Source organism: Cucurbita moschata, unplaced genomic scaffold (assembly GCF_002738365.1).
Source record: "Cucurbita moschata cultivar Rifu unplaced genomic scaffold, Cmos_1.0 Cmo_Scf00020, whole genome shotgun sequence".
NCBI classification, from domain to species: domain Eukaryota; kingdom Viridiplantae; phylum Streptophyta; class Magnoliopsida; order Cucurbitales; family Cucurbitaceae; genus Cucurbita; species Cucurbita moschata.
The window spans coordinates 1,510,744-1,579,550 of record NW_019268536.1 but is presented as its reverse complement, the minus strand read 5'-3'; the positions used below and the strand labels follow the sequence as shown (position 1 = coordinate 1,579,550).

At 36.0% G+C, this 68,807-nt stretch overlaps 10 protein-coding genes across 16 annotated transcripts in view; 6 read left to right on the top strand and 4 right to left on the bottom strand.

The window, feature by feature from the left end:
- LOC111457961 (PTI1-like tyrosine-protein kinase 3) overlaps positions 1-149 on the top strand; it is a 4,808-nt gene extending 4,659 nt beyond the window's left edge. Inside the window, exon 8 of the mRNA XM_023100425.1 lies at positions 1-149. This exon is cut by the window's left edge and continues 344 nt beyond it. The gene's annotated coding sequence lies outside the window, so the exon portion shown is untranslated.
- Positions 150-1,597: 1,448 nt separating this feature from the next.
- Positions 1,598-4,081, top strand: LOC111457826 (salutaridinol 7-O-acetyltransferase-like). Its single transcript, XM_023100225.1, has 3 exons — positions 1,598-2,005; positions 2,653-3,086; positions 3,495-4,081. Exons 1-3 carry the CDS (start codon positions 1,612-1,614, stop codon positions 4,008-4,010), a joined length of 1,344 nt encoding a protein of 447 aa, XP_022955993.1. The 5' UTR covers positions 1,598-1,611; the 3' UTR covers positions 4,011-4,081.
- A 1,801-nt stretch (positions 4,082-5,882) lies between these two features.
- On the top strand, positions 5,883-7,199 carry LOC111458004 (salutaridinol 7-O-acetyltransferase-like). Its single transcript, XM_023100484.1, has one exon. It carries the CDS (start codon positions 5,883-5,885, stop codon positions 7,197-7,199), a length of 1,317 nt encoding a protein of 438 aa, XP_022956252.1.
- A 957-nt stretch (positions 7,200-8,156) lies between these two features.
- Positions 8,157-9,537, bottom strand: LOC111457861 (salutaridinol 7-O-acetyltransferase-like). The gene has a single exon (XM_023100283.1). The coding sequence runs from the start codon at positions 9,513-9,515 to the stop codon at positions 8,202-8,204; it is 1,314 nt and encodes a 437-aa protein (XP_022956051.1). The 5' UTR covers positions 9,516-9,537; the 3' UTR covers positions 8,157-8,201.
- A 2,480-nt stretch (positions 9,538-12,017) lies between these two features.
- LOC111457863 (solute carrier family 35 member F1-like) lies at positions 12,018-17,670 on the top strand. The gene is made up of 11 exons (XM_023100286.1): positions 12,018-12,429; positions 13,371-13,465; positions 13,785-13,842; positions 15,082-15,276; positions 15,397-15,473; positions 15,715-15,797; positions 16,006-16,057; positions 16,266-16,334; positions 16,838-16,924; positions 17,002-17,063; positions 17,315-17,670. The coding sequence occupies exons 1-11, from the start codon at positions 12,312-12,314 to the stop codon at positions 17,511-17,513; spliced, it is 1,095 nt and encodes a 364-aa protein (XP_022956054.1). The 5' UTR covers positions 12,018-12,311; the 3' UTR covers positions 17,514-17,670.
- An 879-nt stretch (positions 17,671-18,549) lies between these two features.
- Positions 18,550-24,579, bottom strand: LOC111457860 (uncharacterized protein At3g49140-like). 3 transcript variants are annotated; one of them, XM_023100280.1, is made up of 12 exons: positions 24,329-24,579; positions 23,739-23,805; positions 22,566-22,797; positions 22,300-22,402; positions 22,114-22,178; positions 21,879-21,992; positions 21,698-21,796; positions 21,355-21,508; positions 20,355-20,470; positions 19,950-20,099; positions 19,009-19,104; positions 18,550-18,868 (listed from the first exon to the last, which is right to left on the bottom strand). In XM_023100280.1, exons 1-12 carry the CDS (start codon positions 24,360-24,362, stop codon positions 18,755-18,757), a joined length of 1,344 nt encoding a protein of 447 aa, XP_022956048.1. In that variant the 5' UTR covers positions 24,363-24,579; the 3' UTR covers positions 18,550-18,754. The 3 variants fall into 3 exon arrangements, with proteins under 3 accessions (XP_022956048.1, XP_022956049.1, XP_022956050.1); XM_023100281.1 differs by having other exon boundaries at positions 22,566-22,791; positions 24,329-24,578; XM_023100282.1 differs by having other exon boundaries at positions 22,566-22,711; positions 24,329-24,578.
- Positions 24,580-25,772: 1,193 nt separating this feature from the next.
- LOC111457859 (2,3-dimethylmalate lyase-like) lies at positions 25,773-33,205 on the top strand. Of its 2 annotated transcripts, none has more exons than XM_023100278.1 (9): positions 25,773-26,190; positions 26,437-26,648; positions 27,905-28,186; positions 29,116-29,238; positions 30,173-30,320; positions 31,378-31,598; positions 32,026-32,062; positions 32,156-32,323; positions 32,962-33,205. In XM_023100278.1, the coding sequence occupies exons 1-8, from the start codon at positions 25,839-25,841 to the stop codon at positions 32,272-32,274; spliced, it is 1,494 nt and encodes a 497-aa protein (XP_022956046.1). In that variant the 5' UTR covers positions 25,773-25,838; the 3' UTR covers positions 32,275-32,323; positions 32,962-33,205. The 2 variants fall into 2 exon arrangements, with proteins under 2 accessions (XP_022956046.1, XP_022956045.1); XM_023100277.1 differs by having other exon boundaries at positions 32,959-33,205.
- A 1,410-nt stretch (positions 33,206-34,615) lies between these two features.
- On the top strand, positions 34,616-42,255 carry LOC111457862 (2,3-dimethylmalate lyase-like). Of its 2 annotated transcripts, none has more exons than XM_023100285.1 (9): positions 34,616-34,838; positions 34,953-35,124; positions 36,977-37,188; positions 38,115-38,396; positions 39,069-39,191; positions 40,270-40,414; positions 41,005-41,102; positions 41,698-41,734; positions 41,835-42,255. In XM_023100285.1, exons 2-9 carry the CDS (start codon positions 34,992-34,994, stop codon positions 41,951-41,953), a joined length of 1,149 nt encoding a protein of 382 aa, XP_022956053.1. In that variant the 5' UTR covers positions 34,616-34,838; positions 34,953-34,991; the 3' UTR covers positions 41,954-42,255. The 2 variants fall into 2 exon arrangements, with proteins under 2 accessions (XP_022956053.1, XP_022956052.1); XM_023100284.1 differs by having other exon boundaries at positions 34,621-34,838; positions 34,971-35,124.
- Positions 42,256-42,684: 429 nt separating this feature from the next.
- Positions 42,685-49,125, bottom strand: LOC111457858 (clathrin interactor EPSIN 2-like). 3 transcript variants are annotated; one of them, XM_023100274.1, is made up of 14 exons: positions 48,900-49,125; positions 47,277-47,344; positions 47,109-47,160; positions 46,953-47,032; positions 46,792-46,870; positions 46,428-46,511; positions 46,191-46,336; positions 45,773-46,108; positions 45,633-45,674; positions 45,399-45,494; positions 45,155-45,309; positions 44,516-44,658; positions 43,596-44,385; positions 42,685-43,430 (listed from the first exon to the last, which is right to left on the bottom strand). In XM_023100274.1, the coding sequence occupies exons 2-14, from the start codon at positions 47,309-47,311 to the stop codon at positions 43,033-43,035; spliced, it is 2,436 nt and encodes an 811-aa protein (XP_022956042.1). In that variant the 5' UTR covers positions 47,312-47,344; positions 48,900-49,125; the 3' UTR covers positions 42,685-43,032. The 3 variants fall into 3 exon arrangements, with proteins under 3 accessions (XP_022956042.1, XP_022956043.1, XP_022956044.1); XM_023100275.1 differs by having other exon boundaries at positions 46,197-46,336; XM_023100276.1 differs by lacking the exon at positions 47,277-47,344 and having other exon boundaries at positions 46,792-47,032.
- Positions 49,126-54,137: 5,012 nt separating this feature from the next.
- Positions 54,138-58,583, bottom strand: LOC111457472 (extensin-2-like). Its single transcript, XM_023099680.1, has 3 exons — positions 56,992-58,583; positions 54,585-56,467; positions 54,138-54,491 (listed from the first exon to the last, which is right to left on the bottom strand). The coding sequence occupies exons 1-2, from the start codon at positions 58,481-58,483 to the stop codon at positions 54,612-54,614; spliced, it is 3,348 nt and encodes a 1,115-aa protein (XP_022955448.1). The 5' UTR covers positions 58,484-58,583; the 3' UTR covers positions 54,138-54,491; positions 54,585-54,611.
- Positions 58,584-68,807: the final 10,224 nt, after the last annotated feature.

Genomic DNA, 68,807 nt, shown 5'->3' with positions numbered 1-68,807 from the left:
TTTTCTTGTAAGCAATTCTTCTTGTGTAGCTGCTGCCTGTTTGTTTAGCCCTCGGTTCTCTAAACAAATGTCTTTGGGGCCGAGACATGACTTTGCTTTGCTTTCCCTCACTTTTTTGATATTAATGGATATGGGTTCGTTTTTTTTTTTCCTATCATCAACTTTGGTCGGGTTCGGGTTTGATAAACATATTTATTCATTGCTCTCGGTTGTTGTGGTGACTTAGTTTATGATTGAGCTACTCGCTTTCTCGTTCCACTAACAACTTGATCTGTCTCATCCTCTTCATTAATCGTGTTCAAATCATGATCATTAATAACTTTGGTCAGGTTTGGATAAACAAATTTATTCGTTACTCTTGGTTGTGGCGGTGACTTAGTTTATGAGTGAGCCGCTCGCTTTCTTGATGTTCCAAATCTTGATTCGCTTAGTTTATGATTGAGTTGTTTGTTTTCTTGATTTCCAACTCTTGATCCACTAGCTAAATTGATGATTGAGTTGTTTGTTTTCTTGATTTCTAACTCTTGATCCACTAGCTAAATTGATCTAATCTCATCCTCTTCATCAATCGTGTTCATCTTAGGTCGGAGGGCATTATTCCTTCTCTCTATCCTTCGATCATCTTTTACACTGGTCGGATACTTCAAAACATGTCTTTACGTTTTGATTTTCATCGATTAAATGTTGTGTGGTTCAGACAAATACCCCATTGCAAGTGTTCGGTGTTCTTTTTCGTTCTCCAAAAAGCCTTTATTGCCAACCAAGATGTCTTTGTTTCTTCTCAACTACTCCCATCCTATTATAATTTTTAAGTCATAACAAAAACAAAACATTACCTCATATTTGTTTTGAAATAATTGTGTTGATATCTAAATAACAAATTAATTAGTATTTTAAAGGGTATTTGGACCACAAAATATATAATTATAAAATAAACAAATATTATCTTCTTAATCAACTAATAATAATAATTATAATTATTAGACTTAAATATTTTAATTTTTGTACTTCTAATATTTTAAATTAATTATTTATTTTGATTTCTAATATTTTAAATTAGTTGTATTTTAATTAGAGAAAAGTAAAAGTATTGATATGATTAAATTTATGGTAACTTGGGTTCAAGGTTAATCTCTATAAGTATAAGATTGTTTTATATTTTTTACCATTATACTTATAAATGGATCAAAATTAATTTAAGATTTCAAGATTTCAAATGTCATCATTTTGAGCTCCCGTGAAATTTGAGAATATATAGTCATTTTTTTAGTAGTCATTTTTTTAGATTTACTTAATGTTCGAGAAATAGGAAGAAAGAGAAGAAGAGAAAATTTTAAGAAGAAGACAAAACGCCATTAAAAAAAAAAAAAAAAAAAACTCCAAATTTAAAATTAATGCAACCAAATCATTCATATCTAATATCGTAAATGAACCACATAAACAATAAATTATAAACTTAACAACAAATCTCATTCGTCACCGGATTCAAAAGTTCCTCGACCCTAAACCTACTCGGCTTACTCAATACAGGCTAAACTTATAACTTAACCGTTCGGTTATTTATATATATATATATAGAAAATGGGTGTGTTGTTGATCCAAAAGGAAGACATGGAAGTGGAGATAATATCAAGTGAAACTATCAAACCATCTTCCTTCCCACCATCTCTAAGATCCTTAAAACTCTCAGTTCTTGATCAGCTCTCTCCCTTCACTTACACCTCCCTCGTCTTCTTCTATTCTCTCAAACACTCCCATGTCCCTCTCCATCTCTCCCACCCTCTCAAAGCCTCCCTCTCCCATGCCCTCTCCGACTTCTACCTTCTCGCCGGTGCCATCAAAGACAACACACACATCCTCGACAACGGCGTCGGAGCCCTCTTTCAGGTTGCTAGAGTTCATCGCACCATGCCCGAGTTCTTGAACCAACCAAGCTTCGAGTCGTTGAGTCAACTCATCCCTTTTCGATATGTGCAAACCAGATCGCTGTCCACCATGGAACCATGTAAGATAACTCTAATTTTTAATTATACATGTTAGGGTGTGCATTTAACCCAATAACCCGTACCAACTCAACCCAAATTATAGGGATTGAGCTGGGTTCGTGTTTCGAGTTGGGCTTGGTTCATTTTTTTTAACCCAATTGATGCAGTTCGATGGTTCATTAATGTCATATAAGTAAGTCTATTTGAGTAAAATAATTTTATATTTTTTTCTCATTTTTATTATTTTTTTAATTTTATAATATACCATTATATTTTCATTTTTAGAATAATTAATTCTCTCAATAAGTGTCGATATTTAGTTGTGTTTTTTTATTAACTTTTATTAATAAATTTATTTTTTATTAATGAATTTTTTTTTAGTGTTTATCAATAGATTTGTATTTAATTTTAATATCTTTTATCTAATTTTGTATCGAATAATTATGAATTATGGATAAATAATTTTTTTTAAGAACCGAACAATCCAGTTCGAATCCAACCCACAAATAAAGGATTGAAGTTGGATTGTAAAAATTTAGACTAGGTTCACTTACCAATCCAATTAACCTGAATGTAAAAAATTTACCTTCAGCCCAATAGATATTGCACCCTAATATATATATATATATATATATTTTTTTTTTTTTTAATTTTTGGATCTACAAAGCATATCCTCAAGTCGCCGTCCAGCTCAACGCCTTCAGCGGCGGCGGGGTGGCAGTGGGGGTCTGTTTTCTACACAAGATCATCGACGGGACAACACTGAGCGGCTTTCTGAGGAGGTGGGCGTCCATGGCCGGCGTGTCAACAGAAGAGAAGGGAGGAGGGGAACAGCCGGAATACGGCACGGCGGCGACGTTCCCGGGGAGAGAATTGTTGGTGGGAAATTCATGGCTTTCAAAAGGGTATTCGCCATTTGTAGGGGAAGGAAGGATTTGCAGAAAAAGGTTTGTTTTTGACGGCGCCGCCATTTCCGAGCTGAAAGAGGAAGTGAAAAGGAAGAGTGACAAGATTCCCACAAGTGTGGAAGTAGTCACTGGTTTCATATGGAAGTATATGATGATAGCCGCAAGACAAAGCTCCCGTTCTCGACGATCATCGGTAATTACTTAAAATTCTTAACATCATATCCGAGTACCCTTTGTATTCTTAAATATCTAAATTTCGATTGAATCAATCAAATCCAACTTCAAAATTTAGGAGGTTATTTAAACACATCCTTATGCTTATTACATTCACAACTCTATACTATGTTAAGAAAGAGAAACATACCCGTTTCTGATTCGTATCAAAATAGAGATCTTAGTGTTTTTAAATATCAAAAATTTCTTTTTTGGCGGAATCAACCAAATCCAGCATTTCGATGGTGGATTTATCACATCCTTATTACATTACATTCACCACTATGATATCATGTTAAAAATGAAAAACAGAAGTGATACTCTCGATCTCACTTATATTTCTCGTTCTTAACATAAATTGATAAAAATAATCTTGAACTTCTGGTAGGTACTGACTCATGCAGTCGACCTCCGGCGAAGAATGGCCCCGCCATTACCAGCGACCTCGATCGGAAACATTTTCTGGAGTGCGGTTGCTCATTACGACACACCGAAGGCCGAGATAGAATTGAGCGAGCTAGTTGATCTAGTTCAGCGATCGGTTGCGGAGATCGACGAGGGGTTCATACGAGAAATGGCGGGCGAAGAAGGGTTTGAGGGAATATCAAGATGGTTCATGAGGATGAAGGAGCTTTATACTTCAAAGCCATATTCATATGGGTTCACGAGCTGGCGAAATATGGGGCTAAACGAGGTTGATTTTGGGTGGGGAAAGGCTTCATGGGTGAGCGTTGCAGGACCTGAAAATTCAGTGCTGAAGAACGTTGTCGTTTTGAAGGAAGGGATTTTGGGAGATGGGATTGAAGCATGGATAATGTTGGATGAGGATGAAATGAACATATTGGAAAATGATCAACAATTTCTTGCTTTTGCTTCCTTTAATCCAACCATCATTTTAGCTTAATTTAAGTGTAATTAGGCTTAATTTGAGATGTTGTAATTGTATTTTGTAATAAAAATTCTCCGTTTGAACCCCGAACACAGTAATTTAATTTACAGGTATTCTATTCCGAGACATTCTTTTTCCAGATGTTATAAACAAAGCTTTCAACTAAACGGCCCCTAAAGGCTTTTAAGTAGACCGTAGGTGAGCGTCTCGGCGTCCTAGGAATCCTAGGGTGCTTTAGGGTATTGAATTTTACGATTTGGAGGTAATATTCTAGACGTTCTTTTAGGCACGTCTAGTTATATAAGATGGTTGCATAAGTGGGACCGTGTTCGTTCGTGGTATAGTTTAGGGTTTATGGTTGGATTTGTTTCGTTAAACCCAATTAGTTTTGGGAAAACTAATTAACGAATTCAATTTATAAAGTTTTCATTTTTTTTTTGAACTCACCTAGCTCAAATAAGTTCATAACCGAACCCAAATTGACGGATTCCTGTTTAATGTTTGCAATTGGGGGGAAATACTCGTATGAGACGACTTCTCTCTTTGTGGTGGGAGCCTAAACTTCATAAATATGATGTTACTTTTACGAGCCCCCAAGTATGCTTTTGAGGACGTAAAGTCTAATGTGTTCCTCTATTGTTCAACTTAGCTCGAGGCATCTAACGAGGGTAGTGACTTTGGATTCTTTCCCTTGGATTGTTTACGTATTAGTTTTGTTCTCTTTAGTCTTGTTTGATGAGTCTCTTTCGTTTGCTTGGATATAACTTTTGTGGTTTTCGTCGGTTTGTGTCATGACCTCAAAATGTGAGGTCTTTTTTTCGTTCTAAGAATTACACCTTTTCAAAAAACGGAAAAAAAGATCGTTAAGAAAGTTGATAGATGGTCCCTTTCAACTAATAGTGAATTGAAGCTGTACAACGAGACTAAAACAATGAGATCGACTTTATCCTCTCACTACCTCATGAGTCGTATAGCATTGTCCAAATGACACGTAATATTATTAATAGTTTACGGTTGACTTTTATTAATAATAATAATAATAATAACAACAACAATAATAACAATAATGACAAGTAATATTATTAATAGTTTACGGTTGACTTTTATTATTAATAATAATAATAATAATAACCATAATAATAATAATAATAACAAAAATAATAACTCTCTTTTTGCCACGTTTTTAAAAATCATGTCCACAAGAATATTGGGGACAAAATTTAATATCCCAACTCTACTAGTCACCCCACACCCACAAGCTAGATTGAACCTAGAGCCATAAAAGTAAAAGCCAATAGTGACCTTGTTTTTTGTCTCAATATCTACACGACCCATACCACGAGTGACACGTTTTTTCAAATTTGGATCCAATCTTATTTGTAACCGTCCAAGCCCACCACTAGCCGACATTGTCTGTTTTAGTCCGTTATGTATAGCTGTCAGTCTCACAGTTTTAAAACGTGTGTCTAATAAGAAGGGTTTTCACACTCTTATAAGAAATGTTTTGTTTGCCTCTCTAACTAGAGTGAGACTTAACAATCTGCCCCTATGGAGCCATCAAAGATTTTCACACATTTATAATGAATGTTTCGTTCTCCTCTCCAACCAATGCGAGACTTAACAACAATCCACCCTTAGGAGACTAGTGTCCTCACTGGCACGCTGTCCAAAACCTAACTCTTATACCATTTGTAACATCTCAGTTACGTATCGCCGTCAACCTTACAATTTTAAAATGCATCTATTAAAAAGAGATTTTTACACCGTTATAAAGAATATTTCGTTTCTCTTTTCGACGAATCTTATATTTTAGTATATAAGAGTCATCCTCTAGTTATTGAAATTTCATCGAGCAAATCTTGCTTGAAAGCTTTGGAGGAAACAAAAATGGAGGTTAAAGTTTTGTCAAGAGAAACAATCATCCCATCTTCCCCAACACCTCCACACCTTAAAACCTTCGAACTTTCACTTCTGGATCAGCTATCTCCCATGCTTTATACACCACTTTTGTTCTTCTACCCCATCACTAAAACCTACGATCCAAACCCCACCATGGCTACACTAAAGGATTCATTATCACAAACACTTACTCGTTTCTACTTATTGGCTGGAAGAATCGTGGGCAAATCCATCCATTGTAGCGACCAAGGAGCTGTCTTTATTGAAGCCAGTGTCAGCTGCAACATGTCCCACATCCTCAAACAACCAAACAACGAGGTCTTAAGGAAGCTCCTCCCATGCTCTTTGTTGTGTTCTAACCCAGCTGAAGAGTCACCTCAAGTTGTGGTTCAAGCCAACATCTTCAGCTGCGGTGGCATTGCCATCTCCCTTTGTCTCTTGCACAAGCTCATGGATGGAGCCACTTTCACCTCTTTCCTAACATCTTGGGCTTCCACCAATAAAGGGTCTTTGGATTCATCTTCAAACATGATATGTTATGATTACAAAGCATTCTCTTCTCTATTTCCACAAACAAATTTATTGCCTTTTCATCAAAAACTCGCTAAACCCGCCAATCGAAAGCGTTGTTTACGAAGATTCGTGTTCGGATCGAAATCATTACTAAACCTAAAAGCTAAAGCCGAATCGAGGGCTGTCCCGAATCCGAGCTGTGTCGAAGCGTTGACCGGGTTTATTTGGAAACATGCCATGATGGCTGCTGATTGTCAAGGCTCATCGACTTTGTCTCATGTTGTGAACTTGAGAGGGAGAATGAAGCCGGCGTTGCCTGAAGTGTCTGTGGGGAACATTATGTGGGGCGCTGTGGCTCATTCTTCAGCGATGGAGCGCTTGGAGCTGAGGGCGTTGGTGGGTTTGCTGAGACAATCATTTGAAGAAATCAATAAGGATTATATTGAACGGATGTTGATTGGATCAGATAAAGGATTTGAAGCTGTTTTGAAGTTTGTTGGTGAGATGAACAAGTGGGGGATGTCGAATTATTACTTTTGCACGAGCTGGCGGAACATGAAGTTGAATGAGGTTGATTTTGGGTGGGGGCGACCGGCGTGGATAGCCATTGCTTGGGACACTAATGAGCTGATGGCTAATGTTATTGTCTTGGTGGATGGTGTCATGGGGGATGGAATTGAGGCTTGGATTCTTTTGGATGAAAAAGAAATGGAAATCTTAGAACAAAATCCTCAATTTCTCGAGTTTGCGTTGTTGAATCCGAGTATATATTTGGCGGACAATATCTATTAGTGGTGGACTTGGGCCGTTACAAATAGTATCAGAGCTAGACACTGAGTAATGTGCTAGCAAGAACGCTAGCCCACAAGGAGGGTGTATTAGGAGATCCCACATTAGTTGGAGAGGGAAACGAACCATTTGTGTGGAAACGTCTCTAGTAGACGTGTTTTAAAATCGTGAGGCTGATAGCGATGCGTAACGGACCGAAATGGATAATATCTATTAGCAGTGGGCTTGTGCTGTTATAGTTTCTTCTTTGGTTATTTAAATTAATAAGTTTGTGTCATGATCTCATTGTTTTAGTCTCGCTGTAAAGCTTCACTTCACTGTTATTTGAAAGTGACAATCTAGCAGCTTCCTTGACAACTTTTCATTTTTTTTTCTTTTCTTTTGAAAAGATGTCATTCTTAGAACGAAAGAAAGACCTCACATTTTGAGATCATGACACAAATAGACGACAACCACAAAATTTATATACAAGCAAACGAAAGAGACTCACCAAGCAAGACTAAAGATAACCAAACTAACATGAAAACAATCTAAGAGAAAGAATTCAAAGTCACTACTCTCGTTAGGTGCCTCGAGCTAAGTTGAACAATAGAGGAACACATAAGACTTTACGTCCTCAAAAGCACACTTGGGGGCTCGTAAAAGTAACACCATATTTACGAAGTTTACGCTCCCACCACAAAGCTAGAAGTCATCTCATACGAGTATTTCCCCACAATTGCAAGCATTAAACAGGTAATCGAAGTAGGAGTGTTAAAAAATTCGTGATAACTCGAAAAAAAAAAAAACTCGATCAACCCAACTTAATCCATCATCAAGTATCATAACTCATACATCACCATATACTCATACATCATCATATACTAGTATACGACATCCTACGATACAGCTCATACATCATCATGACTCATACATTATAACTTGTAACACATACAATTTCTAGCTTAGAGTTTTAGAAGGTTTCCACGCCCTTTAACAAATGTTATGTTCTTCTCTCAAATCTCATCAATTTTCATCCGCCAAATATATACTCGGATTCAACAACGCAAACTCGAGAAATTGAGGATTTTGTTCTAAGATTTCCATTTCTTTTTCATCCAAAAGAATCCAAGCCTCAATTCCATCCCCCATGACACCATCCACCAAGACAATAACATTAGCCATCAGCTCATTAGTGTCCCAAGCAATGGCTATCCACGCCGGTCGCCCCCACCCAAAATCAACCTCATTCAACTTCATGTTCCGCCAGCTCGTGCAAAAGTAATAATTCGACATCCCCCACTTGTTCATCTCACCAACAAACTTCAAAACAGCTTCAAATCCTTTATCTGATCCAATCAACATCCGTTCAATATAATCCTTATTGATTTCTTCAAATGATTGTCTCAGCAAACCCACCAACGCCCTCAGCTCCAAGCGCTCCATCGCTGAAGAATGAGCCACAGCGCCCCACATAATGTTCCCCACAGACACTTCAGGCAACGCCGGCTTCATTCTCCCTCTCAAGTTCACAACATGAGACAAAGTCGATGAGCCTTGACAATCAGCAGCCATCATGGCATGTTTCCAAATAAACCCGGTCAACGCTTCGACACAGCTCGGATTCGGGACAGCCCTCGATTCGGCTTTAGCTTTTAGGTTTAGTAATGATTTCGATCCGAACACAAATCTTCGTAAACAACGCTTTCGATTGGCGGGTTTAGCGAGTTTTTGATGAAAAGGCAATAAATTTGTTTGTGGAAATAGAGAAGAGAATGCTTTGTAATCATAACATATCATGTTTGAAGATGAATCCAAAGACCCTTTATTGGTGGAAGCCCAAGATGTTAGGAAAGAGGTGAAAGTGGCTCCATCCATGAGCTTGTGCAAGAGACAAAGGGAGATGGCAATGCCACCGCAGCTGAAGATGTTGGCTTGAACCACAACTTGAGGTGACTCTTCAGCTGGGTTGGAACACAACAAAGAACATGGGAGGAGCTTCCTTAAGACCTCGTTGTTTGGTTGTTTGAGGATGTGGGACATGTTGCAGCTGACACTGGCTTCAATAAAGACAGCTCCTTGGTCGCTACAATGGATGGATTTGCCCACGATTCTTCCAGCCAATAAGTAGAAACGAGCAAGTGTTTGTGATAATGAATCCTTTAGTGTAGCCATGGTGGGGTTTGGATCGTAGGTTTTAGTGATGGGGTAGAAGAACAAAAGTGGTGTATAAAGCATGGGAGATAGCTGATCTAGAAGTGAAAGTTTGAAGCTTTTAAGGTGTGGAGGTGTTGGGGATGAAGGGATGATTGTTTCTCTCGACAAAACTTTAACCTCCATTTTTGTTTCCCTCGAAGCTTTCAAGTAAGATTCGCTCGATGAAATTTCAATCACTAGATAATGGCTCTTATATATTATAAAGTTAGTGCACTAGAAAAGAACCAAAATTGGATTGATAATGGCTCTTACCCATAACTGTATATTTGCACGATCTTTGACAAGAAATAGGAGCATTCGGTCGAATTGGTCGGTGAACTACACTTACTTTTAGATGGATATGTGGGACAAAGGGCTCGTGATACAAGCTATCTTTTCTCCTTTACATTGAGAACCACGTGAACAGATAAAAAGGTATTTTTACTTTGAGTTTCTCAAAAGATCTTAAACCAACGAAGAGTTTGATTATAAATTCATGATCATTCCCTAAATTAGTTGAAGTGTGACTTTCATCATCCAAGAGTAATCAGCTTAATTTGGAAAAACGTGCAGCTCGGGTACGAATTGAGTGGATACCAACACAAAAAATTGGCATACTTTTACGTTTATGGCTCTATGTTCAATCCAACTTGCAAGTGTGGGGTGGTTAGTAGGGTTAGGATATGAAATTTTGGCCCGACAATTCTTGTGGACATAATCCTTAAAAACGTGGCAAAAAGAGAGGCCCCATAATAATAATAATATTAATTATTATTATTATTATTTTAAAATTTGTAGACTAGGCTTTAAAATAATAGTTAAAATTTTTAATTTTAATTTTTAGTTTTAATATTTAAATTTATAAATACTACGTTTTCCTATTTACTCTAACTTATTGAGTAAATGTATTATGTTTAACGTTGACTTTTGTGAGATCTCGTATCAGTTGGAGAGGAAGGTGTAGAAGTTTCTCTCTAACCGATGCGTTTTAAAATTATGAGACTGACGACGATACATAATAGGCTAAAGCAGATAATATCTGTTAGCGGTGGACTTGAACGGTTAGACAGTGGGTAGACGTTGGACCGAATTGTGAGATTAGCTTAAATTTCCACGTGTTTATTAAGTTTTTTTTTTTTGTAATTAATGTGAATTTTTTAAAAAATTAAAAAAAAAAATGGAAGGATAGATATATTTTTTTTATAATTTTTGGTAGCATTGACTTTTTTATTTTATTTTATTTTATTTTTTATTGATAGCATTGACAAAGTTATTTCGTAATTAATGTAAATTCAAAATTAAAAGAAAAAAAAAATAAAGGGGGTAATTTTGATCAATTAACATCTATGTCAATTAATTAGTAGGTTTAAATGTGAAATTCCCTAGAAAAAAATAAAATTATGTAATTTAAATTTTAAAATTAAAAGTTTATTAAATTTTATTATTAAATTTTTTTTTTCAATTAACCTCTAAATTTTGATTTTTTTTTTTTAAAGAGAAGTAAATAAAATAAAAGAAGATAAGAATGTCCGTACTTGTAAGACTTAAATCAATATTTAAATTAAGATATTAAAAGTCAGCTTATAATTTCATTTAATATTTAATTAAATATAATTAATCGTGATAAGCCCTAAACTATTAATAATATTTACATGTCATTTGCACAATGCTATACGCCTCACACTCTCCAAAATATCAATTGTTTAAAATTTTAAATTAATATTTAAATTTATTTTTTCATCGAAAATCTTTAGACAAACGGCACTGCAAAAACAGGAATAGAACACCAACTTCTTGCATACATCCTGGTGCTATCGGGAAATGAGCTTATTTTTCTAACCCTATCTTTTCATAGTGTTCTCGAGCATTTAGAATGTTAGTGGCGGTTGAAACGACGATATCTTGATTGCTCTTGATGACCACTTTTGTGGTGTAGGAACACGTTCTTCTCACCTAGGTAGAATCGTACTAATTGAAATTGTGTACGTAAACTTGTATTGGTCCCTTTTTAGATACGTTAATAAGAGTAAGAGACGGCGAGACCAAAGATAATAGGAGACAAAAAGACTACTGCTTGAGATGGTGAGACTACATCTGTTGAGTGTAGAGTAGAGGATGTCGAGATTCAAGAAATGCATATTAAGCCTTCGTTGGACAATGTGGATTCTCCCTGTTGAATGATGGAAGTCCCACATCGACTAATTTAGGGTGTGATCATGGGTTTATAAGTGAGGAATACTACTTTCATTGGTATGAGGCCTTTTGGGGAAGCCCAAAGCAAAGCCATGAGAGCTTATGCTCAAAGTGGACAATATCATACCAGTGTGGAGAGTCGTGTTCGTCTAACGCTCCCAACGTGGATCGAAAATTTTACAACCCAACTGAAATCTATACATTTCGATCGAGAAAATGATTGAGAATTATGCAAATCAACGCCGAAATATGAATTTTGATGAGAATCGGATCGAAAAATATATATAAATTAAGGGTTTGTTTATATAATTAATTTTGTTGGCATTGAATGAATTAAGAATATAAAAATAATAATCCGTACAGGGAACTGTTTTTTTCTTTTTTTAATATAAAAGAGGAAATTTTCAAAAATGGAAATCCAATTATTTGTTAATTTCCCCGGTTGCAATGGCTTCATGGTGCCAGTTGACAATGCCGTATGATCCGGCCGCTACAGATAGGTTTGACTTGTATAATTTACGATACTTTCAATTTTCAGTGTTCTGTATGCTTAGATCATTTTCTGAAAGCGAAAGGAACTTCACAACGATGCGGCTGGCGATCCATTTCGACAATAAATTCCACCATTCCCTAAGTTTTCTTGTCGATTTCAAAGCCGGTTCTGTGGAATTGATTTCAGTGATCTTCTGGAAGTTTCTGCGATTTTCTTTTCAATTTTGTTGTGTGGCTGATTGGGGAAGATAGAAGATGAGAGGTTTTAGGACGCTTTGGACGAAGAAGACATGGATTGGTCTTGGATTGGGACAGATTCTGTCTCTACTCATCACTTCCACGGGGTTTTCTTCCTCTGAGCTTGCCAAACAGGGTTCGTTTCTCTTGCATTTACTCCTACTTTTCCACTGTTCTAAGCAATCGCATGTTAGCTAGTAGATATTGGCTGCTTTTGTCCGTTACGTATAGCCGTCGGTCTCACGATTTTAAAACGCGTCTACCAGGGAGAGGTTTCCACACACTTATAAGGAATGCTTTGTTTCCTCTCCAATAATATGGGATCTCACAATCCACCCCTTGGGAGCAAGCGTCGTCGCTGGCACCTCGCCTGGTGTCTAGCTCTGATACCATTTGTAATAGCCCAAGTCCACCTCTAGTAGATATTGTCTGCTTTAACTTATTACGTATCACCCTTAGCTTCACGGTTTTAAAAGACGTCTACTAAGAAGAGGTTTCCACATCTTTATAAGGAATGTTTCGTTTTCCTCTCCAACCAATGTGGGATCTCACAATCCACCCCTTGTGAGCCAGCATCCTCGCTGGCACATGACCCGGTGTTTGGCTCTGATACCCTTTGTAATAGCTCAAGCCCATCGCTAGTAGATATTGTCTGCTTTGTCCCGTTACCTACAGCCGTCAACCTCACGATTTTAAAACGTGTCTACTATGAAGAGGTTTCCACACCGTTATAAGGAATGTTTTGTTCCCCTCTCCAACCAATATGGGATCTCACAATTCACCCCTTTGAGGGCCAACGTCCTTGCTGCCACACGCCCGGTGTCTGTCTCTAATACCATTTGTAATAGCCCAAACCCACCTCTAATAGATATTGTCCGTTTTGGCCCGTTATATATAGCCGTCAGCCTCACAGTTTTAAAACGTATCTACTAGGGAGAGGTTTCCACGCCCTTATAAGAAATGTTTTGTTCCCTTCTCCAACCAATGTGGGGTCTCACAACTTTTTTCGATCGGAATAACGCTATTTTGATTGCACTCTGAATTTGATTTGATGCTTTAAATTGTGATTTGTTTTAGGAATCAATGCACCCACCTCGCAGTCTTTTGTAAATTATGTGCTCTTGGCGATTGTCTATGGGATCATCATGTTTTCCAGAAGGAAAGCCTTGAAGGTTACTATTTCTATCATTGACTTTTTGTTTAGTTCATTGAAATTGTAGTGATCTTATTTATTTATTATGTGATTGTTCAACGTTGAAAAGAGGTGAGTAATAATTATTTGAGCTTCGACTTTTAAGTAGATTCTTTTGTCCCAATACTTAAATGCTTGTTAGGTAACCAAAAGTTGATATTCATAATTTCTTCACTTTATTGTATACTTTCTGTAAAGATTTACCAAATTGAACCGAAAGTGTTTTGAAGAAAGGTCTAGAATAAAACGAAGTCATTGTCTATGGGGTTAAATAAATAACATGCTTTCTTTCAATGCAGGCAAAATGGTATTACTACATACTGCTTGGATTAGTAGATGTAGAGGCCAATTTCCTTGGTAAAACTATTATGTTATTTTTAGTTTATGCTGTGGATTTTGTTCTGTTGTCTGTGTGCGCTTGAAGAAATCTGTTGCAGCATGAGTTTTTACTTTTATTATGTTTTTTTTTTTTTTTTGGATAACCGCTAGCAGATATTGTCCTCTTTGGGCTTTTCCTTTCGGGCTTCCCCTCAAGGTTTTTAAAACGCGTCTGCTAAGGAGATGTTTCCACGCCCTAGTAAAGAATGTTCCGTTCTCCTCCCCAATCGATGTGGGGTCTCACAATCCACCCGCCTTCGGAGCCCAACGTCCTAGCGTCCTCATTGACACTCGTTCCCTTCTCTAATCGATGTGGGACCCCCCAATCTACCCCCCTTCGAGGCCCAGCGTCCTTATTGGCACAGCGCCTTGTGTCCACCCCCTTCGAGGCTCAGCCTCCTTGCTGGCATATCGCCTGGTGTTTGGCTCTGATATCATTTGTAACAACCCAAGCCCATTGATAACAGATATTGTCTTCTTTGGGCTTTCCCTTTCGGGCTTCCCCTCAAGGTTTTTAAAACGTGTCTACTAAGAAGAGATTTTCACAACTTTATAAGGAATGTTTTGTTCCCCTCTCCAACCGATGTGGGATCTCACATAAGCTCACCCGAAGTTTCGAATTTGGACCTCTAAAGCGGTATAACCGAGAGACTCCAAGCACTTGCCAATGGGGCTGCCCCTTGGGGCACATAAGCTCTCTGTTGATGCTGCTATTTTTCAGTTTCTTTAATCCTAAGAAAATGAAATCAACCGTCTTTATTGAATATGACAAGTTGAGCGAGACTGAAGATGTTAAGCTACTTTTAAGGGTGATAATAATAGGACTCTGCAATGAATTGAAGAACTATAACATAAATTCAGTTGATACATAAATTCAGTTGATACATAAATTCAGTTGATGTAAGAAAATAATGTGGCCAAGAATGGATGATGAACTGGTGGCCAACTGTAGATTGGAATAAGGGAATTCAATCTCTTTGGAATAAGGGGTTCAATATCAGTGTTGAAATTGAACTTGAAAACTTGAGTTGAACTTTGACCACTTTAGTTATGTCTTCTTGAATCAATAAGGGTAGTAAAGTTTTTCTTAAGCATATTCAATTTGCAATTATCTTATTCCATTTTCATTGTCATTGAATTCCTTTCCCTTGACATCATACCATTATGGATCTCATATTCTAATGACTTCAGAACAAAAACTGATTCAGTTCATTGCAGTGGTAAAGGCCTATCAATACACATCCATAACAAGTGTAATGCTGCTTGATTGTTGGGCAATCCCTTGTGTGTTGCTGTTCACTTGGCTATTTTTGAAAACAAAATATAGACCGAGGAAGATAGTTGGTGTCGTACTCTGTGTGGCTGGTGCCATCGCAGTTGTTTTTTCAGATGTTCATGCCGGTGAACGGGCAGGTAACACTGTGATCTCTATCCCATCTCTCTTTTCCTCTCTACTCTTTGTTAGAATCATTTTTTAAAGTAAGTTTCATGTAATTGATATTGCTGGAGCCTTACACAGAAATTTGTTTCCAGGAGGAAGCAACCCCATTAAAGGGGATGCACTGGTCATTGCTGGTGCTACACTTTATGCTGTCAGTAATGTCAGTGAGGTAATGTTTGTGTGTCTTGGTGGCACACTTCTTGCTCCCACTTCTTTTAAGTAGGCAGTGAAGTGAATATTTTCAAATTCCATATTTGCTCATCTTTTGCTATGACGTTTTCTTTACATGATAGCATATCATATTCTGCTGGGGAATTCAATTCTTTCTTAAATCATTGTTCTTTTTGTTTTTCATTTTATAAATCCTTGGTCCTTCGCCCTTTCAGTTTTCAGCTCTCTTTTCTTTTCAGGAATTCCTTGTGAAGAATTCTGGTAGAGTTGAATTAATGGCAATGCTTGGTCTCTTTGGCTCAATCATCAGTGGAATCCAAATGTATCCATTACCTGATGTTCAATTGGTTCTATTTACTCTCATCAGCTTTAGGACTTGAACTTTCGTAATTTGTCTATTTAGTCCTGAAATTTCAAATATATCTGATTTGATTTTGTGTCTAATAAGTCATTTCTTTAAAAGTGCTACAACTATTACTATTATGTCACTAAAGTTATTCTCTAGTTTTGAGCCTTGACGATGTTAATAGAAGCATTATAGAGCGCAATGAGTTGAAATCAATTAATTGGACTGCAGGGGCAGTAAGTCCCTCGTTCTCTCTTTCTCTTATCATCAACTCAAATAAATGTATACTTCTCAGAGGTGTTTAAATTATACTGCAAATTTATTGTTGGAGAATATATACATAAATGCTTGAGTAGCTTTGCAGTAAGAGTTGCAGGTTTGAAGTTTTAAACCTTGATTATGAACGCCCTTTCTCACACGAGTTTATGCTTTTTGATGTTCCAGACTCTTCCATTTGTTGGATTTTCAGTGGCTATGTTTCTCTTCTATTCCTTGGTTCCTATATTGCTTCAGGTATGAGAGATGTGACAATGAATTTTTTTGATCTTTTGAAGTTTTAACAATGTGTGCCATCAAGCAAGAATATTTCCTGGAATAAAGGTAGAATCCTGGACCATCTAATATATAGACTCATTCTTATATGAATTTAGGAATGCTTACCTCTTTTCAATCACCATGAACTGATCCATGGTGATGAAATCGCATGTTGTACAAGGCTGATATAAGTATCCAAACGAAATAGATTCGAACTTCTCCCGAGTAAATTCATAGGATATAGTTTAAAGATTTGACGGGATTGGATTCGTTTTAATAATAAACAAAACAAGTAGGAGTGTCCCATTGAACTTGCCTCTCTTTTGAATCTATTCTATACATCTTTTGAGATTATGGGTTAAGAAGTTATCTTTAGGGATTTTGTTTTCTTATTCTGTCATAGAAAAACCTGTTTTGGGGTGATGCAAATCTGCAACTATACCAGATAATTGCATGAAGCCTTTCTGTTTTTTCCATCCTAGATCAATGGAGCGGCAATGTTGAACCTGTCTTTGATGACCTCAGACATGTGGGCTGTTGTGATACGCATTTTTGCTTATCATGAGAAGGTCTGGTAACCTGCAATGCCGTATCTCATGTTGATAAATTTGCTATGGCTGCTGTTTTATGGAACTATTTGCTACAGGTTGACTGGATATACTTCGTGGCGTTTGTTGCTGTGGTTGTTGGGCTTGTTCTTTATTCAGTGTACGTATCCACTTCCCTGGTTGCAGCTAAAGATAAACTTAAAAGCTTAGGTGTGGTTTGATAGCCATTTGGTTTTTTGTTCTTGAAAAATAAGCTTATAAACGTTACTTCCACTTGTTGAGCTCAAGGACCATCTCCAACTATTTTCCAAATCTTGGGAAGCAACAACCGTATCTTTTTTAAAACCCCGTAGAACGAACTTATAAGCTTTGTACGTTGTCTTGTGTCTGAATACTATTTTGAAAATGCAGGGCCGACAAAGAAGAAAATCACAGCCGTGTCGATGTAGCTATTGAAATTGTCGATGTGGAAAGGGGTTCAGGTAGTACACCAGATGTTCGTGTTGATGGCGATGAAGGGAGGGATCGCATTGACAAAAAGGATGAGAATGCTTTGGTAGAACCAGAACCAGAACCAGAACCATCAATATTGGGTTCAAGAGGAACATAGTTCTGAGTTCCAATGACTACAGAAGTTGGGATATTGAAACAGCAGCAGGGCAAGAATAGCTGGAAAATGTATATTATAGTTCTTTTTCACAAAACGTACATAACCTTCTCTTGAGATCGAAAGTTTAAATGTATGTACTCGTAATTATTTTGTAGCTGCAACCATCATTGTGATCGGAAGCGATCAACATTTTTCTCCTAAGAGTCCCTCCCTTTCGAGATGAGAGGTTTGGGGTCGCCACCAATTATCTCGGGTAACATCCTTCCCCAACGGTCCCTTCGGGGTTGCCACTAACGATCGTTCATGAGTCAGATTGTTTTCTTTTTTAATCTCCCAAAGTTTATTTTGAAATTCAAAATAAATTCTTCACTTACAAATTCCGTAAAACAAATGTTTATTTACAAAAATTAATCCGTTATTTATTTCTGAAATTTTGAATATCTAAAAAAGAGAACTTAGAAATCTATTTTAAAAAATCCGTCAAAAAAAATAAAATAATATGTTTTTTTAAAAATTAAAATTTTAAAATTTAAAACATGGGGGGCCCACCTTTCCCTAACCTTTCTTCTTCCTCTTCTCCATCACTCTATTATTTTCTTCCTCCACCACTGTCTGGATGCCTGAGAATCAGCCGTCGCCGGAGTCTGCTGCGGTCTTGAGTCATCGTCAATAGGAAGAAGCTGCAGCAGGTGTAGGAGCTCGCAGGAGTTGCAGTGGGGTTCGCCGGTTGCTTCTGCATAGTCGTGAGTCGTTCGCCGGTTTCAGATTGCTCGACGATACCGGAACCATGGACCCGCGTTCCCTCGCATGGAGTCCTCCGTCCGCTGCCGCCTGGAACTGCCGGAACGCCGCCGTCGTGAACTCGGGTTATCTCCCAACTCACATTATGCATTCCACCATTTTCCCTTCAGACCCTCCCAAAGAAAATCCCTAAAAATGAAGTTAAGGATCTTTTCAATCGGCTTAGCCAATGAATCGACATGTTAGAAAGAGTGGACGAAGAAGAGTTTGTCCATCTCTTCTTATAAAGTTTTCAATATCTGGGCATTCATCAATGCCGTGCCTACCATTGAACAAGGGAATTCAGATATGACAGTCAAGAACAAGAACAAGAGCAGGCAAAGGGAATCCATAAGAAATAGGATAAATTATCAAACTGTACAATTCTGAAACCAAGACTAATTCTATGACAGATATGAGTAAACAAGTCCCCTTAGCTTTGTAATTTATTTCTGGGTGTTCTAAAAACTGGCAGTATCTCCCATTCCATCCCCATGGCTTCGTAATCGTTTACGACGAGATCGTGGGAACAAGAGTTGCTGAATCTGTTTTTCTGCTGCAACTTCTGATGTTGCCTACAAACAACATAGAAAAAGGATGATGTAGTTTTAACAGGGCAGCAGCTATGGCTAAAAGGTAAAATGTTCATCCCTGAAGGAAGGTGGCGTTAGTAAAACTTTATATAAACCAGACCATGAAGGTGTAGGTGGCTTACCCGGAGTTTGAAGGGAAATCGATAAGTCCGTACTTCTACCCCGAAACATACCCTCACATCCATGCCGAGACTATCGACTCCGATCAAAGTAGCATCCTGATAAACATATATCGCACACTATCAATCTGCAGAAGTTATTGGATTCAGCTAAAGAAATTCAAACAGATGCATCAAGGTTTTAAAACGCATCTATTACGGGTAACATGAACTAAATCACTTGAACTAAATCACTGATGAATGAGTGAGAGGACAGTAAATAATAAAATCCGATTACTCATAGTTGGCTGAGGAACACAAATTTAACTGTGGAAGGTTTTTGTAACAGCCTAAGTCCACCGTCAGTAAATATTGTTTTTTTTAGACTTTTCCTCAAGGTTTTAAAACATGTCTACTAGGGAGAGATTTTCACACCCTTACAAGGAATGTTTTGTTCTCCTCTCCAACCAACGCGGGATCTCACAATCCACCCCCCTTGGAGCCCCTCACTGGCACACTGTCCGGTGTCTAGCTCTGATATCATTTGTAACCGTCCAAACCCACCACTAGCAAATATTGTCATCTTTGGGTTTTCCCTTCTGAACTTCTCCTCAAGGTTTTAAAACGCGTCTATTAGGGAGGTTTTCACGCTTTTATAAGGTTTGTTCTCCTCTCCAACCAATGCGGGATCTCACAGTTTTCGTGTAAATCCTTTTGGGTTGGGGAGAGGACACCTTGTCCCTTTGCCCTTCAATTTGTAAAGCTGGTCGTTTCGTATTAGAAAAGCAAAATGAATAAAATAAAAACACTAATTAAGTATATCATATCCAAGATAATACAATAACGCATCAACTTAGATAGGAAGGTTTTTGTAACAGTTCAAGCCCACCGCTAGCATCTATTGTCCTCTTTAGGCTTTCCCGAGTTGCAAAAACATCATAACAAAAACAATGAAAAAGAATTACCTGAACATGAAGACCCTTCTTTTTGCAAAGAGCTTTAAGGGCAATATTACACCTAATACCCTTCTCACGAAAACGCTCTACAATTTCCGCGGTAGAGTGCAGAAGAATATCAGGTTCAGCATCTTCAAAATCTTGCAAACTAACTTCAGACTGCAAAACCCCATTCAAAACTAGCATGCCTAAGTTACCAAATGCCAAACCTTTCTGAATTATTTTTGTTCTTCTTTTGCTTCATGCTAAATCAATTCATGTCTATCTTTCATTTTGTAACTCTTCTCTTTACTGATATGATAAATAGCTCTTACATTTATTCTTGTCATTCTAATCTTACTGGCCCTACTACAGATCAGATAAGTACTGATATAAGCCAGGAAAGCAGGAGCAAAAGGGTAATCAAGTACACACCTGAACTCCATACACAGAGAAGAGCTCAATTCTCATTGTCTCCAACCTGTAGAGAGTGGATCGTTGGCTGCTTCGATCACTTTTGGACTCGAATCTCAAGGTTTCGCCATTTAAATCTGAACGAAATGACTAGGAAGAACTCGATCAACAATGAGCCTATAGTGCTTAAAAGAAGGTAGAAATATATACACTTAACCACAAGTAATGAATCCGTGACTCTTTTGTTTATACCGAAAGGAGAAAATAAAAACCGTGCAAATGTAGAACCTTCTAGTACTTCTCATAAATCAAATCCTGATTCAAAACCACAAGTAGAGATTCCAGGTATGTTATTATAAAACGAGGTTCATGAATGGAACCTACATCTAGAACTAATAATTGTTGGAGTATCATTCAAAAAGGCAACGAGCCCAAGCAAACCGACCTAAGGAACACGGATCTTTACTTTTACCATCACTAACATTGAATTCCTAACAGTATTCACAAGGCGTTTAAGGACCCCGAATGGAGAGATGCTATCATTCATGATACTTAAGCCTTAGATAAAAATAACATCAGGGAAACTACGATTTTCCCCGGAAAACAACCTGAAAGTTGTAAGTGGATCTTCATCATTATACCTCAAATGGTAGAATAATGTGGAAGAACAAAGAAAGTCAACCAACTTTGATGTCAACAAACCTTGAAAACCTTTACTTAAGGATGGAAGTTGCTCGACCGAGTCAACGAATGAACATCTTTCAAAGTCAAAGGACTTGTAATCTCGGAATTATCTCACAATACATTTTATGTATCTTTATATATCACCCAATTACGAAGAAATATCGACCAGCCCATAATATATCTCACCATTTCCCCCTATCATCTTCATATCTCACTCGTTAAAGTGTTTTCTAAACGATCCATGAAAGTATAATATTGAACCATTTAACAGAATGGTTCGGAAACAGAACCAGATTTGCTACTCTAGTACCGAGTATTCATCATATGAGGAAGTTACCTTTCCATTCATTGTTGAAGCCTTCACTTTCTTCAAAGTAAAATAATCTTCTTATATAAGATTCTTCATCAGCATATGCAGGTCTGAGACATCCCAAAATGGAAACTCCATTTGAAGGATGCTTCATCTTTCTGTCATATTCCATATTGATAACCTATTAGGTAACAAACATTTAATAACGAGTTTATTGAACTTTCCTCGTTCTAACGAACGTATTACAAACCTAGTTCCTAGGAGCGGGATGTGATGTTAAAATAGTCTAATAACTAAGCTATTTGCAACAATATGTTATATAATGTAAGGCATGTGGTAATAACGAAAACGAAGTACTGGTGGCAATCACCTTGTTCAAACACTTGGCAAAGTATATAGGATGAACCAAGCTCGAAACATCTGAAACTCCCCAGTCAACCGGATTATCGGCTAAATCGGTTTCCACTGCCTATAAGACCAATTGAAATGTGGCTACATTAACTCTAGAATAAAGAATATAGGAAAATCAGACCTGATAACTAAGTACTTACCTCAATATAATCAAAACCAAAAGGAAGAACATCACCATAGACACTATCAGCCGCAATATAATCTCCAACTGTCCTACTCTCATACATTTGAATGTCCATTCCAATCAAAGCAGTCTGTGGGTGAAGAAGTCTCATAAATACCATAAACTCTCTACCATATTGGGGTACGAGAAAGAAAGTAGAGAAACTTTAGGACATTTTAAAGAGTTATAATCTATAATACGTAGATCCTTACCACTGGATTGTGCGCTCCACGATCTTCTAACATGTTCGCACTGTCAAAAATTTCAAAATACAAATCTGAACGGAACAAAATATTACCAAGTTTGATTCAGTCACTAAGATCAATACGAGCGTATACATACAAGTGACAAACCATTAACAAGAGCAAATAAAAAATATAGTGAAAAGAAAATAAAACCTCCATAATCGTCGATAACATATTGAAACTCATCCCACGATACCCGTTCATGTGGTTCACTGTGCACAGTTCCAGGAAATAACAGCAAAGCATTGCTATTCACCTAATACGAAGACAGAGTCAAGAGGTGAAACCATACTTGCTTCTACCTTAATGTTATCACCATATTATACAACAATTTTCATTAACTACATGTCAGCTAACTTCTATTTTACCCAAAAACATAAAAAACGATCAAGAGAAAACACGCGCAGTGCAATCCAAACCTCCACGGCTGTCCTTGCTACTTCTGCAGCAGTGAGTTCAGTATTCCGTGCTCTTTTGCGAACTTTTAGATCTTCAAGAGGATGATAACCTTTGTTAGTTAAATAACTTGATGAATCTGGAACAGAATCTGGGTAATCAGCAGCAACTGAAACTTTTGACAAGCAAAGATCACGTCCCTTGGACAACCAATGAAATTCTGTGGATCCAAATATTGGATTTCTGCCACTAAAACTTACCACAGAAACAAGAAACAAATATTCAATTCATGAAGTCAAAGGACCTCTTGGCTGAAACCAAAAAACAAAAGGTAAAAATGGAAATACATTCTGTTATCTTTTCTTTTTTTTTTCTTTCTTTTTACCATTTTCCATTGAGAAACCCAACTTTCATTGTGATAAAAATGAAAGAACAAAAAAGAAGCCTAAAAGAGAAGCCTAACATAAAAAGGGGCCAAAAAACGAATAAGACCTTACGACTAATTACAGAAGTTTTTGGCAACAAACGCCCACGATCAAGGCGATTAAGCTTGACTGGGGACCAAACGCCCTCCCAAGAGGTCTCTACCCTCTAAGAAAGGCCCTCCAGAGACTTGATTGTAGTTATCTCAACCGTCAAAGCCAAGTTAGAAGCATCTCGATTAATATCACAAGACAACAACTAGACTTACAATGTGTAGGCTTGAGAAACTATTGGACATATCACACTTTAAAAGCATATGCATCTGCACCTTCCCTATGGTGCACAAAACATAACCTCAAAGCATATAAAACTCGAAACATTACAACCAGGAACAAACTAGGAGAGTAAAGATTATAGATTCATTCTCAAGTTGGTTCTCAGTTAAGTGGTGGGAAGTATTTGAGTTGGTTCTCAGTTGTCATATCTCTTCTCACCTTTTTCAAAAGCTGACTTTCGATCTAATGTGCAGTATCGGATCTCTTTTTTCTTCCGTTAGTCTCTTTTGCTCGGGGCCTAACGTTCTTGACCTTTATTTCAAAGATTTGATTGAATAATTGTTTTAGGCTATTTGTTGAAGAGGATTAAGTATTATTTTGATTCTTATTTATATCCTTCTCTATAATCCTTAGCTGTTTTTCAATGAAAATTTTAAACAAACAGATTAAGAACGAGCTACAACAATGGATCATAACCCACCAAAATCATGAACTCACCGGACATCAAAAGAAGATCTACTCCACCTGCTTGTGAATGCATGAGATGTCGAGCAACAAGCCCCTTCTGTATGACATTGGAAAAGTGGAGATTAAGAACAAAACCTAAAACAAATGCTACAAAACGAAGGATTTTATCAAAATGCCTTGAAATTGAAATCAGGGCAAAATGAATAAATTGTCATGAACTAGAGATCCTAATTCACATTAATTTCTTCCCATTGCATTATATATGCCCCAACGACAAGTTCACATGGCGGAGGACAAAATGGAAATCCCCAGAGCTTCTAAAGCTCACAAAACCTAAACCCTAAACAATTATATGGAAAAACCAGACTCCCCGGACGAACACATACTATAAATTCATCAGTTGTTCTTCTTTCTCGATCCAAACAGACGAAACCCCGATTCAAACAAAATAACCTGGGTATTCAAAAACACCTTGGAAATCGATGATCGATGGCCCTCCATTTAAAAAAAATGTCCAGACAATCAATTCGTCTAGGAAAACAAATCAGTTCAACACAATCGATGATCCCAAATGCGAAGAATGAACTCGATACATAAAAAGAAGCGAATTATACGATTACCAAAGGTAAGTGAAGAAGCTACAGCGATCGCCATGAGAGATCAAAGTCGAACCGAACTGTGATGGGCCGTCTCCACGAACACTTCGCAATAAGAATTGGTCATGAAGATTCAAGCGTCAGCGAAAAGGGAAGATGTCCAAGTCCCAACGTGTTCAGAAATCTCAGTTTAATAAATGTAGAAAATAACAAATGGGTTCATCAATTCCGTTTTTATATACAAAGAAAAAATTGATGGGCTGCAAAAAATTTAAACAATGATATTGAGATTGTGAAGCACAGGACTCAAAAGGACATAAGACAGACACCACATATTTCGGATTTCGGTGTTGTCCACAAGGTCAGGCCTGGTTTATGTGAAATCTGAATGTAAATACCTCCGTTCCAATCATTGTCTAAGATGTCTTTACTCTTACGAAAAAAATGTTTGGAAACGGTTGAATATTTAAAAATACCCAACAAGTGAACCCATTGTTTAGTCGGGAAAATGCAAACATGTGCAACATATCTATCACTATCATAACATGTGAGACCGAGACTCATCGCTCTTGGCGTGTCTACAGATGACTCGTGACACATGCACATGGATCCACTAAACGAGTATTAATCCTCCATAGACTGAGACTATGGACGCGTGTAACTAGAATGTAAAATAGTATCATAATCATTCATTTAGGTCCAATTCCATTAGAGTCCAAATTCACCGACCCATAATCATGACAAAGAAAACAACTTTCCTATAATTCATACTGTTACTTAAAGAGCTTAGGCTGAAACAAGACAAGAACCAATATTGATTGAGGTGAACAGTGGAACAGAGTGTAATGCGCTAAAACTAGATTGTAACGCATTAGAATTGGACTATGCTACACTAAACGATATAGAAACTCGCTGGATCAGACTTGGACCAATTCGAAAAGTGTTGTACAGATCAAAAAATGTGTTGAACTAGTCTAAACCATCTTCTTGCCCGAGACTCCAAACGGAAGACATGAGTCTATTAGAGGTGCACACGTACTTCTCTACACACTGAATTTGGTGGAGAGGCGTGGTAAACGTCAAAGGGAGGGTTGTCGGTTGATTATTGAAGCGAGATAGCACCAGTCTTGTCTCGTTTGAGGTGAGTGAAAGTGAACGACTTCAATATGCTTTGAGTAGACGACTGATGATGTCATTGTGACGACGACAATTCATACAAAAGGAGCGAACGAGACATGATGAAAGTTGATTGCGGCTCGTCTATGGTGAGTGAAGGTGAGGAACAACGACCGGCAACGTCAATGTGGTGACAATGATTCGAGCGTTCACGAGGGAGAAAAAGGAAAGGATGGATTGTGTTGAAATTACAATGACTAACATAGAAACTAAGTCCCAAATATAAAGACCAAAATGCTTTTTTTTTTTTAACCAAAGTGGCTTAGCACATAATAAGAAGGTTATTAGTGAGTGAATTGATCATTTATACTTGTGTGTTCTTCCATCGCTTTAAGCCAATTTCAACCGTAAACTTGCGATGGAGCTCCGGGTGGCGAGTAAAGATGCTTGTCTCTCACTTCCACTCTCTCACAGATCGCCTCTCCGCTTCCAGTTGCCTTCCCCACCGCCGCATTCACTTCATCTGTCTCCCTCATGGCGGCCTTCGATCAAACGGACCATTTCTCTCTCCCGCAATCCGCACCAGAAGCGGGTCTCACAAATCATGGCGATGTCAGCTAGAAACAACGACGAATTCATGGCTGAATCTCCAGCAAAGGCGCTCCGGAGGATTCTGGAGATGCCTGGCGTTCACCAAGGCCCCGCTTGTTTCGATGCTCTCAGTGCTAAGCTAGTCGAGAGAGCTGGTTTTCTTTACTGCTTTACCAGTGGTCTGTGCCTCTCTCTTTCTCTCTTCAACGTTTTGATTTTATTCAATTGAAATAATTTTCGGAGAGGTGAGAAATTATTGAACTGATGAGAATCTGACCATAAGTGTTAATTCTGAGTTGAATATGTTAGTTGCCGCTAGCGTGCTGGAAGAAATTCCTTTATCTGCATTTTTAGTATGGATTGTCACTGAAAGATTTTCTATAGTCATGCAAGCTAGTGTGATTTTGAATTGGCCTTTCGTGCAGGTTTTTCTATATCGGCTGCTAGATTGGCGTTGCCAGACACAGGTTTCATATCATATGGTGAAATGTTGGATCAAGGGCAACTAATCACTCAATCGGTGTCCATTCCTGTCATTGGGGATGGTGATAATGGATATGGAAACGCAATGAATGTGAAGAGGACTGTTAAAGGATATATTAGAGCAGGCTTTGCGGGGATCATACTAGAAGATCAGGTTCTTTTATAACAATTTTAAATGTTCTGCTCTGCCTGAACACTAGAAGTAACTATATTTTATTTATCTACATGAAATCCGGTTTCTGACAATCAAAAGTTATAGAAAAGTTGTTCTCTTCGAGCTGCTGTCTTCATCATGTGAATTTGTGGTTTATCCTATTAACTTCATTTCTCCTTTCTCTTTGTGTTTGTCCTTTTGATGATGAACTTATAACTAAAGAGAGAACAAGAAAATAAAGGTATAGAGGAGAAGAATGAAAGTATAAAATCACTGAACCAATCAATATGTTATGAATACTAGTAGGGATTAATTAGAAATATTAGTCCTATTGGCATATTTGTAGTTACTTAATAAATTCGTTAGAGTGGAAGTGAGTTAGTTGTCAGAACTAAGCGAACCGTCTCGAATTGATTGAACTTGTATTTATTTATTTATTTTTGACAAGAAATGAAACTTTTCATTGAAGAAATGGAAAGGAACTAAAGCTCAAAAGATACACTCCACAAGAGAGTCAAAATAAAAATGATAAAAAGAAAGGTAAAAATAAGTATGAATTATAAAAGATGAAAGATGAAATAAAAATTATAAAAATAAAATTTGATCTCTATATGAAGCAAGCATTTTTTTTCGTGGATCAATGATGAAAATATATCATGCTTATTTATTTGTCTGTTTCTTCTTTTATTTGTTCTAGTTGTCCTAAATAGCTTATTTGGCATTGTACAATTTCTATTCTCTCATTCTAAGAGAATATTTGGACAGCCTTTGGGTCTTTGGTTTGAAAGGAATCATTGAATGTATAGGGATGGAGAGGACTTGAGACGAGGTTTGGTCTCTTGTGAGGTTTAGCTCCTCTGTTTAGGCGTCAGTTTCCAAGGATTTATGTAATTACCTGTTAGGTCAGATTATTTGGCATTTGAGCTTTTTTTTGTATAGTTTGTTGCTTGGCTCCTCTGGAGTGGTTTTTTTTTTTTTTTTTTTTTTTTTTTGTATCCCGGGACCTTTTGTATTCTTTAATTTCTTCTTAATATAAGCATGGTTTCTCATAAACAAAAAATTTGAGAAGGAAAATTTGAATCTAGCAATGCTCTCGGCAAGAAAACCTACTATCTCTGCTTATTTTTCTTTTCATCCCTTAAACCCAGTACTTTTTGTAACTAGCATTTTCATTCCATGAAGTATTTAGTTTTTCATCATAGAATTTCCTCAGTTATCTAGCAATTTTTTTTTGCTTACAAGATTATCATGGCAAGGTATCTCCAAAAGCTTGTGGCCATACGCAAGGTAGGAAAGTGGTATCTAGAGAGGAGGCTGTGTTGCGGATAAAAGCAGCCGTTGATGCTAGAAAAGAAAGTGGTTCTGACATTGTCATTGTAGCACGAACTGATTCTCGTCAAGCAGTGTCTCTTAGTGAATCACTGTGGAGAGCTAGGGCCTTTGCAGATGCTGGAGCTGATGTTCTTTTCATTGATGCACTAGCTTCAAAAGACGAGATGGAGGCCTTTTGTAAAATCTCACCCAAAATACCCAAAATGGTATCTTCTGATCTCCTTACCAGAAAATACAAATCGAACAATATGCATTCAACTTTTTGATGCACGAATGACTGACATAAAAGTTTTTCTTTTTAAATGTTGCTAATGCAGAGTCTTCAAGTGACAATTTCACAATTTAAAACAATATTACTGTTTATGTTCTCCACGATATTATGATGGAATATTAATGTGTGCAAGTAAAAGACAGGAATTACTAATAGACTATGGACCATTTTACTGATGAAGCTGTAATTTTGAAACAAGGGAAAATTAAGTCATCATGTTCATGGCAATGCCATTGATATACTTTTTATGCATTTTCATGATATTAGCACAATTGTCAAATGATCTGGGTTTCAACTCTTCTTGACATCATTTCTCATTTATAACTTTTGGTGCATGTGTGTAAAGAGTTGGTAGCCTAGTTTGGACTTGGTAGGGCCACTTTTAGTGGAATTATCTTTTTTTTTGTTTTTTTTTTTTTTTGCTTGATTAGACTGTAATTCAAAACTAAATAGAGGAGTGAGAATGAACTGAAGTTTAAAGGTTTCTATTTTTTCCTCTTTTTCCCTATTATTTATTGAAGAAATAAAAGGGACTGTGCATGCAAATAAGGAGAAACAACAAACTATATAATGAGGAAGTCTGATTAAAGAAACTGAAAATATAGCGAGGAACCAATATACAAGGAAAACAATTTCCATGGTGAGTAATATCTCTATAATATAAAGGAGATAGAATCCCTTGAAAGCTGGCGAGATTCAAACCGAAGTCTGATTAGATTACGTGTTTTGGAAACAAGTTGTATACTTTGTCTTATATGTTGTTCTCTGTTAAACTTTCATACGTTTAGGACACATAATTTTCATGATATTCCAGTCAGTGAGTGATTAATAATTGACTGGTATGTGTTTTCTACTTTTGTTTAGGCCAATATGCTTGAAGGAGGAGGAAAGACACCCATTTTTAATCCTCTAGAACTGGAGGAAATTGGATATAAACTTGTTGCTTACCCTCTTTCCTTGGTTGGCGTATCAATTCGGGCAATGCAGGTATGGCATGTCTTCACCTATAGTATGCATGAAAGCTTTGATCATAGTATTCAGAAAATTTTATAGCAAACTTTTCATTCAAGTTAGGAGAAGTTACAAGGCGTTCTGGCACAGCACAATATTAAATGATTAATACAAATAATGGGTTGAAACTCATTCTATTTGGAACTCATGCAATATTAATGGTAGGAATTAATATTATATTTTGGTCAAATTGGTAAGAAAGAAACCCAGAATTTTTTAGGACTAGATAAATTGGGAACACTTTTAGATTATAGTTCATTTAGTGCTTCTACCTGGTGATGATATCTACTCTATTTTATAATTACGATTCCTTTGTCATCAACGCCATTTTGAGTGCCTTTCAGTAGTATCCTGGTTTCTTTTTAGTTCTCATATATTAAATGAAAAAACTGTTTCTTATTAGAGGAAGGAAATTCCTCTAGGGAGGAAATGTGTAGGCTTCGATATCCAATTTCCTAATCTATGGACTTAGGAGAAGGTACTTGTTTCTAAAAAAACATGCTTGGAAAAAGGTTAAATTATGTAGTTGCAAACAGGAGGGTGTTTCTTTAAAGCAGTCCGAGAAACTCTTGTGGAATCACATGGCTAGAGTCATCTTTTGGTTGATTTGGAATGAAAGAAACACCAGTCATTCAAGGGAAAGCTAGATCCCTGGAGGAATGATGGAATCAGCGCTTTTTATGGCTTTTTTTAATTTATTTATGAAGTGTTTCTCCCTTAAACCATTACAACGCAAATTCCCTTTTCATTAAGAAAATTTTTATTGCAAAATCTAAAAATTGGCTGGTAAATAATCCTGGAATGTTATTGTTTGGAAAATTACATTTAGCCCTTTTAAGTGTAAAATATCTAGATAGCCTTAGAGGAAAAATCAGGATGTTATAGTTTTTCCCTACATTTGGACTTGCAGGATGCACTGCTTGCAATTAAAGGAGGCCGATTGCCTTCTCCTGGAACCTTGCCAACTTTTGGAGAGATGAAGGAAATATTGGGTTTCAACTCTTACTATGAAGAAGAGAGGAAATATGCTTCTGCTGTTAGCCAGCCTTCAATAAAAGGTATGTAGATCTTTCACTCTCTCCTAGTGATGTGAATCTATTGTACTTTATGGGCCAAGCTAGAAGCTTTTACTAGTAGCAAAATTACATCCAATTTTTTATATCATTCAATTTTGAAAATTTAGAAGATAAGTTACTACTCCCCCGCGTAGGATAAGTTACTACTCCTTTCAACCTCAGCTCTAGTTTCTGTTGTAATTATGATTCTGGTTCAGTTTTGTTGAATTGGAGCCCTTTTCTGTAGTTTGTTCTTGGGCTCCCTTTTTTTGTCGTACTTATTTTTCTCAAAGAAAGCTTGGTTTGTTTATTAAAAAAATACAATCAATTTTACACATCAACTATTTCATCAATTTACATGATATCATACATGCATTGTAATTTTTACACATTAGTTGTTGTGCAAATTTTCCTTCATTGTTTTAATGAAAAAGTCTTTGAGGACGCATTTTGAAGCATTAAAAATCTAAGAAGATAATTGAAACATTTTCCAAAGTTCATAGATGTTCTATAATTTAACCAAAATAAAAAGTCATTGTGTAAATGCAACAGATCTTTATTAAGCTAATACAAGCATTCGAATCCGAACAATTCTTTTAATTGATAGATGAAACAATATAGAATGTTCCAAGAAACAGCCCTCCAAAAGGAGAAAAGAAAAAGAAATAACTGTCAAATAAAAATAGGCCAAGACGGCCGTCTCCCGAAAAGGGAAATGCAATTAAAAACCGTAAGCAAACAAACAGAAAGAATCCAGCAACAAAGAACCAAAAATCAAAGGAAGACAATCGGACCAAAAAAAAAGAAAAGAAAAGAAAAAAGAACCCACACAAAGTATATCTTAATCTGCTTGCATTTTAGTTCACCTGAGAGAGTATTATGATAAATCTTTAATTTGTTGGAAAATACTAAGGCACATAATTTTTTTAATAATGTGATTATACTTGGCAAAGGTTTTCTGTTCCCTTGTAGCCTAATCTGCTTTGCGCTTGACAGTAATTTTTTCTAGTAATTTATTAGTTCTACTGTTACTACATATAAATTAAGGTTGTTTTATCAGTGGAGAGTAACATAAGCAGTCTTCAACGGAGGGTCGAAGATGATTCAGAGAAGAAAGACGAAAATCCTCAAGGTCCAGTTGTCGAAGTGATTACTCCTGAGATATACAGAAGCTACGATGCAGATGAATCAAAAGGTCCCTTCTCTGGTATCTGGTCCCGGAGATTGAGAGTCAAAATAACTGGAAGAGATGGATTTGAGAGACTTGATGTCAGGATTCCTGTAAGTATCAAGTATGAAATGTTCTTTTAGTGTCTTTTTAGATGTGTTTATAGAACAAATGTGTCGGTATCATATTCAAAAACAGTAACAACGACAGATATATAAAAGCACCAGCAGGCTGCATCTTTTTTAGGTAAATGAGCTGTAAAATTCAGGATCACGAACGCAAGTATGAGCATGATCTTCACGTTGTCATACTAGCATGTTATGTGAATTTGTATTCTTATAAGCTGCTGAATATTGTCGATATCAGCTGGTAATTTGGCTAAATGAATCAATTTTCACTGGCTGAGAGTTCAAAACGGTGAAGTTATATATTCTTTGTAATACGGGGTGTCAGAACGAGGTCCTTGTTCTACTGTAGGTTGTTTCTTCCACTATTACTAGTTCATTGTTTTGAGGAGTTATTGATATATCTCTATTTCAGGCGGGATTCTTGGAAGGACTAACAAATATAGTTCCAGGTAGTTTTTACTTACCCTCAAATTGACCAAAAATTAAACTTTGTTTGACTATTACTTTATGGCCAATGAAATTGACATGTTTGTGAAGCACAGCTTTGGGAGGTGTGAATATCAAAGAACTGATGGACGATGCAGCTGGTGAAGTGGGAGGGAAACTTTTACTGGATTTTGTTGATGGCATGGGTGACCGAATTGAAGTCTTTCTGGAGTAACTTCATTTTGTTCGTTGCGACTGTCATAAAAATCCCGGAGCGAATGAAGGTATACTCAAATTTGAAAACCAGCACTAATGACATTTGTACGTACTTCGAATTACACTGCAAATGCTTCTGGTATGCAAAATTATCTGAGTTCCTTTACACGAATCTCCACAATGGTATGATGATATTGTCCACTTTGAGCATAAACTCTCGTGACTTTGTTTTTTCCAAAAGGCCTCATACCAATAAACATACTATTTCTTACTTATAAATCCATGATCAATCCTTTAATTAGCCGATATGGGACTCCCCACCAACAATCCTCAACATTATCCACTGGTAAATAACAGTTTCGTTTACTTATTCTTAGTTGATATCTTCTTTCAAAGTCACAGAAACTGGCATTTTCAACCTGAATTCATCTAGATTTTGTGGTTTGGTGCAAAGAACTGTTGTTTAGAGTTGAAGTATTTGTATAATTAAATTAACTGTAATCCATTAGCTGAACTTTTTGGATTAATGGGTGACATTTTGGACATTTTTGGGAGTAGCTATGCCGTAAGTTTAGAGTGCTAGAGTCCAAGAACCAAGTGTACTGTATATATGACATGTTCTTTTTGTCTTTCTATCTTGTGCATTTTCTTCTTTGGTTCTTATCCAAAATAAATAAATAACAATCTTGTGCTTCTTGAACAGCAGCTCCGGTGATTGGATGTGGCTTGAACTATCGAAGCACAACTGCGTGCCCAACTGCATCAAGGTAGCTGGATTATGGCTATCTATTTATGCAAGCAAATTTCACATCTTAATATAGATGTTTGGATTATGAATTTTGAGTGTATACTTTGTTGGTTTTGTTGGTTTAGATCGTGTGAGATATGTTTCCCTTGAAGGCTAGAACGCTATGTTTCATTCATCGATCCAAAGCAATTAGTGTTAAGTTTTTCAAGTTTGTTATCGTGTTAAGTTTAACGTATGGATTACAAATGAAAGGCACCACCATGTTGTCTCCTCCAAATCACCTCCAAGGCACCTATTCAACACATGTCACTACCTTGGTCGTCGCCTCCTTCAAGTCGACACCATGCCACCTCCTCCGAGTCACCTCCAAGTGTCCTCCTCCAAGTCAACACCATGTTGCCTCCTCCACCCAGTCACCTCCAAGGTCCTCTTCCACGTCACCTCCTCCGAGTCACCTCCAAGTGTTCTCCACATTGCCTCCTTCAAGTCGACACCATGTCACCTCCTCCAAGTGTCCTCCACGTTGCTTCCTTCAAGTTGACACCATGTCACCTCCTCCAAGTCACCTCCAAGTGCCCTCCACGTCGCCTCCTTCAAGTTGACACCATGTCACCTCCTCCAAGACACCTCCAAGTGTTCTCCTCCACGTCGCCTCCTTCAAGTCAACACCATGTCACCTCCCTCCAAGTGTCCTCCATGTCACCTCCTTAAAGTCTCCAAGTCACCTCCTCCTCCAAGTCACCTCCTTCAAGTCGACACTATTTCACCATTTCACCTCCTCCAAGTCACTTCCAAGTGTCCTCCAAATCACCTAACGAACTTTACAAAAAAAAAAAAAAGAAAAAAAAAAGAAAAAAGAAAAAAACTTATAAATAGACAACTTAAATAAACAATATTTTCAACTACCACCTACATTAAAACTAATATTTTGATTTTTTTTTAATGGTATCTTTGAAAACCCAAAATAAGTATTAAAAAAACAATTTTTTAATCAAATCTCTATTCAATGGTATCTTTTGAAAACCCAAAATAAGTATTAAAAAACTTGTTTTTTTATTTTAAATTTGAGTGCAAATCGAAAACTATGAATATTAATATTAATTTGAAACACGTGAATATTGGATAAAGAAGCATGTAAAGAAAATCCCCACAATCCCTGCTTTAGTTGATGTTCAATAACTTCCGTCACTGCCTTCTCCTAAAAAAAACTTCCAGAGTCATATTCGATCTCATTTGACATCCAAGGTTACATAAAGTTTTAAACAATAGTTATTATGAGAAATGCAGACATATTATCATTTTTATTATTGAAGGGGCCCTGCATTTGTGGATAGAGTTAAGTTAGAAACAATTTTTTGATGTGTTGAGTTATCAATTCAATGAACTCGACTTTTTGGGTTAATCCAAAAAATTACTTCAACCTAATTCAACCAATCCGAAATTTTGGGTTGGTCCAGAAAATAATTTGGAGAAATTTTAAATAACTACAACTATATATATATATATATAAATAAATAAAAGCTGTTGTTATTTGTTTAAAAAATAAAAATTGACCTGAGGTATACGTTGACCGGCTTACTCAAAACTGGTCAATCTAAAGATAAAAGGACCCCTATTCCGATATTGCTTGAGGTCCAAAATTCCTATAGTTTCACGATTGCAGAAGCAGAACAAGGACGAACCATCCTTCTTCCTGTTGGTGGCGACCCAGAATTTTCCCGTCTTCACCTTAAGCATCTTCACTGCTCCATTTCCATTCTCCAATCGCGGCTCACTTCTGCAGCTAACACTCTCTCCAACAGTTCACTCAACAAGTGTGCCCGCTCGAATCGTCGGTACGTTTCTCTGCACTACTCTGTTAATCGCCATTGTACTTCATCTAGGGTTTCTTAATTTTATAGTATGAACAATTTTTCTTTGTGGATGATCCGGCCACTAGTAACGTGTAGATTGTTTTACTTCTTCAGCACAAACTAAATTGTGGTATTATGGGAGAAACTCCTGCGAAGGCGCTTCGGAAGATCCTGGATTCGCCTGGTGTTCATCTTGGTCCTGCTTGCTTTGATGCTCTCAGTGCTAAGCTTATCCAGAGAGCTGGATTTTCGTATTGCTTTACTAGTGGTTTGTATTTCTATCGTACGATTTTTTTTTTCTTAATCGATTAGCACATCCGTTGTTTGTCCTTCTTTTTTGGCTCCATACAAGTCGGTTTGAGATTGATATTGGTGGCCTCTGTGGCTCTCACTGCTCTTGGTTTCCGTCGATAACATATGTTTGATCAACTTTTCTAAGTTGTATTGCCTTGAAATTATACCTTTGGTTTCATCATTGTTAGAATTGGTCAATCCATTAGAATAGCTTGAAGTTAGTCATGCCATAAGAATAGGCTTACTTNTTCTGGGTATTGAAGTCAAGAAAACACGAGATGGTATCATACTGTCACAGAGACGATATGCCTTAGATTTGTTGAAAAGAGTAAACATGGAAAAATGCAAACCTATGTCTACACCAATGGGTTCTGCTGAAAAATTATTCAGAGAACAAGGAATACCCTTATCAGCTGAAGAACAATTCAAATACAGAAGTACAGTGGGAGCACTACAATATTTGACAATGACTAGGCCTGATTTGGCATTTGCTGTCAATAAAGTGTGTCAATATCTTCATACACCTACTGATGCTCATTGGGGTGCTGTGAAGAGAATTCTTCGTTATGTCAAAGGCACACTAGCATTAGGAGTGAAAATTCAGAAATCAACCATGATGTTGTCGGGGTTTTCTGATGCTGATTGGGCTGGTTGTCCCGATGATCGACGTTCAACTAGCGGCTTTGCTGTATTTCTTGGAGCAAATCTAATCTCATGGAGTTCCAGAAAACAGGCTACAGTGTCAAGATCAAGCACCGAAGCAGAATACAAGGCCATTGCGAATCTTACTGCAGAAATGATTTGGATCAAGTCATTACTGAAGGAACTGGGCGTGTATCAATCAAAGGCTCCTCGCCTCTGGTGTGACAACCTCGGAGCTACATATTTAACTTCAAATCCAGTATTTCATGCTAGAACGAAACATATTGAAGTTGATTTTCATTTTGTTCGAGAACAAGTAGCACGTAAAGCAATGGAAGTTCGGTTCATTTCATCAAGTGATCAAGTAGCTGATATCCTGACAAAACCACTGTCTAAAACTCCTTTTACTACACATTGTAACAATCTCAACATGTACAAGACTTGTTGGGATTGAAGGGGACTGTTAGAATTGGTCAATCCATTAGAATAGCTTGAAGTTAGTCATGCCATAAGAATAGGCTTACTTCGTTAGTTTCCTATGAAATCGGATCTATTAGTTAATCTTTTGCCAATATAAATAGAATATGTCCTCAATAGTGTGAGGTACAGTTTTGCATAAACTTGATAATCATAACTTCTAGACAAGCATCCTTCTTACGAACTGATTCTATCTAGTTAAAGAATTAGGAATTTCTCCAGAAGGAGTATGCAAAATTGAGTCAATCTGGATTCAAAGTCTTGTAGGAACCAATCATTTTCCAGGTTTCCAGAAATCCATCGTGGATTCAGGAGAGTATCATTTTATCTCTTTAGCACTTTTACTTCCTGGGCTTTTACTTGTTACATATACCTTTAAAAATTAGATGGTAAAATACCTTTAAAAACGTTGATTGTACTATGGATAATTCCTTTCCTTTGGTCTTAATTCATGATTATTCCCCTGTTTTCTACAAGAATCTAAACGCTTAAACAAAGATTCTTCAATTACATCATCATTAAGTGTGGATGAAGCAGGGACTATAGAAATCAAAGAGGCAGAGGGATTTTTCCTTGTATAATATTTTGAACAAGTTACAATTAAACAATCCTCTACTTTACTTCCATGATGCTTGGATTTTCTAAATGTTCCATGGGGCTTTAAAATAGTTACTAAATTTACTAACATTACTTTGGTCTTCCTATAGGATTTTCAATATCAGCTTCTAGATTGGGACTGCCAGATACAGGTTTTATGTCATATGGTGAAATGCTGGATCAAGGGCTACAAATTACTCAAGCCGTGTCAATTCCAGTCATTGGAGATGGTGATAATGGATATGGAAATGCAATGAATTTAAAGAGAACTGTTAAAGGATATATTCGAGCAGGCTTTGCAGGGATCATTCTCGAAGATCAGGTTCTTTTATAATGTAGTGATATTGGTGTTGGTTTATTTTTATTTATTTATTTATTTTTTTTCCAAAGTTGCATGTATTTATACGATTCTTTGATTCTCTGGAAAGAAGGGGTTCTGAATGGGCTGCTTTCTTTGTCTTGTGAAACTTTTCGATTTGTCATAGTTTTCACTTTTCTCTTTGTTTCAGTCTTTTTGATGCTTGGAAAATGAGAAATAGAGAGAATGGGAAGAATTGAGGAAAATCAGGGAGAAACAGATTACTGGTCTAATCATAACTCAAATACTTAGTTTGTCTAAGGTTGAACTGGACGTAAAATAACTTGAACGGAACATTTCTAAATGACTGAAGTCTCTAAAATCCTAAATCAGTATAATTACATGCATAACTTGTTAATCCCAATAAATAAAATTCCGATTGACAAATGTGAATATTTCTTTAGTGTATCTTCTGCATCATAAGATCCAACATCTCTTACCGACTTAAGTCATATCCACTTTTTTCAGCTCATGGTGAGAGGATAATAATTGGTATTGGATCTTCATCTCAGACCTGTGCACCTGTTCCATGGGTCAAAGATTACAAGTCATACTCACGTATTATTTAGTTTTTTTTAATAATATTTCAGTTCTTCTACCGGACCTTATGTCAGTGAAAGAATTTTATTTTAGTAACATTCTTTGCATTGGAAAAGAAGTAAATATCTTGGAACAAAGTCACATAAATCAGCTTCAAAATTTTATGTCCATCTGTTAGTTCTTTTCAATGTATCCTTTAATCAAAAAGTAACCGATCATTGGATGTATTGCCCTGTCCATTCTTTTTATTATTATTATCATTATTTATTTAAAAAGAAATCTTATTTTTCTGTTGAAGAATTTGCTTAGTTATCTAAGCCCATTGATTGACAAGAAGGTTATCATGGCAGGTATCACCAAAGGCTTGTGGACATACACGAGGTAGAAAAGTAGTGTCTAGAGAGGAAGCGGTGTCATGTATAAGAGCAGCTGTTGATGCTCGAAAAGAAAGTGGCTACGACATAGTTATTGTTGCTCGTACTGATGCTCGACAGGCTGTGTCCCTTGATGAAGCACTATGGAGGACAAAGGCCTTTGCTGATGCTGGGGCTGACATTCTTTTTATTGATGCACTAGCTTCAGTAGAAGAGATGAAGGCTTTCTGCAAAGTCTCTCCTGAAGTACCTAAAATGGTATGACCGAAATTTCCTTACCATAGGATGCAAAGTGAAGTAATTTGAATAACATTCCCATGTTGAAATGTTCATTACATGACTAGTTTGATATAAAATTTTCGTTTAAGCTGCAATTTCTGTTCTTCATCAACATCAGCTTCCCATAAAGCCCTTGGGAATCTGGCTTCAAAGAAGCAAGGTATCCTTGGTGAATTGTACTTGAGATACTTGCGAAAGTGCCTGAAGCCCATTTTTTTTTAAATTTATTTTATCTTATTTTTAAATTAAGGAGGAAACTGAGAAGTATTCTTAAAATATGTATTTTTCCCTCTACAATCTCTAATAAAAGATCTAACATCTTAAACTTTTCGTTATCCCATTGTTTGTAATATTATTTTTCTTCATGTGTCAAATTTTATTTACATTTTTATATTGGGCTCTTCACAAGAAAAAAAAAACCCCCATCTTTTTCTGTGCCTTGCGCTTAAGCACTTCATGCTTTACAAAACTCTGGCAAATGTTGCAATAGATTATTGACTGACACGAATTTCTCATAGACAATGCAATATTCCACCCAAACAAGCATAAGTATTTCATTATTAGAAATCTGTAATTAGTTTCTTCAATTTCTGTAATTATGGCATAAATAAAAAAAAAAAATTGACGGATACTTCTCTTCTATTTTTGTAGGCCAATATGCTTGAAGGAGGAGGTAAAACACCAATTCTCAGTCCTCTTGAACTTGCGGAAATTGGATATAAGGTTGTTGTTTATCCTCTTTCCTTGATGGGCGTATCCATGCGAGCGATGCAGGTAGCATGTCTGTCTGCACCTATATAAACAAGAGAATTGATCACTATGAAGTCATACAAGTTGGATATAGTTGGGAAATTTGATTATCTCAATTCATTTGTTCAATAATGCTATTATTTTTGTAGGCTGAAAGAAAATTTATGGTGGTTCCTCATTTTTACAATGTATAAAGAAATAACAAACTTTCTTTGTTTCCTGCATCAATTCCCTGTCTAATTTATTGTCAAAAAGATTACCGCATAGAATATGCTCAAGGTTTTGGTCTGTCGAGGGATGACAATAATGGAAGGAAGAAATGGTTCTTAGACTACAACAGTAATCTTTTTAAGGTTTGGATCAATCCATTATCGTAGATTTCAGATTTGTCACAATTACGAATTTGGGAGTCAATGAAGTAGACCGGAAGGATTGTTTTGAAATGTTTGTAGCACCTAGATGAAGTTTCTTTCATGGAATATAAGAGCATGAGAGCAAGGTAGAAAGAGAGAATGATCAATGGATTTTTGAGGTAGGTGATAACATGATGTCTAATTTGTGAGATTTTCTCACAAGGTAAGTTGGGAGGTCATGTCTAGACCATTGGACCATAGAGTTTTGGATATTGGTAACTTTAGCTAGCATAATGAGGCACAATTGGCTAAATGACTGACATTCTTTCTTGAGGCTGACTCTCTTTGGCGTAGGATATTGTAAGTATGGTCCTTGTGCTTTTGATTGAGATTTGGGTTGGAGTCGAAAGGCATTTATGGAGAAACATCTAGAAAGCAATCTCGTATGGTATACCTTCTCTCTTGTTGGTCCCAACTAAACTCATGAGATGCCTGAAAAGAAAGCTTAATAATATTGTAGAAAAGATCAATTGGATCCTCTGCTCCTGCAATGAAATGTATTTTAATTGTTATATCATCCAAATCCTACGTGAGACAGGGTCCTTCAGTTAAAATAGTAGTTTGAGCTTGGAGGGTGAAAACCGTTGCTCCTTATTTTAGTTTTAATTTTAATATTGTTTTGCACATTACATTTCATCTGAATCTTGAGTGCTTGTTAAATGCAATTGTCACCTGTTCTTTTTTTATAGGATGCGCTACTCGCAATTAAAGGAGGTCAAATTCCTTCTGAACGTATGCCATCTTTTGAAGAAATGAAGGAAATATTAGGTTTCAACAGTTATTATGAAGAAGAGGATAAGTATGCTGCTGCTGCTAGTCTTCCTTCGCCAGGAGGTATGGAGTTCTTTCACCCTTAACTGGATCTATTGTGCTTTACAAGGATTGAAGGATATAATACTTGGTTTGACGATGAATTCAAAGGCTTGACCTTGAGCAGATAATTAATAATAGTTAACTCTTCATAGCTCTTTTTCAAATTGATGTTTATTAATTATCTATCCATGAAGGTAAAATTACATTTCCTTATCGAAAACGAAAAAGCCAGATTGCAACAACATGCCTTACCAGCTTTGTTTGGTAGATTGTAAATGCGGGCTCATAGATTGTTTTTCCAGCTTTGTTAGTCCTTTTGAGGGCCAATGTTAGTATGAATATCCAGTTCTGAGAAAGAAAAATTGCTTATGTTTTGTTACATAGTCATGTACGTCAGTAAAGATTTTCTGGTTTGAAATCCAATTTCTGTACTGACCTAAAATTTCATAGCAATTTAATAGTTCTACCCTATTTGATACAAAAATAAGGTTCTTTTCCAGTGAGCAGCAGCATAACATACGGTTGAAATGATTGAGAGTAGAAAGGCCAAGGTCGTCAAGGTAAAATTGTCGAAGTAACTATATCTGATTTATACTGTAACTTTGATGCAGATGGATCAAAACATCCCCCTTCTGACATCTCACCCCGGAGATTGAGAGTCAAAATAACTGGAACAGATGGACTTGAGAGACTTGATGCTAGGATTCCTGTAAGTGTTCACGAATATCACACTTTTGTCCTTTTGATTGTTTTTGGAATCAAAATGAGTTCACGTAGTATTTTAATCAAATGGTTCGATGCTCACACACTTTCTTCCCAAGATTAGTGATGCAGCCAATTGTGATCTTTGTGTTCCATAACCCTTGCATCTGTCATTGTTGTTATTTCAAGCTGCTGATTGGTATGGTAACCCTACTTGGCAGATAGAATTTTAATAGTTGAGTTTGTATAATGATATGAAGGTTTTTAAACATTTTAAACCCCACTTTTGTTTCGTTCATTAAGAATTGGCAGAATTATATGTTCTTAAGAAATGTAGTTAGGTTTGAATTATCTTAATGTCTTAGAAGTTGTAACTCTACCTCAGTCTTTCATTTTGTTTTACAAACCCTCTCATTATACAATTTTATTTTAATGTCAAATATAAATAATAAGACCATTTTGGTATTTTAATGTCGGAAACGATGCGTACATGTCCTCAATCTTCAAATCTGGTTGCATTTTTTCAATTTCAGTTCTCTGCCAAAGTTGTATTGTCATACCAGATTTTCTTTTGATAAGTTCTGGTTTTCCCCTTTTTTCAGGCTGGATCCCTGGATACCCTAACCAGCATAGTTCCAGGTACTTTAATTAATTTTTTTTAATGGTTATAGTAGCTTAGATTATTAACTTCAACACCTCCTTGGGTTGTAATAAAAAAAATGCGATGTTTGGAACACAGCGTTAGGAGGCATAAACATCAAACAACTGCTAGATGATGCAGCTGAGGAAGTAGGAGGAAAAGTGCTGCTGGATTTTACTGATACAACGAGTGACAGGATTCAGGTCTTCTTGGAGTAATCTCATTCAGTTTTTTGCAACTGCCATGAAAATCTAGGGATGAAGGTATTTCACTCCTTATATTTGCTCTAATTTGTATTTTCTTTAGCTGTCTTTGTTTGTTAATAAGCGACTAGTAAGCGCAAAGCATATGAATCTCTTTCATATTCACGCATGTACATAGTTTTTATGATTATGATTGTAGTGAGCCTTTGAAATGCCCTTTTAGCTAGCATATAATAGCTTACGACCAAAATATATGATATACTTGTTTTCATTGAGAAAGCTTGAACTCGTTCTTATTGAAATATGATATACTTGGATAATCTATTGCAAGGTCACTGTCTTCTAGGGTGCACCACAAATCCACACTTTAGGCAAGGTGATAGAAATGACAACATCCTTTTAGAGTGAAAATTCCATGTTCATATCTAAAGTTTCAAATACTTAGAACAAGGTTTGGACGGAGTTATTGAGCTATGATTTTGAGATTAAATATCACCCTAACCTGAAAAATCATACCTACAAGAGTATAACTCAATTCATTAAAACATTATATTTTTGACTATTAAGTTAGAAGCTCTAATCTTTTTATTTTATAACTTATAAAAAGAAAAAAAGAGTAACGCAAAATACAATTTAGAACCTATTTCTAAAAACTTTAGAGATTAAAAACGTGATTTAACAAAAAAAAGAAAAAAGAAAACATTTACAAAACATATAATATCCTTTCATCAGTATCCTACAAGATATGAAATAAGAATGAGGCGAACTTACACCATCGTATTTTATTAGTTAATTTATGTTCAATCAAATTTACAATCACAAGAAAGTGGAAGGAAATTGACAAGGAGGAGATTTGAACTCGTTGATACACAAAATTCAAACCAGGACTGAACCCACAAAGAATGAGCAACAGGAGATTTGGTAGAAAACAATGAAGACAGAAGGCCTTCATTCTGGGGAAAAGTATAGCTTCAGATGATAAAATCTTGGGTTGGATGCAGACGTTTGAATATTTAGTGCTGTGTCCTACCTAATCTCTTATAACCTGATAAACAAGCAGAGGCTCTTCCACAACTCTAACAAGATGTCTGATGTCATCGGTAACCGCCGTACCGTGGCTGTTGCGGGGCATAACCTCCAGCGCCCATCATTGGGTTGTATACTGGGTTGTATACACCGGGCATGTTCGCTCGAGGTTGCTGCATTTGAATTCCTTGTTGCCCCATACCCATATTCATCCCCATGCCTCCCATGGGTTGATTCATACCTCCATAGCCTCTCATTCCCATGCCCATACCTGTACCCGACATCGCATTTGGAGGAGGCCTTAGTACACCTGCACTGGCTCGGCCTATCCCAGAACCAGATCCCATAGCTTTACCCATGTTAATGGTAGATACCATTGGAGCTATACTAGGCTTCTCCATCCTCTTTTCCCTCCTACCGAGGGATTCAAAATCAACACCAATGTCCACCAATGGGTTTGCTTTAGCTGCACAAGGAGAACTAGTTCTTCAAAAAATGAGGAATCAAGATCTATTATGTTTTTCTAAACGTATGAAACAGCCCAGTACGTCGAAAAGAAAAAATCAACACAATCAAGTTAAGCTCATCGGTGTGTGCAAGTGATGTAATGAAATCAAGAGGGAAAACTCACGTCCAGATATGTTTAAATTGACAAGTCCTCTGCTTAATGTGTCAGACCATACTGTGGACTTGGTCTCAAACTTATTCTTCGAAGCTTGAGACGCAGTTGAAAGTGATCCAACTGGAGGAATTTGCTGGTAAGCCATGGCAGTGTAGTTTCCTGCTTGAGGATTAAAACTACCCATAACCTCTGGGTTAGATTGTACAACAGGAAATGAAGAAGCCACTGGAGCTACCGAACTGGAAGCTTGAAGTGCAACGTGAGAACTCGTGGGAACTGCAGAACCGTCCTGAGAGGATCCAAAATTGTTGGGCTGTGTATTAGGTCCAGCATGAGGAGGAACCATATATGAATTGACATGAGCTGGTGTTCCTCCCTGTGTTATGAACATCCCATTGCCAAACTCTCTCCCTGGTTCTGTTTGATTTTGAAAATTCATAGGAGCAATACTTCCATATTGCTGATAGTTCCCCAAGTTAGAATTTGGCTGTGCAGGCAAGCCAGATACAGCTGAAAAATTTGGTTGTGCTGGTTGGTTTGATATTGTAAATGTGGGCTGTGAAACAACAGTTGGTAAACTTTCAGGAGGAGGAAGGAGATCAGCCAGTACACCAATATCTTGATGTAGCAGCGACTCTTCACGAGGATGGTGCGAGTTCGGTTGAGGTTGAACAGGGATGTCCGGTGTAGAGTAAGATGCTGCAGAAACCGATTCCCCATGAGGAAAATCTGCTTGATCTTGGACACCAGAGGAAGGAACGGCTTTAAAAGACGAGTCACCAAATGGGTCTTTAAAAGTCTGCATGAGCATAAGAAGTAATCCAATTTTACGAAGTAGCAAACCACGGTACAACATGCTCTCGGCAATGCCGGGAATAAGATCGATGAGAAAGCATCAAGTCATGGGTATATGAAAGCGAGAAAATTGCCTGATTTTGAGTATAGGAACCCTCCGCAGAGCTTTTCCGAACACAACTCTTGGAGTCTGCAGTTGATGTTACTGGCTCAACAGGCACTAAGGCCAAGGAGTCGAATAAATTCGTCTCCGAACTGCTCGAGGCCGTCGGAGCAGCTGAAATAGGAAAGAAAAAAAGAGAGGAGAAAAGAGATATGAAGTGCAAGTCTTCTTATGCCCACTTACACAAAGCACACACTACTAGAGGAACCAAAACCATACACAGTCCTACCATGAGAAAAAACATACAAACCAAACACTGTAACATAATTTTCATTCCAAAAATTCCCAAGATAAACACGCATCTCCTTTTGGTATTTTACTGCTAATGACATGGAAATGTCGAAGGAACTATCCTACGACAGGAAGTACCTAACGTTTCATTAGAATCGATTAAAAAAAAAATGGAATAGATAGAACGGGAGGTACGACCTGACCATCATTCCCTACCCAGGCAGCTAAGAAGCTTACACATGGACTTTCAGCACTGATAAAAAGGAACATAAATTCTGTCTTTTGTCACAAGGGAGAGTTTGTATTGCTTAGGGTTTGTTCTTTCTCAATATATCAGTACAAAGTAGGTGCAACATAGAAAACCTAGTTCTTCCCATACCTCGAACGGAACCCCGGGGGTCAAATTGATCAGGACGATCAAATCCCTGGGTAGGTGGGGATGTAGAGGTTCCATGACTAGTTGGCTGGCTCGGAGTACTGGACGTTGGTGGAGGAAAAGCTCTTGGAGCTGTAGTTGATGGAGCTTCTACATCTCTGTTTACAGATACAGTATATCAATTGAATGAATGGTGAAGAAGATGATAAGAAAAAGTGACATCAAATCCTTGGTACAAAATTGGCACCTTTGACTATGCACAGAACTTCCAGATTCATTCATAGCTTCTTCATAACTAGGCGGGAAACTAAGATTCTGTTCCGAAAATTTGCGTTCAAGCTTCCTATGAAAAATTCAAGTTTTGTAATGCAACATATTGCTCCTTTTAGGATAAAAGAGATGCCCCAAACAATAACACTAAACTGCTTCCTCATCAGAGAAATATAAAATAAACAACAAAATTAAAGGATCGAAAACTAACCTTCCAACCGGAGATGGCTCGTGTGCTCTGGCACGATTGTTGCTGCAAGCAACAGCAGAAGCAAGGAAATGGAAAAACTATAATGGAATTCACTAATGTAATAGTTATCTAGCATCAACATTTACTATCTAGGTGCCTACCGAGAAGAAACGTGACCATCTTCATCATATGTACGTTCTCCATCTCTGTCAAAGCTCCTGCTCCTTGAACCATACTGATGACCATCAATGCTTCGACTTCTTCCACGATAATCATCATCCTTATAACCATCTCTGTTATAGCGTCCTTCATAACCACGACTATATGAATCCTCATTTCTGCCAGAACGATCATCTCTGAAACCATAGTCCCTTTCCCTCCCAAAAGAATCAACATTTTTGTCTCCATCATAGCTTCCATATCGTCCTTCATAGCGCTCATCATATCCTCCTGTTCTTGATCTATACATACGGCTCATAGATGACGGGCTGCGAAACCTGTGTGATATCGTGATATTCATAAATACCGTAAAAGCTGAAAGAATTGAAAAAAATAACCAAACATGGAGAGCAGACTCACTTGTCCCTATTAGCAGCAGCTTTCTGTCTGACCTCAACGATCCTTTCTTTATCATTTACAAGGGCAACAAGATTTAGAGATTTCTTTCTAACATTGTTACCCTGATCCCTCGCACTCGAATCGATGTAGTGAAATTCCGATAAGGTCTGTCATCCAAAAGATGGTCGATTTTTTCAAGAAAATAATAGAGCTAGAATAGAAATAGCAGTCCTAGTGAATCGAGTACGAATAATGTACCGATATCTGATATGCATGTTCTCTGATGTCGTCTATGACTCGCTCTGACCCATGACCCACCAAGTACTCCAAAACAGTCAACCCCTGAGAAAGATACAAGTTCGGGGTAGGAATAAAACGAAAAAACGAAAATGGAAAGGTTGAAAGAAAACGGGAAAAACTACTAAGATCTTCTCCGTTGAAAGACCCCTACATGGATAATACGTATTCCAGTTCAACGAGCCAAATTCTAATTGTTTTGTTCTGTAGCAAATTACGGAGTAATTTTTTCGTCTCCAAATTGTTTGAGGCCTACGCCTTTTTGAATCCATATTTCGGACCTTAGCTCGATGTTACAATAAGAAAAAGGGAAAAAACTACTAACCTTGTAGACATGCCTCCAATTCTTGCCCGTATCATTAATCCGCTTCCAGATTATTCCCATGATCAATTGATATTCATGACTGCATCAACATTTGGAATAAGTTCTCCCCTGGTGTAGAATATTCAATCTAAAACCATCCACGAAAGCAAGCCTATGCTTACTGATTTCTAGTTGCCTCTGCTATATCTGCAAGAAGGGATCCATGAGGCCCCCAAGGCTCATTGCTAGTGGCATCCAAAACCTGGAAAAGAGACCTAAGGGCTATCATTGTGGCCATGAGTTTCAAATGAACTTAAACACTTCTCTTTTTTTCATACCTTCTGCTCTATTTTCGGAATTTTGAGCACGGTCTTATTGACCTCTCTCTTTCTGCAATAAAATAAGAGGTACCCTATTACGAAAACGTAACGCATAACGTTATGTTTACGAGATCAATGGATAAAAATGAATTTTGATGTGACGAGACAACTAAGAATTTAGCTTACATGTCTCTAACAGTTTGATCAAAGACCTTCTTCATCCTAGCAAATTACAGCAACAACCAGATGCACCCCTAGGATATTACACACGTACAAAAGGATCTCAATATTAAATATACAAAATGTAAAAGTTCAAACTTCAGAAGATATATAGCAATAAGAATACGATGAACGTTGGTCTACGTATCGGGTGGAAGTGGCTATGTTCCATGCTGAGATGAAAGTTGAAGGGAAGATCATAAATTTTTAACTTTAGGACTTCATTTACCGTCTAAACTCAAATGATTGGGAAAGTTGAGGTTGTTTTTCTTTTTTCGAAGAAAACTCATCTGATATGGTAATTCTAGCTAGTTGAATTTAAGAACCCTCGTAAACGTTTTAGATATTCAAACCCCTAATTCACAAATGCTAAAATCCCCAAATTAGGTTGATTTCATTCCAAATGATTGCAACTCTTGAAAATTTGATCTAACAACCTTATTGAAGAACAAGATCTTTAGATCTAGATATAACTAGGAGCCTCAAAACAATAAGGAATTACCCCAAAGTAAGATTCAGATTACCTTGTTGATCAAATATCTTAAAGCAAGAACACTTGTTTTAGATTCAAATCACTCCAAGATTGATCAAGTCAAGCTTGAATGATTCTAGGCATACAACTAAAACTACATAGAATTGCAAAAAAATTTAGCCATGGTTAATAGAAAGCTCAAATGCACTTTTTGCTACATTTTCCAAGTCTACTTTGCAAAGACAACATACATGATCTTATACAGCCTCAAAATAAAACCCTCCACTTTCCATGGGCATTTCAAGAGTTGCAACCTTCGTACTTTATTATCATAATTAGCCACTATGTAAATGTAACCTTGAAGTAAATAAAACGTCTTAAAATACATTAATATAACACTGTAACTCCATTTTATCATTCGTCCAAAGTTTGCAACCCTCCAAAAATAAATGAAACTTCATTCTTCTTTAGTATGGTAGGAATTGCAACTTGAGTTTATCTTGTGACAATTTGAATAACATTTTATTTAGAAGTTCATATTGCACGATTTAGATGTCTACCGCCCGTCTAACTAGATAAGACTCTCCACCTTCTTAAACAACAAACAGTTCCTCACGATTCGAAAAAATTAGGATATTGTTCCATTAAATCCAATTTTTAACATGTTATGGACCTAAGTTACTCCATCCTGCATTTGCCAATGCCCTGATATTAACAAATAATGTCATAATCAGCAATGTAAAGGATTTACACAGCAACAGGATCAATGAAAAATTCTCCTCTTGAGAAAATCCTATTGCAAAGTCTACAACATCAAAGGAAAACATAAGGGGGTGATCGATATTTTTCTGCATTGTTGCGTGGAACGTACAAATTCCATGATTTCAACCCAAATTTCGAACACATATAGCCTATTGAATCAAACTTGGAAGGAATCTTAGGAGACTAAGAACACAAAAGAGGTAGCAGAATCAACTGTTCTAGCAGCTACCCAGAAATGGGAGCACAAAAATCAGGCATAACAAGGGCGAGTTTGATCGGATTCACAACCCAACAACTATAAACCAAAGAACAAACGAAAGAAAATTGTAGCCATTGAGAATCAAACAAGAGGGCACCTGATTGAATGAACTCCGATTAGCGGGGTTGAAACCAGTAGCCCGATCTGACGATCACGATTAGACGAAGAACATGATTCTGGAGTTCGTTTGATGCCGGGAAGAATTGAATGATGTCGCCGGTAATCGAAGAGGAAGAAGGAGAGGGGTTTCTCTATCTTCCTCTCTTGAAATTTGAGAACTCGGCGGAAATGGGAGCGATTACGAGAACGATAGCGCAGGTAGCCCAGCTGCGCGCAGGCAGGTAATAACCAAAACCCAAATGGGTTCCAAAATTTAAGCGTACTTATTTCATTGTAATCATGTATTAAATTTCTTAATTTTGCATGTTACGTCCATGATCATCTCATTTTTTCTTTCTCCAAAATCATCTCCTTCACATCTTTAAATTTGATTGTGTTCGATAAAGTGTTCGTAACTTTATTTATGATCGATATAGTAAAACATTAGAGATGGTCTGTTTGTCATTCAAGCTGCATTAATATGGTCGGGTTAGTGATAAGTAGTCATATTTCCTTTTCTTTAGTGGAGGATCCTTCTTAAAGATAATAGTAAGTAGAAATAACATTTTTTTTTCGTTTTTGATGTACGATTGTACAACACTTGTTCTAATTTAGTGAATAAATCAATCATGTGAAAATCGAATTTTGCGAACAATTTGACGTATGATCGAGGTTTGTCATAAAACGTTTTATAAAACGTGAGTGAGAAAATGAGTTGAAAACAATTTGAAAGAAAGAAATGTTTAGGCTAAAAGTGAATACGTAAGGAGAATTGACAACTAGTCACGTCCTCGTTAGTGTATTTTTGGAGCATTTTTAGTCCTGACGGATGTAGACATGATTTTGGTGAATGACAAGGATAGTAAAAACCTAACAGCTTCAAGAAAAATGAGTTTGGTTATATTTATTTCTCGTCGAAATAACAGTTAAACAAAAAATAACGATCATATACTTGTTTAGTTCTAAACACGTCAAAAGCAAATATTTAATTAAATTTTGCTAACATAATCTTAGTTAAATTGGGTTGATCGGGTTTTTCGGGTTTGAATAGTCGTACTACTAAAACTCTAAAAAGTCCAAACATAAAAGTCTTTGAGGAAGGCCCAGCAAGTTTCATAGGCCCAATATGCACAAAAGCTATAATTTCATTATTTCTTTAATCCATTAAACAAAGATAAAATATATTAAAAATATTTTTTCTCACAAGTTGGCTAATCAGTATTAAGAAATGCTATATTTTTTTTGTAATGAATTTATTTAAAATCCTAATTTTGTAATTATTTTTATAAAAATACAAACACAAATATTCTAAAAAATGAAAAGTATCAATTAAAACTTTTAATTAGTGTGTATAGTTTAAGGTTTATATTTTCAAACCCTAAATTTGTCGATTAATTTTTTTTTATCGACTTGAACGTATAGTTTAATTCCTAACGATATATATTCTCTATCAATCGGTCGGAGGTTCGATTTTTTACCCATTTCATATATTGTTTATTTAATTTTTACCTAATAAAACAAAAAAAAAAAAAAACAAAAATCAAATTGTCCAAATTAAATAACTTCTTTTTAATCGGTAACTTGAAATTGATTTTAATTATGTCTTTATAATTTTTTTTTCACCTAACATATTTTTAACTAAAATAACATGTTAATCTAAGTATAACTTGATAGATTAGGTATTAATTATAGTTAATGGTTCGATCTTCCATCTACAGCTAACTAATAACCAGTCGAGTTAACGTTAAATTTAAAATGAAAAAGGATAAATAAAATATATAATGTTTTCTTTATTGACAGTAAGAAAAAGGGCTCACCTGCCACAAAGAAATTGGGCACGGAAAAAGTCTTCAAAGGTTATAGGAAATGTCCAAAATGCCCTATTATTATTTTGGCTGAATTTGTCAAAAGGAATATTGACTTTTTTTTTTTTTTAATATTCAAAATTAAGTTTGATAATTTTGATTTCTCAAATCCTTTTGATAGCTATTTTATTTTGAAAAAGATTGATTTGATTAATAATAATTGATATGGTTATTCAAAAAATTTCATCAACACAATGTGAACCAAGGGTAGTTGAGTAATTTTCATATTTAGGTATTTTAAGATATATTATTGTAAGATTAAGTGAACGACCACAAAAAAAAATAATTATAATTCAATAACTCTTTCTATTATTTCCAATTTCATACCTTTCTAAACCTAATTATCAACCCCAAAATTCGACTGACTATCCAATTCAAACCATAAAGATTGAGTAAGTTAATTTTTTTTTTTATATTGAATTAAATTTTTAGAAAATCGATTCGGGTCCGTTTGGGGTTGACATTATTTTGATCGGGTCAACCCAACCAACCAAAATATTATCCAATACAGCCTTACCCTACTTTTAAGATTATTATAAAAATTAAGAATATTTGATGCTGTCAGATGTTAGTGATGGGTTGGTGACGTGTAAGTAAGGCTTTTAAATAATTAATAAACCCAATAAAAAAAAAATAGAGCGCTGAGTTGAGTTGTGAACTATATTCGAGTTGCTCAAGCCACCAACCCAACTAACCCGAAATTTTGGTTGGTCCAAAAGATTTCTCAAACTCAACCCAACCCGTGTATACCCTAAATGAAAAAAAAAACAAGGAGAAAACTTACCGGCCTAAATATGGTATAATCTTAAAATCCTAATCAATTATCATTAAACCAATTTAAATATAATTACAGATACTATACACTAAAAAAAACAACAAAACCTACCGAGACGGTTACAAATACCGTCTTGTTTAAATTCTACAATATATATATATATATATATATATATATATATATATATATAGTCGAAATTTAGACGAGTTATATTTAGATTGACGAAATTATCTTTGATTGAACGGGTTTGAAAGCGAATAATTGAAGCATTACGAGGCAAGTTGATCCAGCTGTTAGTGTTACCTACTCCATCAAACATGTGTTGTTATCAAAATGCATTTGTCCATTATTACTCTTAGTACGTTTTTGTGCTTTTATTATTTAATGCATTTCATCTTTTTTCAATGGAAAATTTTTATTTGACTTTTTCTTCTTTGCTTCTTATCTCTTCCTTGCTTATATTTATATAAAATTTTAGGTCGAATCATTTACAGTATGGTAAGTTCTAAGTCCTAATATCATTTAATTTTAGTTGTTGAACGTTGGTGGCTAAAATAGTAGAATTGTTTTGAATATTCAACTCAATTATATCGAGATGCTATTCAATGATTTTTTTTTAGCTATTACATGCAATAAAGTCCGACTTTTGGAAATGATACATTTATTAGATAAAAGTTCGGTGCGGGCTCTGTCCATTGCTCTAATGATTCATGATAACTCAGTGGATTCAACGACCATTCATACAAATTTCTGACCTTTCAACTTTCGATGGTAGAATAGTGGCCTACTATGGTAGTGACGAGTCATGGAGAATTAGGGTTCAATTATGGAGAGGGAGACTGAGAAATGGGTATCACATCCAAGGAAGGCAACAGATGAGCAAATTATTCGGTCCTGACACGTAAAGGTAGTGACAATAAACAACAATATCAAGCTCTTCGTGTCTAGTAATTAGAATGAGTACAATCTAAATCTCTTAACGAGAATCAATTGGAGGGTAAGTTTGGTGTCAGCCCGTTGTAGTAATTCAAGCTTAAATAGGGTATATTTAAGTTGTTGTTAAAAAGCTCGTAGTTGGACCTTGAGTTGGATCGATCGATTTGTCTATTGTGAGCACTAAGTGGCTCGTCTCTTCTGCCGACGATACACTTCTAGCCTTAATTAGACGAATCATGCCTCTGTTAGTGTGAAGAAAGTAAATATTCATAAATTTAATCGATTTAAACATATTTCTTCTCGTAAGAAGTTAGAGGTTATCAAATCAACTCATATATCCACAAACGAAACTAAACTTAAGAAACACTCGTACCACGTGGACTAAAACATAAATCTAACAATTTTTTCAAAATATTTTTTAAAAAAATTATCTTATCAAACAAGTTTGCTAGTAAAGAAACTCTTTGTTTATTTTCAAAAAAAAAAAAAAAAACGTGAAATTATTCCTAGAGATGACTTTGAATCCACTCCATCTCCATGCTCATTCATTAAGATTAGACACGAAAGAAAAGAATAATTGAAAAAAAAAGGGGGGAAATACATTAAAGCTTCAACATATTAATTATTATTTTTTTTTTGTGCATCGATCATTAAGTACGACTAAAAACGTCTATTTTATCCGCTCGAGGACGTTTAGATAAGAAATAGGAAGGGAGAGGAACATTTTTTGCAGTCAGATGAATGGGACCGAGGATGAAATTATATTCCTGCCCCTGCCTAGCTTAATATAAATATATTTTCAACACATATATTAAAAAAATTTAATAAAAAATAAATTATTTAATTTAAAAATTATGTTATAGATTTTTTTTAATAGTTAAAATATCAAAATTTAAACTTTTAAAAATTACACAACTTCTTATTAAATATATTGATTTATTAAAAAATTAATAAAAATTATATTGAAAAACTTTAAAATATTTATTTTTTATTTAAAAGTAATACACGGAAAAAAATTACTCTCCGTTCCTCGCAAAAATAAATGGAAAGTTTTGCTGAGACATGAAATGAAATAGGTGACAGAGATGAGGACGGGAAAGACTTCCCCATCTTCGTTCGGCCTCTTGAACATTTCTGAACATAGCTAAGTAGTAAACATTATAATTTGAATCTGTCAACAAAAGAAAATAGAGTGAGTGTTGAAAAAAAGTAGAAGGAGATGATCCCACATTCCACTCAATCTCTCACACACACCTTACTTGCTTCACATCTCACTCCAATTCCAAGCAACAAACCAACCAAACATTTTTCAAGACAACTCAGATGTTTCCAACAATAAACATTAAAGCTGTCTCCCACCTATGTCTCCACTCCACTCAAAAAAAAAAAAAAATTCAACATGGTCGTAAATTTCTCTCTTATACATTCAACTGTAGAAACTCATCTGACATATTAGTTCGTGTGAAGGAGAAAATTATTTGAAATTTTGTATTGGGTTGAAATAAATGCCATTACTATATGATCGTTGAAATGAAATAAATGCCATTACTATATGATCGTTGAAATTGTTATCTAGCGCGATTTAAGAAGATTCGTGAATGGGAATTGGAGGCTTAAAAGAAGCGAGAAGTTATTTTAATGCAAATAAATAACTGAAAGCGAACAAAATCACAAATCTTAGCCAATGCATACTTCATCTATTCACAAATAGATATGAATTAAAACAAATAACAAAAGGCTTCACTACTCAAATCACAAAACAATAATCATCTTCTGCAACATCCAAGCCCTGCCATTGATGCAAGCTCAACCCTTGAGGCCACTTTCCCAGAAGAACACAGTAATAAGATAATATGGAAGATGGCAACGAGAGAAGAAGATGCAATCTGGTCCAAAATGTTTGAATAATGCTCTGTTTTTGCAAAAGGACCCTTATTATTCAATGGGCTGAATTCACCACCACTAACTGTTTCACTAATGAAGCCTTCATTTATTCCACTTTTGAAAATAAAACCTGCGGATATGTGAAGAACTCATTAGAAATTTTGGTAGAGAAATTTGATGGGGGGAATGAAAATTAATGAGTAGGGAAGCTTGATTTACTTACAAGATTGGTATCGAACTTTTTTAGAACTTAATAGTGGGTAGGTGGGGGCGGAGATGCGTAAATGTAAACCGGGGGAAGGGCTTTTTCGGGTGGTGGGGGAGATTTGTAGTAGTATGGGGGAGGAGGAGAAGGTGAAGGAGGGGGAGGAGATTGGTAGTAGTATGGTGGAGGAGGTGATGGAGACGGTGGTGGTGGGGACTTGTAGTAGTATGGAGGGGGAGGTGATGGGGACGGTGGTGGTGGGGACTTGTAGTAGTATGGAGGGGGAGGTGATGGGGACGGTGGTGGTGGGGACTTGTAGTAGTATGGAGGGGGAGGTGATGGGGACGGTGGTGGTGGGGACTTGTAGTAATACGGAGGAGGAGGTGATGGGGATGGTGGTGGTGGGGACTTGTAGTAGTACGGTGGAGGAGGTGACGGTGATGGTGGGGGAGGAGACTTGTAGTAGTATGGTGGTGGGGGAGATGGAGAAGGTGGTGGTGGAGACTTGTAGTAGTATGGTGGAGGAGGAGAGTAGACTGGAGGTGGAGGAGACTTGTAGTAGTATGGTGGGGGGGGAGAGTATACTGGAGGTGGAGGTGACTTGTAGTAGTATGGTGGGGGAGGAGAGTAGACTGGAGGTGGAGGAGACTTGTAGTAGTATGGTGGGGGAGGAGAGTAGACCGGAGGTGGTGGAGACTTGTAGTAGTATGGTGGGGGAGGAGAGTAGACTGGAGGTGGTGGAGACTTGTAGTAGTATGGTGGGGGAGGAGAGTATACCGGTGGAGGAGGTGACTTGTAGTAGTATGGTGGGGGAGGAGAGTATACCGGTGGAGGAGGTGACTTGTAGTAGTATGGTGGAGGAGGAGAGTAGACTGGAGGAGGAGGTGACTTGTAGTAGTACGGTGGTGGAGGAGAGTAGACTGGAGGAGGAGGTGACTTGTAGTAGTACGGTGGGGGAGGAGAGTACACTGGAGGAGGAGGTGACTTGTAGTAGTATGGTGGTGGAGGAGAGTACACCGGTGGTGGAGGTGACTTGTAGTAGTATGGTGGTGGAGGAGAGTACACTGGTGGTGGAGGTGACTTGTAGTAGTACGGCGGGGGAGGAGAGTAGACTGGAGGAGGAGGTGACTTGTAGTAGTATGGTGGTGGAGGAGAGTACACTGGTGGTGGAGGAGACTTGTAGTAGTATGGCGGGGGAGGTGAGTACACCGGTGGTGGAGGTGACTTGTAGTAGTATGGTGGTGGAGGAGAGTACACTGGTGGTGGAGGAGACTTGTAGTAGTATGGTGGAGGAGGTGAGTACACCGGAGGTGGAGGTGACTTGTAGTAATATGGTGGGGGAGGTGAGTATACTGGAGGTGGAGGTGATTTGTAGTAGTATGGTGGAGGAGGAGAGTATACTGGAGGTGGTGGTGACTTGTAATAGTACACCGGTGAAGGTGGAGGAGGAGATTTGTAGTAGTAGGTAGGTGATGGAGGAGGTGGGGACTTGTAGTAGTAAGTCGGGGACGGGGGAGGTGGGGACTTGTAGTAGTAAACAGGGGTAGGAGGAGGTGGAGACTTGTAAACGTAAGGAGGTGGGTGGTAAGGCTTAGGCTTAGAACACTCCTTGTAAGGCTTCTTTGGAGCATAAGCAAAAGGCTTAGCGTACAACACAACCTCGTTCTTAGTCTTGGACTTGACTCTCAACTTAGCTCCGACCTTGCCCCAATGAAGGTTGGTCGGGATGTTGCACGACGAGCCCTTGGGCGGTGCGTAGAGCTTAGCCGTGCAAGCCTTGCCGCCGTATTTAGCATAGTGAAAGCCTTTGACTTCAATGCTATATTTGCCATTGCTCTTGGTCTTTCCAAAGGCCACTACCTCTTTGTTTCCTGCCTTGCAGCTCACTTCAACAATAGCTCCTACAAAATAAAAAGTTATAAATTAGAAAACGACATCGTTTTAGCTTTTTACTGCAGAGCACAATTATTCTAGTCTAGAAACTCCTGACCTATTAAGTTAATTTGTTTGGATACCCAAAATTTAAAAATATTATTAAAAATTACTATTTTGGGTTCTTGATGTATAATAATTGAGGCAATGATAGCACCCACATGGACAACGGTGGTACTACTTTATTCTATCATGGTGGAAGGGCAAATTAGTAAATGTGTCGTTTAAATAATTAAAAAATAAATAAATAAATGCATTATCCAATTAATGTTTGGAAAAACATCATATGAAAAATGTTTTTTTTTTTTTTTGGGTATTGCAATTTGATTATGACATTCTGACTTGTATTTTAGGTAACCAAATTAAGAATCACAGTCCTAGTCATGAGGCTGACATTAAAGACAAAAGATGGAAAATAGAGATTAAAGATTGGTTTTAAATAAAATAATCAGAATTTTAAATGAAGAGGGAAATTTTAATTTGAAAAAATTACCTTTAAGGTGCTTCTTGTTGTGTGATTTTTCGGGGTATGCCCAGTCGTAGCATCGGATGCAGTAGACTTTTCCGACCACCTTGAAAATTAGGTGGCGGTGGTGGTGGGGTGGGTAGTATGGAGGAGTGTAGGGCTTTGGTGGAGGCGAGTAGTAGACTGGTGGTGGTGGAGATTTGTAGTAATAGACGGGTGGTGGTGGTGGGGATTTGTAGTAGTATGGTGGTGGAGGAGAGTAGACCGGAGGAGGAGGAGACTTGTAGTAGTATGGTGGGGGAGGAGAGTACACCGGAGGAGGAGGTGACTTGTAGTAGTATGGTGGGGGAGGAGAGTACACCGGAGGAGGAGGTGACTTGTAGTAGTATGGTGGGGGAGGAGAGTACACCGGAGGAGGAGGTGACTTGTAGTAGTATGGTGGGGGAGGAGAGTACACCGGAGGTGGAGGTGACTTGTAGTAGTATGGTGGGGGAGGAGAGTACACCGGAGGAGGAGGTGACTTGTAGTAGTATGGTGGGGGAGGAGAGTACACCGGTGGAGGAGGTGACTTGTAGTAGTATGGTGGGGGAGGAGAGTACACAGGTGGAGGAGGTGACTTGTAGTAGTATGGTGGAGGAGGAGAGTACACCAGAGGAGGAGGTGATTTGTAGTAGTATGGTGGAGGAGGAGACGGTGATGGTGGTGGGGGAGACTTGTAGTAGTATGGAGGAGGAGGTGATGGAGATGGTGGTGGTGGGGACTTGTAGTAGTATGGTGGAGGAGGAGAGGGTGATGGTGGTGGTGGGGACTTGTAGTAGTACGGTGGTGGCGGCGGGGATGGAGATGGTGGTGGAGGAGACTTGTAGTAGTACGGGGGAGGAGGTGAGGGTGATGGTGGTGGTGGGGATTTGTAGTAATATGGTGGAGGAGGCGACGGCGATGGTGGTGGCGGTGATTTATAGTAGTATGGTGGAGGTGGTGAAGGCGATGGTGGTGGTGGGGATTTGTAGTAGTATGGTGGAGGAGGGGACGGCGATGGTGGTGGTGGGGATTTGTAGTAATATGGTGGAGGAGGTGACGGAGATGGTGGTGGAGGAGATTTGTAGTAGTACGGTGGAGGAGGTGATGGCGATGGCGGTGGAGGAGACTTATAGTAGTATGGTGGTGGAGGAGAAGGAGATGGTGGAGGTGGAGACTTGTAATAGTATGGCGGTGGAGGAGATGGAGACGGTGGTGGTGGAGACTTGTACTCATACACCGGAGACGGCGGTGGAGGAGACTTATACTCGGGAGCAGGCGAGTAAGGAGGAGGAGGAGAGTCATAGACAGGAGGAGGGGGAGAATAAGTCGTAGGCGGCGGCGGCGACTTGTACTCATAAGGAGGCGGTGGGGGAGAAGCGTAGACGTAAGCATTTCCGGCAACCAATCCTACATTGCCGGAAAGAAGAAGGACAGCCAATGCCATGGCAAATTGTGGCCAGAGACGACCCCAAGAGGGGTCGCCACGGTGGGTCTTCATCGGCGGGTAAAAGAAACTGCCCTCTCTCCGCCGAAATCTCTCAGAAAAGTGAAGATGAGAGAGAGAGAGAAACCCGTGGTTTCCGTCGTGATTGTGTTAGAATTGCATGAAACTGTAATATATTTATAATCACATCTAAGCCCCCAATTCCAAGCAGTTTCCCATTTGATTAATTCTCCAAATTAATTTTTAATTTCTGCAAGCTGGCGTTCTTCATTTTTTTAAAAATTTAATTCCCTTATCTTATTTAAATTAATTATCATTTTAATTTTAATCTCTCTTCCCCAATAGCTTGCTTAGTTGGGCCATGAGAGGAGCCAGTCTCCAGCAACTACATCAATTAATTATTTTTAAATTCCCAATAATTTCTTTCCTTTTTATTTTATTTTTCATAAATTAATATCCGGCAATAAATAAATTAAAAATTCTTTTAATTTCGGTAATTATATTTTTATTTTTTAATTAATGGGTGTGTGTAGTGAGTAAAAAAAGTGGGTGAAAATAAAAGGCATCACGAGGCGATTAGTTAAGAGATTTGAACAAGACTTTTCCAAAGGGAAAAGCGGAAAAAGAGGGGTTGCATTGATGAGCGGCGGCGATTCCACGGTGGGACAATACGTGGCATAATCCAACACGTTGGATCAAATCTCTTTATTTATATATATATGTATACACGGCAAATGCATTATTTTTTTGTTGAATATAATTCTTTTTAATTTTAACCCAAAAAATAAAAAGGAAAAAAGAAAAAAGAAAAAAGAAAAAAGAATTTGGAATTTTGCAGGCAGCCATTATCTAGGCTTGTATACACCCTCCAAATAATAATAATAATAATAATTAAAATCAATAATATTAATTAATAATAAGTTAATAAATAAATAATAAAAGGGGTTATATTAATTTTAATGCAATGGTAAAAAAAATAGAAAAAGTAAAATAAATAATGTGGTAACTTTGAAGTAAATTCCAATTCATGAAAAGAATAACTTAGACCAACACTTTTGCCCCCACAATTTTTATGGACCACTCCCTAAACTTTAACCAAATTTAGTACTTGATTCAATTTTTAGTGTTTTAATTTCCGAATTTTAGAATTTATATTAATCCTTTTTTTATAAATAATTAATTATTTTCAAATTTTTGTTTATGGTATTTTTCATTTTAGTCTATATTGTTTTTTTTTAATCGAAATTTAAGAAATATTGGATTTCTATTATATAAATTTCTATTAATTTTTTTTTTACAAATAGAGACACACAAAAGAACAATAATTGAAAGTATATGAATTAAAATAAATATTTTAAGAAAATAAAATCGAACCCGAAAGAACAAGGATCGAACGGGTATTTAAACGGAATTTTAAAATTAATTATTTGAACTATTTGAATTATTTTCAATTTTGGATGGGGCGGAAGTGGTTCACAAATAATAGAGATTAATCAAGAGGGCAAGTACCTTTTATATATATATATATATATATATATATATATATATATATATATATATATATATAGATTGACTAACAATTTGAGGCACATGGTGTGGTGGGGTTTACATTGCAATTTTTTTTTTTTTTTTTTTAAAGAAATCCAATTCTTTTTTTTTATTTATTATTTATAATATATAATATCAACAAAAACAAATAATATTAAATAAAGTAGATATTCAATAATATTAGTCAATTAATCACTCCAATAATTGTCGAGGAAAAAAATGGTTCTTTTAATAAACAAATATCCACCCCATCATTTGAAATAAACATCTCAACTAGTAAAAATTAATTTATTTGATACAAAATTAAAATCTATATTAAATTCTAATCTTTCAATTTTGTATTTGATTGGTTGGTAAAATTAAAAAATATTAAAAAAAATAAAAATTTATTAGATATAAAATTGAAAATTTAAGAATTTACCCACCCATTCAAAATTTTAAAAATATATATTTTTTTTTAAAAATTAAAATTTTAAGGACTAAAGGGTAATTTCATGCAAATTTATTGTACAGAAGCTGTATCCAAACAGAACCTTCTTCTCTCAAGGGATGGCGTGTAATAAAGCAAGTGTACGAAGGGCAATATTGTAATTTCACGAAGAGAGAGAAAAGGAGTTGTTGGATGAGAGAGAATATATAAGGGAGTGGGAAAAGAAGACAAGATACATATGCTTTGTTAATAGTTTAATTTTATTTTTCTTTTAAATTATTATTATTATTATTTTTATTAAATTTAAATTGTCGCTGTCAACGAGAGCGGCAAAGCGGAGGCGGCTTTGTGCCTGCGGTGGCTTGGCTGGTTGGCTGGCCAATTGGTACTATGAGTTGGAATATTGACAAATCTAACCTCATCACTTCCGTGTACCGAACCACTTACTCGTTAACGACTCAATTTTAAACCTAAATTTATAAATTAATTTAAGACAAGGAATTAACCGAGACTACGTTCAAATAAAAATAATTTTTTTCAGTGGCTCAAATATAAGAACTTCGTAATTGAATCATTATTCAGAATCATGCTCAAGATTCGAATCATTATTCAGAATTGGGATGGTCCCGACATTGCCCTTAATCCCCTACGACATGGTCACAAACTATCCTCACAGATCCACACGAGTGCTTTCAGCTTAGTTTGTCTTTACTCAAACAGTGATTTCCAATATTTTTAAGTTTTTCTTAGTCATCGTATTTTCATGATCGGTATCATTCAAATATGATTTCAGTTCATTCATATATTTTGATTTAAATGTATTATATATTTAAAATTAATAATAAAATAGAAAGAGAAATAATTTAAAAGGTGTCATTTTTTGTGACAGCTGTGGGTTGAAAGAAAAATGAATTCCCATATATTTTCAATGCCTAAATAATGAAACCAAAAACTATATCGTACTCATTTTAACGTTTAATAAAATAAAATAGAGGGGGAGAAAATTATTGAATTTATTTTTTAAACTTTAGGAAATAAATTAAAAAGAAAAAAAAAAGCAAAATTTTGAGATTGGTTAGTTTCTTGGTTAACCACTTTTATTTTCTTGTCATTTTGTAAATTCTGTTCATTTTTTATAAATAATAAATGGTATATAAAATATGCATAGTCAAAAACTAAAAATCACAATTTCCATAAATTAAATTTCGATGCACATTTTTATGTCAACTTTATCGCTAGTAGATATTATCCATTTTAATCCGTTACGTATCGTCGTCAGCTTAACGCTTTTCCTACGAGAGATTTTCATACTTTTATAAAGAATATTTGGTTCTCCTCTCCAACCAATATGGGATCTCACAATCCACCCTTTTGGTGTTCGACTCTGATACTTACCATTGTAACAATTTAAGGCTACCGCTAGTAGATATTATTTGTTTTAGCCCATTATGTATCACTCTGTTTAACCGAGATGGAATCTCACTCATATCTATATATATGTATATATATATATTGAAAGTGAAGAGTTCGTATATTTATTCTTCTATATACATACACGCGAATATGTCATTTTCACTGTATAGAAAGAGACAAAACTAAGCTTGTGTTTAAAAATCGTTCTCATAGAATATATATATATCTTAGACAAAGACGTATTTGTCTGTTTTTTTTTTTCTTTTGCTCGTGAACCTTGATAATATGTTAAATAAAATAGAAAATTAATTCTTAAAATAACTTTCCAATTAATCATTTTAAGTTTTCTCTCTTTTTTTTTTAATATATTTTCTTTATTCTTGTGAAATTTTTTTAGAAGTGTTCACATGTCCCAGTAACCCGATCAATCTAAATTATCCAACTCAAACCAAAAAAATTGTGTTAAGCTAAATTTTTCTTTTCACAGTTTGGGTCGGTTTGTGGGTTAAATTTTTTTTCAACACACACCAACCCAAACTTACCTTAATTTTAAGTTTATTATGAAAATTAAAAATATTTAATGTTTGCCATAATATTTGAATTTTATGAAACTTTAGTTATTAATATAATATGTACCGTTAATGAGTATAAATTTTTTAAATAATTAAAAAAAAACAATCAGATAATAAAGGAGTGAGTTGAATTGTGAACTCTATTCGAGTTACTTGGTCACCCATTTAACTAATTCGAAAATCTCGAATTGTTCTAAAAGATTTTCTTAACCCAACCCAACATTGGGAAATTCTTAATAACTAAATGATATTATAAATAATAAATTTGTGCCAACGTGGAATAAAAAACATAATTAAATTAGATTAAAAATTATTAAAAAAAGAGAAAAAAAAATGTTACCGACAAAGGAGAGAGAAAGATTGTAAAAATCTAATTTTGAAAATTGATTAATGAAATAATGATAATATAAAAAATAGAAGTCAAATCCAAGCTCATAAATGATTGAAAAAAAAATTATATTTTTAAACTAAATTTCCGACCGTTGGATGGAGGACCCAAGTGCATGCAACGCTGCGTAATTATAGCTGATCCAATAATTTAAAATTTTCATTCTATACATTAAAATAGTAATTATTTTTTAACCATGGTTGAATTAAAGAAATATTCTCGTTTTTTACTGTTATTGAACTAAAATTAAATAAATTTTACATTTTTTTCTACAATAAATAACGGTTACGAGAATTCGAACCTCTAATATCGAAGAAAATTTAGGGTTCAATCATATAGATCGTAGTGATTTAATCGCATCTTACACCATTAATGCTAATAATAATTTTAAAAAATTAATCTCCCGACACATATTATTATATTTGTATAAAAAATTAATTTAGATGATTTTTTTTTTAATTTCTCAATTACTCATTTTTTATAATTACTTTTCAGAAATAATAATAATAATAATGTTCAAATATTGAAAATAAAGAATTAATATTTATTTTGTCATTTTAATTAATATTTGCTTGTAAGTATAATAGAAAAATTAGGTAAATTGATAATTTAATTCAATTGCAAAGAAAATAATTAAATTATATTTTACTTATTAAAAATAGAATTTGTATTTTACAAATTATAATTTTAAAATTACACATGGAGGATATTTGGATATTTTTATCCTGATTTAATTAGTTTAATTAACACAAGTGGTCATAAATAAATATTGAGAATTAATAATCATTTTCCAAGATCTGAAAAAAGTCTTCTATTATTATTATTTTTTTTTGGAGAAATTAATAAATTTAAGGGTCGGTGGTAAATGTGATTAAATAAATAATAAATCAGTTCCTTGTCACATGTTCATTTCCCATTCACTATTTAAATTATAGAAAATATTAAAATCAGTTTCAAATATTTCAAATTAATTTTTATAATAAAGTATCAAATGATATCATAATTGCATTTAATGTATCACGTTGGTTAGTTTTTTTAAAAAAAAATATTTCCCAAACTATTTATAAAAATAATAATAATAATAATAATAATAAACTCTCTATTTCACATAATATTTTGTTTTAATTTTTTGGTCAAAAGTTCTTACATAAAATAATGGACATGGAAAAAAAATGGAGATTCGGACACCTGGCTTTCAAGAGCAAGATTAAACGAACATTAATTTAGAAAATTTAGTGCTTCGGCTTAGGCCAAAAGAGTGGGCATATTGTTGGAATACTTTCGGGTTACATGGGATGAATTGAGTGTTGTATGAACGATACGTACCATATGACCTATCTACATGTCATTTTTCTAATGTTATGATATGATATAATATGTTAGGATTATATTATCTGCAACTGCTTAAAAGCCAACGTGATATTCCTTGGTTAGATGACCATCATATTGACGAATACCACATATGATCAAGAAAAAAGACTTAATATGAAAAAAGAAAATCTTCGATCAGTTGATGCATGTACCTCCACTATGTCAGCCCGTATATGTTGTTCAGAATAGGCTTACGAGACATTGATGAGTTATGTATGATAATAATGAAAGATATGTTATGTATATTTACGCATATTTCATAGTAAATTGTGTTATGAAAAGAATGGAAGTATGATGTGCATCATAATTATTTAACATGATTTGAAAATATGAGATCTTGTGCATGTTGTATGTCACGAGCACGAGATACTTTTTCAGTATGTTTTGTATGAACGCGGCACCATTATATGATACGCACTCCTTTCTTTCTATTGGTTTCTGGCAGCGTGAGTATGTGCTAGCCCATACTCAGGCTTAGGGAGTATGTATACAAACCCACCTAGTGGGTTTGTGTGCGCGTGTGTAAACTTTGCATAAATAAGTACTGTACATCCAATTCTACTCGGAAAAGAAAGTAGAACTCGAGGAATAGTCATGAAAAATAAATCTCACCATGAACCATGATAGCATGTGATCGCATTTTCTGATCCCAACATGGGGTTACTTATCGAGTATTTTTAAATACTCTAACTACGTTCCCTATTTTTTCCAGGTAAAAGTAAGACTTTCATGTACGAATGATGACGTCAGTTGAGGAGAACGTTTCTTTACTAGGTTTATTCCTAATTTGGCTTTGACCTAGTAAAACTCCCAATTTTGAAGTAAATTTTTCGGTCAATGAACTTCAAAATCTTCACCGACCTCAATTCAACTAGCTCGACTAACTTAAATCAACTAAACCTGTATCCAACGAGGACTTAATTTAAAAAATGAAAACGTAGTTGAATATATTTTAATCATTAAAATATTAAAATTTTACAAATGATGCAACCTCCTTACAATTGGCACTAAATTGTCAATGGCCAAGGGTAAGAGATTTGAAATATGTTGGAGCCATTGGTGACCATTTCAATAACTTGTAATTGTTATCGTTGAATCAATGCATTTTTACTAATTGGTTGCCTTTTTTTTAATCTTTAAATGCTTTGACCTTAACAACGACTTAAAAATAATTAAAAGTGAGTGAGATTCTACACGTCAATTCGAGAGCGGAATGAAGCATTCCTTGTATGGGCGTGGAAACCTCTCCCTAGTAGACGCATTTTAAAATCATGAGGGGAACCCCGAAAGGTTAAGTCTAAAGAGGACAATATTTACTAGGCAATGAGTTAACAAGAACGCTGGTCCCGTGGATTGATTCTTTACAAGGAGAAGTCTGGAAGGAAAAAGTCAAAGAAGACAATATCGACCATGTCGTAAAAGAATATCGGGACGCGGACATTTGTATGAACATAAAATGTGAACCAAAAAAAAAATGCTTATGTAAGGTTTTTGTTAAAGAATTTAATAAGACTAAATCAAAAGGGTTTAAAAATTTTAAGAATGTAAGCAAATAATTAAGTAATAGGGTTGAATTTGTTGGGTTTGTCAAACTTATGTCTATAATTTCCTCCCAAAACATTTATCATATAATATCTTAATTTTCATTCTTCTTTAATTTCATACTATTAGAATTGTTCTTGTCAACACGCTCGAGGTTAATACAAGGTCGTGAAAAATATTCAACTTCTTATAAAAAAAAATGTTTAAAATTAAAATTTTTCCCTTTTGTTGAGAGTGATTGTTATTGACGGTTGACAATAAATATATTAGTTTAAGGAAATAAAAAGAAAGGATTGAGTAGAAACATTTCTTATAACGAGGTGAAAATCTCTCTCTAGTAGACGTACGTAATGGGTCAAAGTAGATAATATCTACTAGCGGTGGGCTTGGGCTGTTACAAATGGTATCAGAGCTAGACATCGAGCAGTGTACTAGTAAGGACATTAAGATATAAGTGTGTGAAAACCTCTCTCTAGTAGACACATTTTAAAAATCGTGAGACCGCTTTATAACATGTTGTCAATAGTTGTAGAATACGTGATCATGTCGCAGGAGATACAAGAGAATGTCGGGGCCACCAGGTACCAAATCTAGATTTTGAATCCTAATCTGAATTCTAAACACAGATCGTGACACTTATAGTCAACTTATGGTGATGGATAAGACACCACGAACAAATTATCATCCCAAAAATTGATTATTCCATCTCGTGATTACGGGAAAAAAAATCCTAAAAGGTATGATTTTTAAGGTCACAAATCAACATGTATTTTCTTCAAATTCCCAATTTGAGTACGCAATAAATTGACATTTTCTCCACAAAAAAATAAAGTTTATATTCTTTCACAAGATTACATAATCTCACAGCTACGATATTATAAATTCCATTCAAATGTATAGCAAACGTATGTAATTATTGTTTTCTATATACGTTTGATCGTTTTAAAATAATGGTCAAACGTTTATGACTAAATTATTCATGTTTTTAACCGATAGAACTTCACCTCTTTGAAGCTTGTTGAAAAATTATATGGTGGGCGACATCGACTTCAAAATATATCAACATTACGAGACCAACGGCGAAGTATGGAGCTCAATCTTGACCTTGTCTTACCGACTCGACCTGACCAAACAAAACTGGTTATAGTCTCAGTTCAGCTCGATAATATGTGTTTCAAAAACTCTACGTGCAACATGTAAAAGGGGAATAGAGGCATATAACTCTAAGGTGTTGTCACAATACCTTAAGTCTTACTACAATTCTAAAAAGTTAAGTTGGCTTAAGTCAGCGGAGTATGTGTTGCATGCACCACACTTGTGATACTCGAGTAAAAGAAGGGTACATGAATGAACCGAAAATTAGATTTGAACGAGAATAATTTTGAGAATAGGATGTCTAAGAAATGCTATAAAGAGTTGAAAGTACTATCAATACCAGCAATGTTTTTTCAGTGGCTCGGTTATAAGAATTCTAAAGTTAAGCATGATTGCACGATTCCACTTTAGTGGGAGTGGGGAACGAAATATTCTTTATAAGGGTGTAGAAACCTCTTCCTAGTAGACGCATTTTAAAGAACAATATCTGTTAGCGGTGAGTTTGAGTTGTTATAGCCCCTATCTAAAACGTTAAACACAAAGATTTAAACTCATGTCATGATATGATATCGGTAACATTTTCTATAATTTAGTCAATATAATATTATCCCGTTAAGACACATACCTTCGATCAAGAGATCCAAAGGCTACAAATTTTTTCGTCTACGTCTACGATGTATTGCTCAACTAAAAAAAGATATCGTATCGCACATTTGTCGGTAGGACAAAAATGTTCCCTATGGTGTAGGGTACCCTACGAGTCAGATCTAATCTCTTAAAATACATAGCAATTGGAATATCTTGCATCATTGGCCAAAAAGTTGACTCAACAACTCTTTTTAAAATTAATAAATCTTCTGTTCATATGAAAGAGGAAGTGATATCTCATCCCATTTTTTACATTAAATATGTAACTCTATATGCTTTGTAGGTTTAGAAAATTAAAATATTCCTTCACTTTTTATTTTAATAGACATTTATTAAAATAATTAATCGTGATTGAAAATAGTTGGCCAAATGAGATTTTAAAACGGGATTTGAGTAATTTTATATCGGGTGATCTTCTGAGAATTTTTTTAAGATGCATGTGAGTGAGGACAAAGCATGCTGACAAAACTCACGTTGTTTGTGGGAATAATTTTCTCTTTTAAGAAACAAGAAGTAGGTAACGTGACCATGTTAGGGGGGATGTCAAGGCCATCAGGTGCCAGATCCGAATCCTAGACATGGATCATTAGATATTATCTTATCTTTTTGTTAATGATATTAACTAGTTGGAGAGGAAAACGAAGCATCCATTGTAAGGGTGTGAAAACTTCTCCCTAATAGACGCGTTTTAAAACCATGAGGCTGACGACGATACGTAATGGGTCAAATTAGACAATATCTGCTAGCGGTGGGCTTGTGCTATTACAAATGATATTAGAGTCAAACACCAACCGGTGTGTCAGAGAGGACACGGAGCCTCTAATGGAGGTGGATTGTGAGGTTCCACATCAGTTTGAGAGGAGAACGAAGCATCCATTATAAGAGTGTGGAAACTTCTCCCTAATAGACGCGTTTTAAAATCGTGAGACTAACAACAATACGTAACAGGTCAAAATGAAATTTTTAACGAAAACCAAGGTGGAATTGGAATTTGATTGAAATTATAGGTTGGAAAAATGGTTTAATTTAGGGGGAAAGAAGCTTATGGATAAGTATATAAAAATAAATAGGGCAATCGTGTGGATCATATATTTGTTTAGTCAAATAAGGAACCAATTAAAAGTATCCAACAAATTCCTTGTAATCCGTTTCATTATTTTGACTTTCATAATAATCAATTTAGGTGATGTGATGTCAAATAATCAAAGTGTATAACAGCAAAGCAATCATGTATTTCAATACAACATTAATTAATTTGTTCGTACAAAATTAATTAAAACATGGAATTGTTGGAAAAAAAATTAGGAATAAAGAAATGAGAGGTTTAGTCAATTATTTACAACTTAATAAAAAAATTGGTACTAATTGTAA

Coding starts and splice junctions, on each gene's coding strand:
- LOC111457826 (XM_023100225.1), top strand. CDS start 1,612: ATGGAAGTGGAGATAATATCAAGTGAAACTATCAAACCATCTTCCTTC. Junction 2,006..2,652: donor GCTGTCCACCATGGAACCAT/GTAAGATAACTC, acceptor GGATCTACAAAG/CATATCCTCAAGTCGCCGTC. Junction 3,087..3,494: donor CCCGTTCTCGACGATCATCG/GTAATTACTTAA, acceptor AACTTCTGGTAG/GTACTGACTCATGCAGTCGA.
- LOC111457858 (XM_023100274.1), bottom strand. CDS start 47,311: ATGAAGAAGGTCTTTGATCAAACTGTTAGAGACAT. Junction 47,161..47,276: donor GATCAAACTGTTAGAGACAT/GTAAGCTAAATT, acceptor ATTTTATTGCAG/AAAGAGAGAGGTCAATAAGA. Junction 44,386..44,515: donor GTTCCTATACTCAAAATCAG/GCAATTTTCTCG, acceptor ATGCTCATGCAG/ACTTTTAAAGACCCATTTGG.
- LOC111457863 (XM_023100286.1), top strand. CDS start 12,312: ATGAGAGGTTTTAGGACGCTTTGGACGAAGAAGACATGGATTGGTCTT. Junction 12,430..13,370: donor CTCTGAGCTTGCCAAACAGG/GTTCGTTTCTCT, acceptor GATTTGTTTTAG/GAATCAATGCACCCACCTCG. Junction 15,277..15,396: donor TCATGCCGGTGAACGGGCAG/GTAACACTGTGA, acceptor ATTTGTTTCCAG/GAGGAAGCAACCCCATTAAA.
- LOC111457472 (XM_023099680.1), bottom strand. CDS start 58,483: ATGAAGACCCACCGTGGCGACCCCTCTTGGGGTCGTCTCTGGCCACAA. Junction 56,468..56,991: donor CAACAAGAAGCACCTTAAAG/GTAATTTTTTCA, acceptor TTTATTTTGTAG/GAGCTATTGTTGAAGTGAGC.
- LOC111457860 (XM_023100280.1), bottom strand. CDS start 24,362: ATGGCGATCGCTGTAGCTTCTTCACTTACCTTTG. Junction 22,179..22,299: donor TGTTATCGACGATTATGGAG/GTTTTATTTTCT, acceptor TGTTCCGTTCAG/ATTTGTATTTTGAAATTTTT. Junction 20,100..20,354: donor TCTCTGTGTATGGAGTTCAG/GTGTGTACTTGA, acceptor GGGGTTTTGCAG/TCTGAAGTTAGTTTGCAAGA.
- LOC111457859 (XM_023100278.1), top strand. CDS start 25,839: ATGGAGCTCCGGGTGGCGAGTAAAGATGCTTGTCTCTCACTTCCACTC. Junction 26,649..27,904: donor GGATCATACTAGAAGATCAG/GTTCTTTTATAA, acceptor TATCATGGCAAG/GTATCTCCAAAAGCTTGTGG. Junction 31,599..32,025: donor GACTTGATGTCAGGATTCCT/GTAAGTATCAAG, acceptor TCTCTATTTCAG/GCGGGATTCTTGGAAGGACT.
- LOC111457862 (XM_023100285.1), top strand. CDS start 34,992: ATGGGAGAAACTCCTGCGAAGGCGCTTCGGAAGATCCTGGATTCGCCT. Junction 38,397..39,068: donor CTCCTGAAGTACCTAAAATG/GTATGACCGAAA, acceptor CTATTTTTGTAG/GCCAATATGCTTGAAGGAGG. Junction 40,415..41,004: donor TAGTCTTCCTTCGCCAGGAG/GTATGGAGTTCT, acceptor ACTTTGATGCAG/ATGGATCAAAACATCCCCCT.
- LOC111457861 (XM_023100283.1), bottom strand. CDS start 9,515: ATGGAGGTTAAAGTTTTGTCGAGAGAAACAATCATCCCTTCATCCCCA.
- LOC111458004 (XM_023100484.1), top strand. CDS start 5,883: ATGGAGGTTAAAGTTTTGTCAAGAGAAACAATCATCCCATCTTCCCCA.